A 72,089-nucleotide genomic window follows, 5' to 3' on the forward strand; every position below is an offset into this window, starting at 1 on the left:
TTTTTGGTTCTAAGGGGATGCCGTTCAGTTTGAATAAAACTATCACTCCGCTCAGCAGCCTAATAGAGTTGGGAACTACCTGGCTGAGCGGAATGCGAAAATAATTACAAACTTCTAAGAAAAACTTGTGGGGTGGAAAACGCAGTCCGGCCAGAAATTGGTCTCGGAAGAAAAGAACAGTGTCGGGCGGCGGATCGTGAGGCCGATCGGCCGGTGTGGCTAACACTATTTGGTGGTCGATCGGCAGGTCATAGGCTCGAGTGAGGCGCAAGGCGTCCTCCTCGTCGAACCGACTTTCCATGTTTGAATACCAAAGACCCGGAGCACCGCCGGTCGGCTGCGAGGTGCTAGTCATGGTCGACAGACAAGGATACGGGACCAAAAGGGAAGGTTCAAGCAAGGAATGGAGGATAACCGACTGAAGGAAATGATTAACAGAAAGAAGAAAATGTTGGGAATGAGAAGGAGGGTCTTACGAGCAAGAAAGATGATCGACGGGGGCCTGGGGGTTGCCGAAGAATTGAGGGGCGAGGTCGCTGGAGAAAAAAATGAGCAGAGGAGCACCGGAGGAAGATGAAGCAACAAGGCGGCGGAAACGGAGTCGCGGGCTTTATATCGCCGCCCGGGAGCAACCTCCATCGTCCGATCCAGGTCGTCGATAACGAGGTCATCATCCAGCCGTCCATTTCAAACGGCGGCTGTCCCATCGGAAGTGACGCCACCACCATACTCTGATAAAAGCATGATCGCCACGTGTCAGCTGGATACTGGCCGCATTTAATGAGCTCCCCTTACCGTGCGCAGTGCACGTGATGAATAGTAGGGGAGAGCATAGGACATGGAGTCCAAGAGACCACAAGGCACGGACCAGATATCGCCGAACGGGCGAGCATCATTAGACCTGGCCGAGCAGCCCAATGCAATTATCATTGTTCTGTCAGATCGGCAGTCCAGTCAGTCGGACTTCGCCTCCTTCGACTAGACTCGAGGGGAAGGCAAGTGATTCGGTGGTAAGAGCCCGGGACCCCCTAACGAGGGGTTAACGCCACGTGGAGGTCAAATGGCCAAGTAGCCCGCCGGAGAAGGGTGAGCCGACCGGACTTGGAAGAAATGGATAAGGCTGATTGGCCGACCAATGGACATTCGGTAGTAAAAGGCGCCCTGACCGGGTTGGGGTTCCGACGCTCAATGAAACAATGTCTCAGAGCCGAGAGGAAGTCACTCGCCTGGAAGTCTCCCCGGCATCTCAGCACAAGCGATAAGCGAGATATGAGGGGCGTGTCGTCCGGCCGGCGCAGGGGATGAAGGCCGTCCGGACGATGTTCTCCATCCAGCCATCCGGACGTACGTCCCGGCCGGCGGTAAAGGAGAACAGGAACATCTCCTGATAGCCGTCAAGTCACATGACTAAGCCATACTCCTAGTCTGACAACGGGGTGTCTTGTTGTCCCATCGAAGGCGCGATGGGACTGTTGCAGTATGGCGTCAGGTAAGTTTTCTGACAGGCACACACCGAGGCATGGGCTGCGGATACGCACGTGCCTCGATAGGCGTGTAGGAGCTTTTTCATCGCCCTATATAAAGAACCGTAGACTTCGCCGGAGTTACGCATTCTACAAGCTTGGGAGCTCCTTTTTCCACTACTTACCTGACTTGAGCGTCGGAGGGTCGCCGCCGGGAACCCCTTCCCGGCCCGACTTCTGTGCAGGATCGTCGGAGCTTCGGAGGCCTGTGCCATCGACTAGGAGAGCGCCACGTGCCCAGCGTCCCTTGGTTCGGCGATTTAGACATGATCACTTGTCATGTTTCTTTTGTACTCAATTCCCTCTTCTAGCGATTCCAGAAGAGGTCTTTAGTGAATTACCCATTGATAGATCCGCGGGACTTGGTCTTAGAGTAGGACTCGCCGAAGGCTTCGAACCAAGTAAATCGCTTGCGTACTTGTGTTTTGACTTTTATTTCTGTATTTTAATTCCGGTACGTACTCACTTTTCAAAACAAAAAGAGAAGTTTTAAAAAAAATAAGTGATTTACCCCCCCCCCCCTCTCTCACGTGCTCACAATCCAGCAAGTGGTATCAGAGCCAAGTTAACTTTGAATTGGTGCAACCACTGATTGAGCAAGGGGATCATTATTTTTTCAATTTTCTGATTTTTGTCACTTAATTATAACTGTAATCTCTATCTTTTTCTCACACTACTTACCCCAAGACCAAGTCTTGGTATCTATCTTAAGTTCTTCTTTCAAAAAATTAATGGCCCAAATTGAGGGATCCAACACCGTTCGCCCCCCGCTATTCAAAGGAGATGACTTCCCTTACTGGAAGAGATGAATTGAAGTATACCTGAAGATCAACTTTGATCAGTGGTTCAGCATCACCAAATGGTACAAGGTGCTAGTTGACCACAATACGAGAACTCCAATTAATCCAGAAAATTAGAATCCGGAGATGAAGAAGAAGCCCCAAATCGACTTCAAGACTCTCAACATAATTAAATACGGTCTAATGAAGGAGGAGTTGAACCGTGTTGGACCACACGAGAATGCAAAGGAGCTATAGGACAAGCTCATAGAACTACACGAAGGGACTAATGACTCAAAGGTAACTAACCTGTTTTTAAATAGGCTATTTAATATCAAAATGCAGGAAGGAGAGACTGTAAGTCAGTTGCACACAAGGATCAAGGACATCCTCAATGGTCTCCACACAATCGACCATCAGATGGAGAACCGAGATCAAATAAGGTATGCTCTAAACGCATTTTCTCAAAATGCACTATGGGCATCCATCATAGATACCTACAAACACTACAACAAAAACCCTCATAGACATCGGTTTTCCACCGGTGTCTATTACATTTTCGACCGATGTCTATGAAGGCGATGTAAAAAGTCTGCCATTTTAGACATCCGTTTAAAACCGGTGTAGTATCACTTAACGACACCGGTGTTCGAATCAGTTATTAACCGGTGTAGTATCACTTAACGACATTATTTCATCAACGGTGTAAAACCGATGTAATATTAGTTAATAACACCGATTTTGTAGCGGTGGAAAACCGATGTAATATCAGTATTTTTTAATAGTACAAATTTGATTTCCGAAACAGTAACCAAAAAAATACACAAATATTCACAAATTACACAAATATTCTTCATTCAACATTATCCATAAAATACATAAATATTCACAAATTACATAAATATTCTTCTTACAACAATATCCATAAAATACACAAACATTCTTTTTACATCAAAAGCTAATAGATATCATAATCAAGGTAGAACATTCTTTTAACAACACATCAAGGTAGAACCGCACTTCAAATGTAATCTAGCATGCATTCAGCCCACTCGAACCGCACTTCATCAATTTCAACTCTGGAATACTTGAGATTTGTAAACTGTAAAAACACATAAATAATATATTAGTAAACCAAGACTAAAAATCATAGTTGAAAAAGCAGTAAGAGCACCAGGTAACAAGATGACTAATTGGAATGCTTAAAAAGAGAAACATTCATCAATTATCTCAACCACATCATATAGTGATAGATCTATCATTCCTGAGAACTGTTTATCACTAAGAGTACATGGAAATTCAATTCATTAGTAGTCGACCCAAATGACATAACTGTTTATCACTAAGAGTACATGAAAAGTAAATAAATTCCTCAACAGTAATAAAGATGAGTAACATCAATTCATTTATATGATTTCCAATGATACAATAGCATCAAAACAAATTTTTATTTCAAGGGGAAAATAGCTAAAATGCTAACTAGTCAACATGAATTTCAACCATATATAGATGCAACCATATATATAAGTAAATAAATAAAAGAAAATAAAAAAATGCATCATATAAGAAAGTATCATGTTATTACATTGATGGATTCTCATATCATGTTAATTCCAATATATCATAGGAACATTCGTGTAAATGTCTTCTTCAGAATATATCAAACCAGCTGCACTTCATTAGTACTTAAATATTTTTTTATTTACTCAAGAATTTAGTTTACTACATCATATATCCAGTATTAAGGGAAATTAAGAGTAGAACATTTTTCTATAGAGAGAACACAACGCAGGCTCTATATGCTCCTACTGCATCTTATTCGAAATGTTAAGTTGCTCCAAGGTTCTTGTAATGCTCCAAACATGGACTCTTAGTAAACTCTTCAATCACCTGATAATTGAAAAGAATCAAACAATTTGTTACCTTCGGTTAGTGATCATGTTGATAGTTTTTCAAGTAGCACAAGTAAACAAGGCATGCTTATTTCAATGCTTGCAATAAGGATCTTCTGTGGTTCACAAGGTATCAGAAAGTTGAATTTGTAGTTACAAATGAAGTAAAAGAATCATATTCAGTTGTCAAAAGATAACTAGGTCCATGCTCTTAGAGAGAACCATACAAAACAAAATGAAAGGTTTCGAACATAAAAAAAATTTTAAAAAAATGTTAGCCATGCCAAGACTGAGATCACTCATTTATCTATCATTTCAACCTAATAAATTAGTTACTTTGGTTTTGTAAAGTCTCCCAATTGTGTAGGAACCTCAGTAGCTTTTATCCCAAGTTCAGAGAAGAAGAATATCAAAACGTTTGTTCAAGTTTGTAGACACACTAGCCTCATTAAATTTGCAAATGCAAAACACTTGTACATACAGTGAGAAAGGAACTGCAAATTCTATGGGTACATGATTAGAGTGTTAGTCCTTCATTGGCAATAATAGATAAAAGCTCATACACTGATAACCGTTAGTGTGTATTTGCAAAGAACTCACTGTAGCAGTTCGCCTCTCACTGAAGTATTTGGACTTCTGTAGTTCCTTGTAGAGTTCACCTTTAGCTGCATATTCCAGTATCAAGTAAACTCAAGTCTGTGATACAAAGGAGAATCTAGGTCAACTGAGGTGGCATAAACAAAATTCAGGTTCAATATGCCTACAATCTTTATAAGTCAAGATAGAGCCGAACCTGATCATAGAAGTAACCATAAAAGATATTTCAAATTTAATCAATAATGTAATTCTCTTACCCAGTTTAATCAATAATTTAATCAATAATGTAATTTAATCAATAATCTTTGGACCAGTATGGCTTTGGGTTTCAATTTTTACCGGTTGAACCTGACAATCTGGACAAATTTTGCAAACACGGCCATATGATCATGTACACAAATGTGGCATGGTATTGACTAATTCAGCAGTGTTTCCTAGAATAGATTAATTATGCTTGAAGCATGTCCCATTTCTAGATGAATTTATCATTCTAATACTCATCATCTAAAATAGAAGGGAAAAAAAAGGCCACATGCAGAAAGTCCACATAAGGAAAAAAAAACCTAGCTAGAAAATATTAGTACAACAGTTATAACTTTTCAATAGTTTAGAAACATTATAGACTAAACTCTATTATGTCTAATTGAAACAAGTTGATCAGGAAGGTTAAAATAAGTTAATCAGCTTTTCATATATGTTGGATTTACTATAGAAAACTTGCTGCATTATGCAGAAAAGACATTCAATTGCACTTTACAGTATCTTAAAGTTTTTCAAGAAGAACAAAATACTCTACAAAAGACTATTGTATACTTCATAAGTAACTCATATCATACACATACTAAGTGCATAATGAAAGTTGTTAAATTGTAGTTAGTCCAACAGAAATGGCTTCATAATTAGCATCAAGAAGTTCACCAAAACACAAATGATTAGGAAGACTAGAATATGAGGAATAGATTTAAATCATGAAACTTCTGACACAGAAGGTACATGCTGGTCCAAAAAAGTTGTACACAATTTAGTTGTTAAAACAAGTGAGATGAAACGTAAAGCAAAAAAATAGTTATGTGCAGAAATGCATGTAATAATAAAATCGCTGCATAATTGAACATGCCCAAGATACACAGGATGATGACTCACTAAAATGTTGATGTTGTTGCTCAAATGTTATAACACGAGGAGGAAGGAACCCAAAGCCATACATGATAAATATATAGAGCCGAACCTGATCATAGAAGTAACCCAAAGCCATACTATGCAATCTTAAACACTTAAAAGAGAAACATTTTATCACCTGTTTGAGACCAATAATGTAATTCTCTTCCATGACTTTATCCCAATCAAACCTCTCTGCCAAACCATTTAGCAAGTCTGCGATCTGCTCATAATTCATTGGGTGCAAAGTATCAACTTCAAAACCAAACTTTTCATGTTCAGTACCAATTCTGTTTCAGCAAAAAAAACATACAAGTCATCATAACAATATGACCAACGAGAGTGAAACGTCTCTTTAAACTTCAAAGATAAACAAAGAGGCATCCCTTCCATATGGAATAGAAAAATGAAACAATTCAATAAGTACAAGGAAATTAATTTTCATAAGAAACAACATCGATAAACTATTGATTCCTAGAGGCCAGCTCCATGGATCTTTTCTCAACATTGACCTCTATGCAAGGAAATGAATGGGAAAAAAAACAAGTTCATAAACAAGGAGCCTTAAATAAGGAAATAAAGCAGTTTATTCAGGGTACAATAAATGGACAAGATTAATTTGCAATATTAATACGAAGGAAAAAAATCTTCTTTGTTCCTGTACTTCACAAGGATACTAGGACAGTAACTAATACAACCAGCCAAGTGTTCCTCGACTTAGATAATTAACAGGATATGTATTTAGTTCCTACAGAATTCCATATACTAATCATTCAAAGAAAACTTTAAAAAAAACATAATAATTGGAAAGGAGAAACAAAATCACATCAATAGAGATCCTGTATAAACTTCTGTACACCAAATGCATGATCAGAGGCAATCCATATTTATCCACCAACGATCCCAGGAAGGACTAGCAGGCATAGCAGAAAAGCCAGATGAAGAGTATATACCTCCATTTCTCCTTGGGCTTACAACCCGAAGCGAGATACCTCACGAGATCGGAGTAGAAACTGACACCAAATTGACCAATCATGCTCACATCCACGCCGTCTTGGAGTGCCTCCATGAACTCCTTGGTGCTAGACCGTGCGATAGTGCCCAAATTGTTCACCAGATCTCCTTGGTGCCAGACCGTGCGATAGTGTCCGGTTTTAGTATTGTTCTTGATGAACACTTTCCATGGGCGGGTAGGGTGAGAGGAGGCCTACGTTTTCAGTCACGAAAAGGTAAGGTTTGACTTCATTGAAAGCATAAAGGCGGAGGAGACGTCGAGAGGAGATGGGTGTTCAGGTCGCTGGGACGTGGTCCGCCTCCACGACGCCGTCGCAGGCCGCCGTCTTCGCTATCGTTGTCTCCACCGTTGGGTCCGGCAAGCGGAAGGGCATCGTGGGCTGCACGTTCCTTGGGGCTGGCGAATCGGCCAGGCTACTGCGGACTCGGTCGATGGAGGTTGGGGGAGGCAGAGGAAGGCAGCCGCTTGGACATGGCTTTTTACGCCGCCGCGCCTTCGGCGCCAGGACCGAGTGCTTCCCTTCTAGCGGCGTCGATGATGGTCGGGCGAAGGAGGATAATGTGGAGGAGTTTTCTCAGAGGTTGGAGGAATCGATTCTCGAGGTTCAGCAGCAACAAGGAAATGGAGGAGACGCATCCCTATTCTCTGCTTCCTTTTGCCTCAACATGAGCTCGCCGCCATTGTTGAGCAAGCAAGAGCCTTCAACGGAGCCCCCGTGGGTGCCGGTGAGGCCGGAGCCGCCGGACTGGCCCGGCCAGATCGTGCCGGCGAGCATGGAGAAGAAGCAGGTGGTTTTGATCCTAATCGGGAGATGAAGGGGCATCGATCCAAGAAGGGGAAGAGATCCAGGAAGGGGAAGAGGGAGATGAGGCTGAGAGAGATGGTCAGGAGGTTTAGGTTTAGGCTGAGAGAAGCGGCGCGATATTGGTTTAGGTTTGGAGGAACTTTGTGAAGTGTTATAAATTTTAGCTGGTGGAAAAATTAAATTATTTTTTTTTGGTTCATTAACACCGGGTTTTAAAAACCACTGTTAAAACTAGTATCTATTAACAAAAAAAAGGCGCTCATAGACATCGGCTAAAAAACCGATGTCTATGAGCGAAAATCTGCGCTCATAGACACCGATTTTTGAAAAAACCGGTGTAAAATACTCAAAGACATCGATTTTTGCTTAAAACTGTTATTGTTCCACCAATGTCTATGAGGGTTTTTCTTATAGTGAAAATTTAGAGGAATCTATCTAAATTAAAATTAGATGAACTTTTTTGTGAACTAGAACTGCATGAATAGACTAACGTCAAACCAACCGAGAAGGGTTTTGCTCTCATTGCAGGATCATCCAAAGAAAAGTCCATAACCAAACCAGAACCAAAATATGAGTTTGACTCAGATTCAGACGATAAAGAACACCTAGTGAACCTAGTAAGAAAAATATTAACTAGAAGAAAGAAAGACTTCACCAAAAAGATCTGCAAAAGATCAAGTACACTCCCAACAACAAGGCAAATGCCACATGCTTTGGATGCAACAAGAAGGACACTACAAGCATGATTGCCCGAATCTCAAAAAGAAGAAAACTCTCAAGGCTACTTGGGATGAATCGTCCGCGAAAAAAATGAACAGTGACCAACGGAAGCACACCAACTACCTCATGCTGATGGCATATGGACCAAAATCGGAAGATAGGTTCGAACCCGAATCAAGCCATGAGTATGTACTCATTTTCAAAGGGTCTGGTGAGGTACAATCTATTTTAAGTAATTTTTTTCAAAATAACTGTATGTTTACATAGGAAATTGACTATTTTTGAAAATCAAATAAATGAACTAAGTATAGAAAGTAAAACACTTAACGAACAACTAAAATTAACCCAATAACTAAGCCGATTTAAGTTGGAATCCCAACTCAAGTTACAAAACTTGAGGAAGGCAATTCCATATTAAAAGGTGAAGTAATTGAACTAAAACAACTTCTAGAAAAATTCACAACTAGATCCAAGTACCTTGATATGATATTTGGATCATAAAGAGTTGTGTATAATAAGTCTGAACTCAGATACAAGCCTAGATGGACTAACAAAACTTTTATATCTCTAGTCACCCAAAATAAAAATCAAACCAAATCCTGTGTTCTGAAAGCGTGTCTAACCATAGAGTAGGATCAAATCAATATTATGTACCTAAAAATAAAATATACTACCTAAAACCAAATTAGTATAAACAAAATAACTCAACCTTAATCTCAAAAATTAAACCTTCAAAACTAAATTCAAACCTAAAAAATAAAAAGAATTAAAATAAATCATAAACTAAACTTAAACTAAATAATTATGAAATTAATCTAAACTCAAACTATAATCAAGTCTATTATAACTATAAAGCAAATAGACACAAACCTAAAACTTAAAACCCAAAGTTCAATATCAGGAGGAGACTCTAAATTAGATGGCACCTCTAAAATAATAATTTAGCCAGTTGGGTAATTAGGACTAGCTTAATTAGGGACAAAAGCTTAACTTAACAAATAGTGCTGGAGAAGTTTTGAATGATAATAGGTTAGGGAAGTTCTGTCTATGCATGTCTTGGAAGATATGACTTCGACTTGGTGCATTTGGTTTAGTGGAACTAACTGAAGATACTCCTTACTAATCCTAACTAGTTAGACCAAAGTTTTATACTAAGTTTAGTGGGCAGGACTATTTGAAAAATTTTAAAGGTGATGTTACTCCAATGATGTCCAAGTGACTCACCACAGCTTAGATGTTTATCCAAAGAATGCATGTTTGTTCAACCCAAAGCTAAACTTGAATCTAATATAAGTTAAATAAAATCCTAAAATTTAACTTAACTCATCTCACAAAATTATAAGATTCTCTGATTGAAAATATAGATCGGGTGAGATGAATAAGGATTAAATTAAAAGTTAAAATTTAAAACTCAAATTAAAAATTAAAATTAAAATTAAAATTAAAACTTAACTTAAAATTTAAAATTAAAATTAAAATTTAAACTTAACTCAAAAATTAAAACATGCCTTAAAAGTAAAACTAAAATTAAAACTTAACTTAAAATTAAACAAAAATTTAAACTTAAATCAAACTTCAAATCAAATTTAAAGTCAAATTTAAATTAAAATCAATTAATTTAGTCAAAGTAAATTAACATTAATAATGACTCTTACCTTTTGCAGGAAACCAAATGAATATTAGATACTGATTGTTCCAAATATATGACTGGGAATCACAACAAGATCACTCAACTAGCATACAAAAGCTTAGGAATGGTTGCCTTTGGAAACAATGACAAACTTAAGGTAATTGGGATAGGCAATATCGAACTCAAAATTGACTTTATTGTTAAAAATTTATTACTTGTTGATAATTGCAAATATAATTTACTTAGCATTAGTCATTTGTGTGATTCGAGATATAAGATTATGCTCCTATCTTCTGAATGTTTAATTAAGCACATATATAACCCTAACATAAAACTAAAAGGCTTTAGGAAGGACAACATCTATGCAATTAACTTGACTATCTCTTCACTTAAGTGTCACTTGACAAAGAAGGAAGAAACCTGGTTATAGTATAGAAGAATGTCCCACACAAACATTATAAACCTAAAAAAAAAAAATGGCTTAGTTAGAGGCTTACCAAAATTATCTAACTTAGATTCAACAATCTATAATGCTTGTCAACAAGGAAAGCAAACCAAATCTACCCACAAATCAACTAATCAAACTCAAATAAATTCAATATTAGAAGTATTGCACTTAGATCTATTTGACTCCCATGGAATCAAATCAATAAATGAGAGTCTATATTGTCCAGTAATAAATTACTCAAGGTTCACCTTGGTGAAATTCTTAAAAATAAAAGATAAAACATTTGAAGTCTTCATTAATTTTTGCAAACAAACTAAAAATGAAAAAGACCAAAAAATTAAACAAATTAGCAGTGATAACGGAGGTGAATTTGAGAATCATAATATTAATATACTTTGCATGGAAAATGGCTATCATCACAAATTTCATGCCCTAAAATACCCCAACAAAATGGAGCAGTTGAAAGGAAGAATTAATAGGACCCTACTAGAATCCTCTAGGACAATGCTAAATGATTATCAACTTCCAAAATATTTTTAGACAAAAGCTGTTAGTACAGCCTACTATGTACAAAACAGAACTACAATAAATAAAAATTATAATAAGACTTCATTTGAACTTTATTATGATAAAATACCCAATATCAAATACTTTGAAGTATTTGAATGTCCAATTTACATATTAAATATAAGAGAATAGTTAAATATTTACCTCAAAAGTAGAAAATAGAATTTTTGTAGGATACTGATTAAATAGTAGAGGTTACAGAGTATATAACAAAAATACACTAAGAATCAAAGAAACTACAAATGTAAAATGTAAAGAATCTAACCATAACTTAGAACAAACTCAGATTCAATCAATTAATTTTGTTAGAGATAGTACTAGTCAAGGGGGAGAAAGTGAAAACCTAAATCAAGAACACGAAGAAGAACATCAACCATAAGAAAATAAACAAACTAGAACCATAAGGGTTAACCCAAACCACTCACTTGAATAAATAATTGGTGACCTGGACCTAATGGTCCAAACTAGATCAGCCTTAGAAACCTAAGCCAAATAACTTTAATCTCTAATATCAAACCCAAAATAATAGAAGAATCACTAAGTGACCTAGATTAGATCTTAGCCATGCAAGAGGAACGGGCCCAATTTGAAAGAAATGAAGTGTGGGATCTAGTTCCATTACCAAAACATAAAAAATTAATAGAAATGAAATGAGTCTTTAGAAACAAACTAAATGAAAAGGGGGAAGTTATTAGGAACAAGGCCAGATTAGTAGTAAAAGGATTTAGTCAGGTTGAAGGACTTAATTATGATTAAACTTATGCCTCTATCGCCAGACTTGAATCAATTAGAATGTTGTTGAGCATGTGGCCCATAAGAGTTTCAAATTATATCAAATGAATGTAAAGTCAATCTTTCTCAATGGATTAATTAAAGAAAATGTATATGTAAGTCAATCCCCAGGGGGTGAGAACAAAACCCATGTCTTTAAATTAAAGAAAGTCCTTTATGGTCTAAAACAGGCTCCTAGAGCTTGGTATGAAAGGTTGACCACATACTTAATCTCAAAAAGCTTCAAACAAGGTCAAGTGGAACCAACCCTATTCGTTAAAACAATTAATCAAGATTTCTTTATAGCTCAAGTCTATGTAGATGATATAATATTTAGGTCAACTAATTCAAAACTCCTACAAGAATTTATAACATTGATGAAACAAGAATTTAAAATGAGTCTAGTAGGACAACTAACATTCTTCCTCGGTCTACAAATCAAACAAACAAATAAAAAAAATTATGTTTATCAATAAAAATATACACTTGAATTACTCAAGAAGTTTGGAATGGAAAACTCCAAGGAAATTAAAACTCCAATGACCACCAATGTAACACTAAACAGTGATCCAAATGGAAAACATATAGACCTTAGATATTATAGAAGTATTATAGGAAGCCTACTATATATACCTAACTATCAGTCGACTTGATATTTTATTTGTAGTTAGTATGTATGCTAGGTACCAAACATGTGTCAAGGAGTCACACTTGGCTAATGTTAAAAGAATCTTTAGATACTTAAAAGGTACGTCCAACGTAGCAATGTGATACCCTAGAACAACAAATTTTGAACTTATAGGGTTCTCTGACTCAAATTATGCCAGTCGTAAACTAGATAGAAAAATTATAAGTGGTAATTGTCAACTACTTGGGCCATCACTTATCAGTTGGTTTAGTAGAAAGCAACACTGTGTCGCTTTATCTACTATTGAGGCAGAATATATAACAATATGAGAATGTGTTGCACAACTATTATGGATGATGTACACCTTAAAAGACTTTAATCTAAACTTTAAAAATACAAAAGTATTAATTGATAATATTAGCTCAATCAACTTAACAAAAAATTCAATGCATCATTCAAGAACAAAACATATCAAAATTAAGCACTACTTTATCAGGGATCATATAACTAAAGGAGATATTGAACTCAATTACATTGAGTCCAAGTTAAACTTAGCTGATATATTTACCAAACCCCTCCCTGAAAGTGAATTTAGCAATTTACGTTGATAATTAGGAATGTGCTTCACAGACTAGGACTTGCATTAACTATGTTTTGTTTCAAATTCTAGGTTAAATATTTTTTTAAAAAAAAATATGCTTTCTAAAAATTCTTATTTTCCTAGAATTTCAAAATTTATTTTGGCCTTAGTGTAGGACAATCCCCTAGAAAGCATGATCCTATAGATCTAGGTAATGAGCATCTTATAAACACACTAGGTCTACCTTGATTTTGTATTCAAAAACTTAGAATGGCGTGAGATGTGTAGGCCTTTTGCCTAGACTTCAAATACTTATATCAGTACATCAACATAAGTCTAGATGATAAATATAACAATACATTAATCAAGTTAAGTAGTCCATTTTCAACAATTTCTTATTAGACATTAGTACTTAACTTGACTAACCAAGTGAATACTATTATCTTCTGATAGTTAGTTAGTAATTAATATTTAGATATTTAAGGATAATTTTTAGATGAATATAATTTTTAAAATATGTCAGGTTTAGGGAAAGGATATTTGAAACTACTTTCAAAATGATTTATTTCATTTCTTACTACTTTTTGAAAACTAGAAAAAGAGGATTTTGAAAGTTACTCAAATTTTTTTGAAAAATGTTTTGGCTAGATATTTCAACATTTGCTTTGAAACGTTTACTTTCAAAAGTTGCACTGACAAACAAACTCTAAAATCACTTTACTTAATCTTTGTGAAAAATATTTTATAAAATACTTTCAAAACTTTCTTTGCAAAAATTCTTGCACTTTTTCAAATATCTGTTTTAAAAAATCAAATGCAAGTGTCTTAAAAGTTGCCTCAAAATACTTTAAAAGATATTTTGAAAACACTTTGAAAAGTTTTTAAAAATTTTAGGAAACTCTTGTAAATATTATCTTTTCACTTTGAAAACACTTTAAAATGTTTTATAAAATTCTTACAACATTTTTTTTTAAAAAATGTGTTTTAAAAATTATCTTGAAAACCGGTTTCTAAACTACTTTCATAATTTAACTTTGCAAAATTCAAGTTTCAAAGTTTTGAAACCATATCAAAATTTTGAAATCTCTTTCAAAATATGTTGGAAATTTTTCTTAACCCCTCCCTATAATAAACCTGCAAGTTTGTTTATGCACACTTAGAAAAATTTCTTACTTGCTTTGCTTAGGCATTCTATTCTTTTTTTATGAATGCCAAAGGAGGAGAGTAGGGGATTAAGTTAGAAAAAGAATAATCAAGTTAGAAAAAGAATGTGAAAAAGAATAGATGATCAAGAGAAGAAACAAAGAATTATCAAGTTATTCTATGCATTATTTTTCTCTAACTACATTTTTATGCACTTGTTTTTTCTAACTTTAACCCAGGTTGTCATTGCATCAAAAAGGGAAAGATTGTTGGTGTAATTTGTACTAACGTTCTAATTTAGGTTTTGATGAATGACAAGTGAGTTAAGTTTGGTGTTTTTGTAATCTAATGCATTTACCGAGCATGCATGGATTGACAGGTCTAGGGAACCTGACACTAGGATAAAATCTAACTAGGTTTGAGGACCTAATATTTGGTGTGAAGCCTAGATAGGTCAAAGGGCCGACCTGATATTTGGCGGAAAGTCTGGCTGGGTCCGCGGGGCCTGATAGTTGGTCGAAGTTCAGTTGGGTATGCGAACCTGACAACAGGAGGAAAACCTGGTAGGTCGAGAGGCTAATTAATAAACTGCAAGTTGGAAAGTGAAGTTAAGCTACTAGAGGAGAGAGTTCCGATGAGGATGAGTCCAAGTTTAGACTTTAGGCGCTGGTCTAGTTTAGATTCATTTTGGATCCTAAATTGAGACTTTGACTAATTCCTGGTCCTGGAAGGACATGAACTAATTATTATTGCTTATTATTATTGTGCTAATTTTATTTTGCAGGTTAGATATTTTATGTTAGACTAACATATTTTGCAGGGCACAAGCAAAGTGCCTTGGGTGAACAGTACCTGAGGCGCCTTCGGGAGCTTTGAAGGCACCTTGAGTACTATTCATGGAAGGCACCTGTTATGCAACCGCAAGTGCATGGTTTCATCATCAGTAATAAAAAGATATCGATCCCACAAGGACTAGTTATAAACACAAGAGATGTCTGACGTAGAATTAGCTAAACAATCAACAAGGTAAGGAATGAACTAAGTAGCAACTAGAAATGGAACTAGGAAAGTAAATGAAGTATATGGTTTGGTGAGTGTTCTAGGAATTCGTTTCATTGTAATATTCATTGATGTAGCATGGTTCTCCAATTCATATCCTTAATTGACATACATTTGTAGGAAGTTGTCAGTTTTCTCCTACAGAAGATAATTGGCAAGGGACTTCGATCTACACCTCTAGCGATTAAATGGTCATGATCCCTATGAAGTCCGTTAGCGGGGTAGGATGTCACCAACGCCCCTCGGTCATACAACACAGAAACACAACACCATTCAATTCACATAAAAGTGCAGGAACTAAATACATTCAACTATCCCGTCTCCTTGTAGAGACTAGCTTCACCTTTCAAGGTGATCCCCTAGACGTCCATTAGCGAGGCAGCCTGTCACAAATACCCCTCTGTTATACAATCTAGGGTATCCCTCTACTGGATCCAAAAGTCTCACAAACATTCAATCAAACATGGTAATTTGATCTAAACACAAGCATCCACACAAGATCAAATAGATACAAAACACATCAACATCATCTAAATAGGAAATTAACATATCCATGAGATTCATACATCAAATCACACCACAATTACTCTCTTAATCCTAGAATAATGAATCTACTCTATAGTACAAAGATAGAGATCCGAAGATAAAGAAATTACAAACATTCCAATCCCCATCGAGAAGAGAGAATAGAAATGCTTATCTAGAGACGATGAGTGATCTTCGAAACCAATCCTTATCTTCCGGAGTCGATACAGAGGTGGAGATGGCTTAGGATCGCTGGAACAAAGATGGAGAGGATGAAGAACAACCCCAAATTGAATCTCCCCAAAAGGGAGAGCCTCCTCCTCTTGAAAGAGGAAGAAAGCCCCTTATATAGAGCAGGGCATGGACACCACATGACCCATGCCACGGCCATGTGGCTCTCACACGACCTCACAAGTCTTGCTCTTAGCCAAGGTGACACGACCATGTAGATCTACATGGTCGTGTTCTGCTACAACTCTGGATGACTTACACGGCCGTGTGGCTCACACGACCAAACCATTCTTAGCTTATGGAAACCTTGCACGGCCGTGTAGCACACATGGCCTGAGCTTGCTTTCACTCTGGAGTAATTGCACGGCCGTGTAGATCTACACAACCGTGTGCTGGAAAAACTGCTGGGATGACACAGCCGTGAGGATCCACACAACCAAGGTCATTTTCCTCCTTGCTTCTTTAGCATGGCCGTGTGCCTCACATGGCCAGTGTTGTCTTCCTTCGTTTGACAGGATTGACCACGAACATCGTTTCCTCTCCACATTCGACTCCTGTAAGTAGAAAATACACAATAGCTGATCTTCAAACAAAGAAGAGTAATTATGCTTAAAGTAAGACTAAGAGAATGAAAGTGCATAGATAAAACATGCGTAAAATATATGAATGTGCGTCAAAACATGCTAAGTAAGTGTATATAATTTACGCACATCAACACCTTTGAAGGCTCGGAAGGCACCTTCCATCGGATAAAATCAAACTTCGTCGATGATAATGGGTGACTTGTTTGGGATCAAATTTTACACATTGAAGGTGCCTTCAATACTATAGAAGGTGCCTTCCACACTCTATAAAGGAGTTGCTTGACCAAGGCTTTATCATCAACTCTTCTATAAGCTTCTACGCGTCCGTTTGAAGTTTTGACTGCTCCGATTTCCCGATGTTCCTCTTCTACGACGTTACTATGTCCGACTACTGCCAAGGAGCCATCTAACACTGAGCTTAGGCCTATCATCCTCGAAAACTGTTAGGTAATGATAATTTAAATTTTGTAATTAATTTTTGCTAAAAAGGAAAGTGTAGCATGCTGCACTTGTCTTATTTCTTTTGTACTTGATTCCCTCTTCCAGTGGTTCCAAAAGAGGTCTTTAGTGAATTACCCATTGATAGGTCCTCGGGACCTAGGTCTTAAAGTAGAAATTACCAAAGGTTCCAAACCAAGTAAACCATTTTGCGTACTTGTGTTTTGACTTTTTATTTCTTTATTTAATTCTGCTTACTCACTTTTCAAAACAAAAATAGAAGTTTTAAAAATAACACGTGATTCACCCCCTTTCTCACAGGCTCACGATCCAACAGTACTGAGTGAAACCATCCAAGTAGCCACTATTATTTAGAAGTTGTCACTCACTTTGAAAGACTTCAAAAACTACCTGAATTATAAAAGGAAGGAGATAAACATCGAATAACTCATTGTTAGACTTCGTATTGAAAAATACAACACAAGTTGAAATAAGAGATCGTTCTCTCAAGCTATTGTGAAAGTCAACGTGGTTGAGCATGGTCAAAACTCAAAATGGAAGACCCTTGGTTCATCCAACAGAGAGGCTAAAGTGAAACCCAGAGGAGGTGCCAATAAGAAGATTTCTCTAGAAATTGCTAAATTATGATCTAGTTAAATATTGATCCTTGGAATACAAGAAGCCATTGAAAAATCAAGAGGACAATCTGGTGGATAAAAACTTAAAAGAGGGACTAGAGATGGACATTTGAGCTATGGTCTCAAAGGTACACTTGATAGGTTTAAACCCAAGATGGTGGTGGAAATCTTCTAAGTAGACAATAAAAATCAGACCTACAATGAAATATGAGTTTAGAGCCTTTAATAAGCGTGGTGAAGATGATGAATGATTACATTATTTCTTATAAGATATTCCTAAATAATCAAAATCTCTTTTGATAATTTATTTATATTATGATAGTCAGTCGGGTATTGGATGGGCTTAGAGCCAAATGTATAACGGCGAGTCTAGATATATTCATTATATATATCATATCATTAGATAACTACTTTCAATTGGAGTTATCACTATTAATTGTGTAAAGTCAAAGAATAATATAATAGATCCATTAACCAAAGGGTTAAATAAAAAGTTAATTATAAGCTCATCAAAGGGAATGAAACTTAAGCCTATGGAATAAGTTGGTGCAAAGAAAACCTAACTTATAATGATAAAAAATCCCAAGAACTAAGTTCGATAAAACAACCTAAATGTACTCATTTAGAAGATTACTATGGGGGATTACCCAATGTCCATTTTGTATGATGAAACAGTAAACCCATGAGGTGTGACGGTTAATCACATGATATTTAATGATCTTATGCTTTTGAGTTTAGTGAAATGAGTTACTTTTAATGAAGAGATCTATGTGAGAAAAAAATGAAGTTATTTTGAAGAGAATTAAAAGACACAATTCTTAATACATAGATCCATTGCTTGGGATAGACCTAGCTAGTGGAGTTTCTCGAGAAGGCATGGGTTTGTAATGGTCGGTGTTGCTGAGTGGCCTGAGTGGGTGAGAATGAGTGTGATATGGAATATTAATCTATCATGGTGCTCCTGTGACAAGTTGTTGTACACCTGGGCCAATTAGCAGGTGTTGTGTTATCCAAACTAGCTCGTGGCATGGGAACACAAATCAAGGTGGTAGGTGGGTAGGCATCATTCAAAATTAGCAGATTGTAGATAGCAAGCTTTATAACTCTACCCATTACCGCAACCCGCCTAATGCTAGCAGAATGGTGAAGAATAGACTTAAACGTGCGAGGGCAGAGAAGCAGTTAGACTAGGGTCAGATTAAGGGCAAGATGCCAAAGTAAGCAAGGAGACAATGCATTGAACTGAGCCTCATTAGAGAGGGTAATTAGCGCTCCTCTGCTGATGTGAGAATGACCAGGTGTAAACAAGGATAAAGGTGAGCTAGAGGTGATGGAATGGTCTCCTGAAGTGTTGCTGACATGGGTGAAAATTGTCGGTACAATTGATCTCTTGTAAGGTTGATCAAGCTCAATTAACTAAGCTTGAGTTGACTTGAATTGAGTTTTGATATTTGATCAATATATTTGTTACCAAGAATAAGATGACAAATAGGAGAAAATGTTAGAGAGGGAGATTATCAGCTCTATCAATCTCGAGTCTAGTTGACTAAAATTAATGTGTATGTTTGACTGAAAAGTCAAGTAGGTCAATATTAATCGGATACTTAACAATATAAAAGCCCAAATGAGTCATAGTTGTTGACAAGACACTCAGTGGGTGAAGTTTAAATAAATCAAGAAGGATTGGATGTTTGACAATGACTAAGTCTTGCATGTCAAGGTTGATCGAATATTAGGCATGAAAAGTCTAAATAGGTCAAAGAAAATCATATGATTAGCAATGACAAAATCCTAACATGTCAAGATTGATCAGATATTAAGCATGAGATGAGAAGTCCTAGCAGGTCAAAGTTGATAGGATGCTAAGTGAGTACAGTCCTAGTAGGTTGAAATTAATCAAATACTAGCAAAGATGAGGCCCCAGTAAATCAAGGTTAATCACTACTAATTGTACAAGGAAGTTCTAAAGAAATAGTCCTTTGGCATAAGAGAATTTGGTGTGAATAATATTTTCAGCATGATGAATAGTGCATCAATCAACTAGTGAACAATATTAGTTAAGTGATATAATATTTCTTCTACAAAATGTTATTGCCAAGTACACAATATGTAACCTAGGGTTTTGATATATTACTAAGGTTAAAGTTAGGTTAGTTGTGATCTAGCCAGTTGTGTCAAGTTTATAGGTGCATGATGCTTGACAGGGGTTAAAGTTCTACTTGTGAACAAGACAGTACTAAGTGCTAGTGGATCTAGGCATCTAAATTCCTGATTGTGAATCAGTCATGAGCTAAGTCTTAGTTGGGACCAAGCAACAAATTCCTAGCTAGAGACAAGGTGAATCAAATCCAAGTGTATAGAATCAGTTGGAGGTTGATTGCTTGACATAAGTCGAAGTGTGTAGAATCAACTGGAGGTTGATTGCTTGGAAAAATGAATTAGATGGATCAAATCTAAGTGCGAACAACTTTACACTTTATATCATACTCATTAAGTATACCAACTGCAGGGAAACATGTTTGATGGTTCCATGTAATCGGATGGAATCCGGGGGCGATTGGCTAGTGTTTACTCTCAATGAAGGGATTTCGAAGGGTCCAGGCGACCGTACGTGGTCCAGGCAATCAGAGCGTATGGGTGACCAGAGTAGCTTCTAGGTGACCATGAGATAACATTATTAGCAATCTGAGTAAGGTAGCCAAGATGAAGTTTGACCCCTTGCCAGGCGATCGGAGAGGGTGTACGAGCAATCAAAGAGATTCGTTAACGTTATCTTACGGATAGAAGTTGCAGCTACGTCAGTACATACACAAGTGACAGGGAAGGCTCCAAGCGACTAGGGGAGTTCTAGATAAGGACTTTCAAGGAAGATCTATAAAGCATCCCATCTACAAATGATTCACTTTTGTTCTCATGCTCTGAGTGCATTTTCATATTCTATTATGTGACACGCTACGACTCACGCTTCATTTTTATTCGGTAACACCTAAAATAACATTTACATTTGTTTTAGTGTTGTCTTATTTTATTTTTTTTTGTTGTGCTTACAATTTTTAGATTATTTTTTTGTAAGGTTTCTCCATTTATGAGAAATTGAAAATAAGAATCATATTTTATGATTGTTGTGTATCTATACTTTTGGTTTGATCAATCAACTTGCATGCTTAAATTATTAGTTAAATATATTGCATGTTATTATTACCTTTGTCTAACTTGATTGAATTAGTCTATGTTTTGATTTATTTTTGTTGTGCTTACTCTGATTAATTCAATTATTTTTAATTGCTATCTTCTCATTTTTAAATTTATAACTCTATTTACCTCCCTCTAGCATCGATTTTGATCCTACATAATATAGTCGATTGATAAACAATAACAATCAACTGAAGCCATTGTAACAACTAATAAAATATTTGAAACTCGACTAATGACCATTAGTCGATTAATGAATAGTATTAATACTATTGCAATGAAAAAAAAATTTCAAAGTTGAGTTGGGAACTTGACTAATGCAGAAGCAGTTAATTGATAAACAATAATAGTTAATTGATGTCACTATTACAGCGAATAAAGGTTTCTGGGCCTGCTACGACACTCGATTATTTGAGCATCAATCAACTTATGAATAGTAATAATTGACTTTTCATGGTCAAACTAAATTTGTAAGAGCCTTTCTACAGCAGTGTAATTTAATGGAGCAATTAACTAATAGTGATAAATAATTGATTGATAGGTGAAAATTAGCCACTGCCAGAAGGTTATAAATGAAAGGTTTCCTAGGTGTTTTTAGAGCTGGTTCTTGAGGGTTTTGAATGATAGTGTTGCTGCATGTACAAACCTCAAGAGACATTCTAAAGTAATAACAAAGTGCTCAAAGTAAAGTTCCTTTCATGCAAATTGTTTCATTTACATTGTTCACAATTGTATTTGTATCTTTATTTTGTTTTTGTATTTCTTGTATAACAACAAATGTTGTAATAGGTTTTTCCACCTTCAAAAATTATTCGACAAGGAGAGAGCTAGTGAATTATCGCTAGAACAGTAGATCGTTGAGTAGGAACCAAGGGTTTGGAATCACGTAAAATCTTATGTCTCTTGTGCTTGCTTCTATTCTTGTATTTGGTTTGTGTTATTATTTATGTTGTGCACTAACCTATTGTAGACAAATACACAAGAAAGATCCACTACAACAAAAATCCTCATAGACATCGATTTTCCACCGGTGTCTATTACATTTTCGACCGATGTCTATGAAGGCGATGTAAAAGATCTGTCATTTTAGACATCAGGTTAAAACCGGTGTACTATCACTTAACAACATCGATTTTCGAATCGGTTATTAGCCGGTGTAGTATCACTTAACGACACCGTTTTATCAACGGTGTAAAACCGATGTAATATTATATGGTAATAACACTAGTTTTGGCAGCGGTATACGACCGATGTAATATTAGTTAATGACACCGGTTTTGCAGCGACGAAAAATCGATATAATATCAGTATTTTTTACCAACACAAATTTGATTTCTGAAACAGTGAAAAACCGACAATAACCAAGAAAATACACAAATATTCATAAATTACACAAATATTCTTCATTCAACAGTATCCATAAAATACATAAATATTCACAAATTACATAAATATTCTTCTTACAACAGTATTCATAAAATACACAAACATTCTTTTTACATCAAAAGCTAATAGATATCAGAATCAAGGTAGAACATTCTTTTAACAACACATCAAGGTAGAACATCGTGAGTCAAAAATCAAGCTGAGGCTACATTAAATTATGAGAATCAGAATCTGTTCAACTTGATATACTGCTTCATTCTTCTTGCGCCTTTCATTTCCCTAATCTCACCACTTTTCACCTTCAAATGCCTAGTTTTCTGAGTTAAAACATCCACTGTTGTAATCTGTCAAACAAAAGTATCATTTGGTCTACTTAACTACAGCAAAGAACAAAAACAGAAGAATAATACATGCAGTTAATAATGCATTGCTGATGTAGTTTCTGTCAATACAACTCAAGGAGAAGACTGAATTTGACTTACCAAGAAGATTCAAGATGCAACCTGTGTCAAAACTTAAGAAAAATCTGTGTCAAAATTTGAGAAAGAGAATTCCACCTTGAACAATCAAATTGAGTTGAAATCAATGTTGAGCAAGTTCACGTTAGGAGACTACCTCAAGAATACATTCAAACTTTATAAATACTAAAATTCTATAACCATCTTCCAATATTGACCCAATTACCACTTTAAATTAATTATATTAGCTAACATGCATTGTCAATTAAAATATCAAGACCGAGATTTTAGGTGGCTCTGGCTATCTGAAACAACACCCTTGAACAAGTTTAAGTAAGCATATGACTATTCCTACTGCCAGTGTGTATATATTTATGTATGAGCACTGATGAGCTTACATTGCACTAGACGTGCAATTTTGAGATACAAGATCATGCACTGTAGCCATGGATAAAGGGACTCCACTTAGCTGAGTTGTAGCTTCCACAAACATTACCACAAGCTTCTTCCATCGCATCCTTCAAGACACCCTCGTTACATATGTTTGCGAAAGCTCGCATATACTTCATGCCATATTGAGTGAGCGATCCACAATGCAACTCGAATGCTTGGACCTAAGGTTTTTTGTTAACACATGGTCATGTTTAATAAAATAGATTGTGAAGATGAATACGCTAGAGCACAATATTTACCACTGTTTTCAAGCAAACCCAATCATCAACTAGAGCCTGACCAGATGGCCTCACGGTTTTGAGGACTAAAGGTGCAACATCCGATCCAAAAATTAGATTGCCGATGAGTTCGATGCTACTGTCAAGGTGTGCTCTATGCATCATCATCTCAGTGATCTCCGAGAGAATTTCCTTCTTTTTGTTTGACCCTTCCTCTAATCTTTCATACTAAAAGCAAACACTAGGTTGTTAAGATATAAGAACAATGCAAGGGGTTAAAAAGGTGCTCCAAAACAGAATCTGCAGGGTTGAAAGATGGAAACTGCATGAAAAGATCGACAAATGGGTCTAAATCAGTTGAAAGACAATACTGATAGTTAAAACCAATTGAAACTGCCATGTTTCCTACTTACATATGAAATCCGTGTATATAGTTTTTCTCTCCACTGCTCCAAGTTCACAGGTTAAATATAACATTATCACCCACGAATTTTTATGAGTACATGAGAAATTATTTCCACTAGAACTTAGAAATAAAAAAAAAATGATATAATAATATGGTAAGAGAAGAAGGTCAAGGATTGAACCTTGAACCTCCCACAAACAATGGAGAAAGATTTATGGCATGATCACCACTAGGATAGAGAATAACATATGGATAGGAAGAGATAAAAATGTTAGTTAAAGGAGAGAAAAAGAAAATAAAGCAAGAAGCAAGAGAAAACCAAATTTGCTTACCTCTCCTTCCTCTTGGTTAAGAGAAGGAACAAGAAGAAGGAAAGTTGCCTTCCTCACTTCTCCCTCTTCTCATTCTCGTGAGAACCAAGGGAAGAGACATGGGAGAGTTAAGAAAGGGAATAAATGAAGGCATAAATTGCCCTCATGGTGAATAAATAGAAAAATGAGAAAATAAATCCCTCATTTTCTCCTTCTTCCTCCTCCTTCCTCCTTTTCTCTTCTTCACCGAGACTAAGAGGTCTTCCCTCTCCTTGATCCGAACACTAAGTCAAGTTTCTTCTCCAAGAAAACTAATTTTCGAGAAGGAATCTTCAAGTTCTAGCCCTTCCAAGCAAAGGAAACCAAAGGAGACACAAGAAGAGGAAGCTCCTTCATTTCTTAGCTCCTAGGATATTCTTCTCCTTAAGAAAAACCACAAGTGAAAGGATGTAAGTTCCCCTCACCTGTGGTACAATAGTTATATGATTGTCATGTAAATATATTGCTAGAAAAACCTATGCTTGTTTCATGAGGGTTCGGCCAAAACAAAAAAAAAAGGAAAGGTTTTAAGAACGTGAAAACCAACTAGGTATGTTCATGATGTTTCCTATGATATGTATCCGATGGTAAGGGGTTTAAACTAATATTTTCATGCTAGAATATTTGGTTAGAACATAAGTTTATGGGCTTAGACTTTCGGCCAAGAAAGAACAAAAGATCTAGAAGAACTCTAGACCTAAACCAAAGCATGCTCTCTTGTCCTTATGATATGTACCTTATGGTAGATGGTGTTGTTAATGTTTTTCCCACTTGTATGTTAATTTAAACTTGATTCCATCTTCATGAAATTTCGGCTATGATAGAGTTGAGGGACTAGAAGGGCTTTTAAACCTAAAATTTAGCATGCTATGATTTTCATAAGACAAGATATGAAGCTAATATGGCATGTCATGCTCTTAGGTTAAGTTGAACTATATTTTTTTATGCATATGATGATTCGGCCATGTTGAGACTTGAACCCTAGGAAAGTTTAAATCAAGCCTAAAATACTTAGGATCTTCTTGATGAAAAGATATGAAGTAAACTAATGTTCTTATGTTGTTTGAAACTTGAATTCTTGTTCTACAACTTTCGGCCACACTTGTTTCTTTGACCTAGGATGTTCAAATTCTAAACTAAGTGGTCCATGTTATTCTTTGAAATGAATGCTAGGAAAATTCTTATGGTCTTCATGCTATTATGCCACTAGAAACCTAATTCCCATGCTTAACAAGATTCGGCCACATTAGGTTAAAAAGCTTGAGAAGCTTGAAAATTAGACTAAAAGTACTTATGGTGCTTCTCATGATATGTATTGGGATATTGGTATGAAGTTCAACATTTTTATGTTACTTGTAACCTAGAAACATGTTGCTAGGGTTTCGGCCATGTTGGGGTTAAAGGCTTAGAGAACTTAGAACCTAAATCAAACATGCTCTAGTTGTTTCTTATGAAATATGATGTGTCAATTGTTAGGTTTTTTTTCATACTTGTATGATGTTTATAACCCAAAATAAAGGCTTAATGGGTTTCGGCCATGTTATGAAAAAGAACCTAGAAAGCTTGGAACCTATACTTAACATGCTTAAGATGTTCCTTATGTTCTAAGAAATGATAAATGTTTAGGGTTCACATGTTTTTTTGTTGCTTGATAACCCAAGCCATCTCTACATGTTTCAGCCACCCCTTGTTACTAGGGTTAGAAACTTAATTAGGTTCTCCCATGAACTTCACATGCAATGCTTTATGATATGTTAAGAGTATGACATGCTGTGATGTTGATTTATGTATGTTAGGTCCAGTTTCATGATATGCTATATACTTAAGATCATGATATGCTGTGTGCTAAATTTCATGATATGCTATGTGCTTACTTTCATGATATGCTGTGTGCTAAATTTCATGATATGCTATGTACTTACTTTCATGATATGTTGTGTGCTAAATTTCATGATATGCTATGTGCTTAACTTCATGATATGCTGTGTGCTCAAATTCATGATATACTATGTGCCTAAACTCATGATATGCTATGTGCTCAAATTCATGATATGCTGCGTACTTAAACTCATGATAGGTTGTATGCTTAATTATGCATGTGTTCATGATATGTTGTGTGCTCAAAATCATGATATGCTGTGTGCTCAAATATACATGCTTTAAGCTATGCCTAAAAGAGTTGCTTCCCTATAAGTGGGATCAAGAGCACTCTTCATGACAGGAATATGACATGAGTGATATGGACTATGTAGATATGATATGCTATTTTACTTTTAAGGCTTGTACCAAGGGTGGGCTCCATAAGCGCCCCGGGGTCGATGGACTAAGAAACGGGCCTCGTTAGGGATGGGCTCCTAAGTGCCCCTAGGTCGATGGACTAAGAAACGGGCCTAGTATATGTATGCCTTGTAGGGTTCAAGACTTGCTACCTTGGACCTACTAGGACGCGTGCAGTTATGTACGTGGTACAAGCCGGGATCCCCTCTTATGTTGAGATTATGTTTAAGTATCTATGCTATACGTTTTAAAAAGACATGATGCACATGTTTCATGATATATGTTTAAGAGTTCACCTTGCATATACCTTAGGAATATGCCATGATAATTATGATGATCATGTTTATGATATGCCATGCTACCTTGTGTTTATGCCATGATTATGCCATGATATCTATGATGATGCTTATGACATGTATGATGATCATGTATGTTATGCCATGATACCTTATGCTATGATGTATGCTTTATGATTGTCGACATGCTATACGGTTTTTGTGAGTAGGAAAGGAACTTACTGAGCCATGAGTGCTCACAGCTTACTTTCTTGTACCACAGATAAGGGCAAAGGATGGATGATATAGGAGAGCAGCAGGAGGGGCTAGCAGGATGTGTGTGGCAATGACTGGCTAAAGAAGAAAAAGACCTGTTTTATTTAATAGAAATTATGCCTAGTTTATATTACTACGTTATATCTCCATGACATTTTATCATGTTACTCTATATGTCTTGAAATAATGTTAAGTATGACATATGGACTCTATGTTTCAAAAATTTACAAGTAAGACTTCCGTTGTAATAAGTTATTAAGTTGTTAAGTATGGCAAGTAACCCCCGTCGCCTTAGCAGGAGGGGCGGGGCGTTACAGGTTCGACGATTCGGAACCGCCGGTTCGACGGTTCGGAACCGCCGGTTCGACGGTTCCAGGCAGGTCGACCCTTAACCTTAACCGCCCAAGACGGTTACGATTCACGGTTCAGAACCGCCGGTTCACGGTTCGGTTCACGGTTCGTCACGGTTCAAGATTAATATGTTAAAAAAAATTAAAAATTAAAAATTAAACATTAAACATTAAAAATTAGAAATTAAAATTTTTTGAAAATAGGGCTTGCACTTATTTAAGTTGACTACGTATCCCTTTAGGGGAATCAAAGCCCACGTAGTTCTTTTACATTTTTATCCTTTTACATTTTCATTCACTTCCATTTCCTGTTCATGTCGTATTTGTTCCTTCAGTATCAAAATCTTCAACTTCGTCATCTGAAAGTTGCATTCCTTGGATTCTTTTCTCCGCTCTGGTCCAATCGTCCAGTAATGCTTGAGCTTCCAATGAGTCGGGAGACAAAGTTGATCGTCGTTCATCTAATATGTTGCTCCACTACAACAGTTGACACTGGACAAGCTAAAATTTCTTTTGCGATCACGGAGAGGACGGAAAGCTTTGAGCCTTCATGACCACCACTTTAAGATATCGAAATTTTCGCTATCTGCTTCATTAAAATCAAAAGAAGTCGTAAAATAATTCTCAAGTTCCTGTGTGGAACTTGAGGATCCTCGTGGACGTTTTGTCCGTTCTTTTAATAAGAGTTGTGCTTTTGTAAGTTTTAAATTACTATTAGTAGTTTGTTGAATTTCAAAAATATTAATTTGTGTTCCATATTTTGCATAATATTGATTATAAATATCATATAAATAAATTCTAACATTATATATAATATTAACTGGATCAGGGGAAGAAGAATCTTTAATTGGAATTAAAGCGTCATAATATAAAGTTAACATTTCTTGTAAAACTTCTTATTTAAATCTAGGATCTAAAGCAAATGCAATTAAATAAATTTCAGGAATTAAATAAAAATATTTTTCCCATTTAGTTTTCATAGCTAAGATGCAAGGAGATAAAGATTCATTATTAATATGTTCATTTAAAACTAATACTATATTAGAAAAAATTTCTAAAACTAATTGAGCAGTGGGATAATAAACACCGGAAAGTTGTTCGGTTGCATCATTAAATACTTTTAAAATTTCACAAATACTACTACAAATATTCCATTGTTGTGAAAATAAATATATATTAGTATTAGTGTTTTGTCCAAAAAATGAACATAATAATTCTTTATATTGAAATGAATCTTGTACTAATTGGTATGTTGAATTCCAACGTGTTGGTACATCATGTGGAAATTTTTTAGGTCTCATTCCATTAATTTTACAAAACCTACCCCATTGTTTCATTATAGATGGATGAGACCATAAATAAGAAATTGCAATTCTAATTGGTTTAATATAACTTTCTAAAATTTTTAAACCATCTTGAACACATAAATTTAAAACATGGCATACACAACGAATATGAAAAAATAAACCTCCAATAATAGGTTGACAAACAAATTTTAGATCATACAAGCGATATTAGAACTAGCATTATCTAATGATATTGAAAATATTTTATGAGTTAAACCATATTCTTCTAAAATTAAACATAATAATTGTGCGATATTATGAGCATTATGTGATTCATCAAAAACTCTATAAGCTAATAATCTTTTTTGGAGGTTCCAAGAGTTATCGATCCAATGGCAAGTCACACCCATATACGAATGTGTTTGCCAATGATCACTCCAAATATCGGAACATAAAGAAACTTTATTATCTAATTTACTAAATTCATCAATTAAATTCTTTTTTCCTTGTTTTACTAATTTTTTAATTGTACGAGTAAGTGTAGTCCTAGGAACACGTTTAGCACATGGATTAAGAGATTCTTTACAAAAATCTTCAAATGTGCATTTAGATCCAAAACTAAAAGAAAGATGTTCTACAGAAACAAATTTAGCTAATGATTCTCTTAATTTATTATCCGAATATAAAAATAAACCGGAATCGGTACTACCGCTAGTTGAAGAAAATCTTGATAATTATGTTTGAGAACGGTCGATTCTATATTCCGTCGGGTGCTTCGTTTCTACATGTCGTTTCAACGACCCATAGCCGCCGCCGGCTTGGAATTTGTAGGAAGCATTGCAGTGCTTACATTTTGCACGCATTTCTCCCGACGGAAGAGTGACCTTCTCAAAATGTTTAGTAAAAATAGAAGACTTTAGAGGAGGAAGTTCCCGAACCTTAGAAGTAATTGCATCGGTACTTCCTTGTGTTTCGGGTGTCGGATTCGGAAGATGCTCGATCTCATCATCGGTGGATTGAATGTTGGGGTCCTCCTCCCTCGGATTCATTATTTGCTTTCCCTTCCGAGCTCGAGATGATGCACCTCCGCGGCCTCCTTCCATTGTAATTGAAAATTGAAAACGAAAGTGTGTAGAGATTAGAGAATACGAAAATGAGATTAAGAGTAGAGAAGATGTGTGTGAAAAATGATGAAATGAGCTCTTTATTAATAGAGTTTTGATAGTAACGGACACTAAATCATAGCCATTGATCAAAAAATGGTCAAATGATCCTAACCGTTGAAAAAAAATACCCAAAAAACCCTCCCAACGGCTACGAACCGTCGGTTAACCGGCGGTTCCAACGGCTATGAACCGCCGGTTAACCGGCGGTTCAAGCCGTTTAAAAAAAAAAATTGTTTGCGGCTGAACCGCCGGTTCAACTCGCCGGTTAACCGGCGGTTCGCCGGGTTTACAGCCCATGAACCGGGTCAACGGGCAACCGGCCCGTTGACCCGGTTACGGGCCCGGGCCGAGTCCGGGCTAGACCCGGGCTGGGTCCGGGTCCGGGCCAGACCCGGCCCGGGGTCGGGTCTACCTTAGAATGGTACCAAAGATACAATGTTCTTATTAAATCATTCAGTCTCCAAGTTAAATCATTACCACGAATGGAAATAGCATAAAAATAATAAGGGAAAACGAAGTGTTCTTCACTCACCATGTGCCATAAGAATAGGAGGTCAGCATCTCTCTGATTGATGACTCCCATCTGCTTGCTGAGGCGAAGTGCATTCTCAGTTAAATTGGCATTGGCAGGGTCAAAGCCCTAGGAAAGGTACAACTTCTCAGGTTTTACATTCTTATCACCATACTCCATCACATGAGACCCTGCATTGTATGTGTTCTGGTTTGATGTCCTCATCTTCACCTGAACACATTATCAGATAAACCCTTCGAAAAAACAAGAAGAGGACTATAATAGAGATTAACAGGAACTTACTGACTCATACTGTTTCCCAACCGTTTCCTCCTTTAGATTGTGATTCTCACTGCCATAAATATAATTAGAAGGTTAGCAATGCCATCATATTGAAAAGGCTCCTATGTTTGGAGGATTTCTACCCTTAAAACCAGGAATACCATTACAAATGTATGCGACCTAGGAATGCATTGTATTACAAGTTTTCATCTAGGGTCAGTACCATGATCTGAATAGCACATCGAAATCTGTTAAGAGGCTATTGGAAACTAAAGAAATTTTGCAGAAAGATTTTCTTCTCTAGAGAGAATTATTGATGTCAGAGGAACATGTTATATGAGCTGGGTTTTTTTTTTTTTAAAAACCAGTATTAAGAGAGGAGTCTAGGAAGTGTTGACAGCTTTTATACAAGAAGTAGGCGAAGGTTTCTCTAGGCTCTTTGCACTTTTAACGAGCTAGCATTCTGGTAAGACTTATTTTTAATCATGTTATATCGCTCATGTTCCTTTTCTTTTGTGTCCATTGGTTTTAATCACATTGTGTTCTATCCTTGGTAACATTGCCACACAAGGTATTTGATGTATTACTTATACCATAAAATACATTTTGTTGTGTGACTTCATGGTGCGGGTGATTTATGCATTAAAGGTACATCAATGTCAATTTAAGGATGACCCAAAGTGGAAGATTACAGCACCTTCCTCTGCGTAGATCCTACTTGTGGTATCTAGATAATGTTGATTCCAACCATGAGAGTTAAAATGATGATATGGAACTTAAGATCTTACAACCCAAACAGACCTAAGCAATCTAGAGTTTAAGTAGGATCTGAATTAGGCTAGAATCTTGTGAACCTGTGATTCAATCCTATATTTCCTCATGGTTGCTACATAGGATCTTAATCCCAATAGCCTTGACCAGATTGAATAACTTCGCTTTCTACTACAAGTACATAACATTCTTCAAGTCATATCATTTAAGAAAAAGTTTCAATTGTATGAGATTATTTAGCTCCAAACTAAAAGGAGACAATTTTAACTTGTTCCTTTGTCATCCATCATATATTATTCAACCATCCTAGATAAATGCAGCTAGTTACCCTCAAATTTTTTGACTAGTTCATACTCTTGCTAATATTCACACTGCAGTACAAGCTAAAATCTTTATTTTCCATTAAAAAACAAGCAAGCATAGACTTCTCACAACCATGTTTTTTAGGGAACATATGTCATTGAAAATTGTAGGAATTGCATAGCAACAAAGGATGATTAAGAAAGTAGAAGACCAAGTACCTCATGCCGAGGGAGAGCGCATCGTGGAGGCGCCAACGAACAGTAAGGAGATGATCGCTGATCTAAGTGACTCTCAATCGGTCAACCTAAGTTGACAGCAAGACCTCAAGACAATCTATCTTGTCTTTGGCGAATTAGAGATATAATTAAGCTCAAAAGCTATAGAATTAAGACAGAAAACTGAAACAGGAAGCTAGAAGCCAGACAAACAAAACATATGAAAACAAAAAAAGGCAAAGGCATGAGCTTTTAGTGGTAACCTGTAGCTTGTTATTATCCGCCCTCAGTTGCTCTAAAGTTCTCCGCCAGTTTTCCATCTCCTGCACCATTTTATATAACAAATAACCCGTGAATTTGAAGGAAGAAACAAATGATCAAAGGATCATCATAAAGATAAATTGGAAGGGATTGTTTTTTTCTTAACAAAAACAGTGAAGATCAGAGGCTTGAATATGCATATGCATCAATATCTTGAAGATGATGTGGATGGAGCTGTTCTTACTTGTATGAATATTTGGGCACTCTAGAAACAGACACAAGATGCTTCCTCTTGGTTCCTTCAGTCCATAAGGAAGGACTATCTTCTTCAAAGTCATTGTGCTTTGGTGACTCTTGATCCATGATAGAGTCTGATTGCATTGAAGAAGCATCAACTCCATTGGCACGCATGGGGACAGTTAATGCTCTCCTTGAGCTGGTGCTCCTTATCTGAGCACGCTTCTTCTGGAATTTGATACAAAGCAGAGCACCTATAGCTAGGAAGATTCCAATCAGTACTCCTGCTGTCACTTCTAAAATCAGTACCCATGATGGCACACCATTCATCTCCCCAATACACCATACCATGAAGATTAAGTAAAATAGCATCTACATTGTGTTCATCCCAACAATTTGGTGTTGATTAGATGGATCCTATCTCTCATTGAACCATGTGCAAAGCTTACCACTAGTAATATACAAATCAATTAAACAGTTTTATTATGTTACCTAGAGGTTTATATTATCTCCCTCTATTCATTGCACCATTTACTCCATAGGATCAAAAGAGTACAAAATTTGATAGTTCTTTCCTCATTAATTGGAAAAATTGAACAATTTGAGAAAGAAAAGAACATGACAATCACGAAAGAGTTGATTTCTAGATTTAGCTAGTCAACCTTTTAAGTCTCAACTCTTGCCAGCGGAGATAATGCAGACGGATACCAGTGTCCCAAATACACCCAATAGTAGAATTGTTGAGAAGTTGCGAAAAAATTGTTTTTTCTTGACCTGGAAGCTGCAGGTAAAATTTGGTAGAAATGAGGGAAGGAAATATCAGCAAAGGAAATTATCAGAATCAGTAAATTGGTACCTCTCAACTAATTTTATGCAAACAAAACATTCACAGTTTCAGTTTTATTTTTGCAGATCTGAAATGAATAACCTATTTGTTAAACATCCAATGCAATCATATGTTTTTCTTACTTGTTCTATAATTTTTGAGGGAATATTTTTTTGAGGGTATTAGAAGTATATATTTGAATAGCATAAGAGGAAAGAAGAAAAAAACCGCCTTTGGTACTTTTTTTTCTTCTTTGCTCATATCAACATTACCTTCCAGCCTCATCTACTTACTATAATAGCCAGCTATAATTTAGAAAAATACCCAGCATTGAAGATAATAGGAGGCAGCAGAAAAATGAAGAATAGCTCCTCGTCAAAGGAAAGTATCCTTGAGCTTTTCCATTTTGTAATCAACAGTGTCACCATACCGGCACACAATCCCTGAAACGAGCAAAGTAAGCTCAACAGCGCATTCAGTTCCAATAAAAATGAAAAAAATAACTGAGGTAGAGAGGAAAACCAAGAGGAGGCCACTGAAATATATAAAAGTTAAATCACAATCAGGATCATCCATAGAAAAACGTGGAACTGGACCAACAAAGAATCTTTGAATCTTCATTCAGCCTCGAGATAGAAAAATACACTGCAGCCTTACAAACGAAACCTACGATTAGAGAAGATGGCGATGTTTCAATTCATACCTAAAATTACAAAATTATGTTCTCTTTCTAGTCTCATACATGAGGACAGAACACACTTGAAAACCAAAATCTAAGAAATCATGAGAAGAAGTAGACAAAAGATCAAACAGAAAGGAACAAAGCAAGGGAGTAGAAAAGGAGCTTCATTCAGCAGGGGAGTAGGAAAGTAGTAATTTTTCCTACGAAAAACAAAATGAACCGGTAACGCCATCTTCCATAGAGGGCACGAGAATGGACCAGCCAAAAAAAATGTTTTGCCCAATAATCACAAAACCAAAGATCGAGCTTCAAGAAACCCTCGAATCCTTGCATGGATTGAGACAAAAGCAACCTCGAGACAACGGTGAAACGACTAATTCATAAAGAAGATCCACCGAAGCGAAGCGATCTAACCTGTCTGGGTGAAACGAGCACACCGCAATGACGGATCGAGCAGAGGAATCGTAGAGCTATGCCACAGATCTCATCTAAGGTTCTCTCCGCTCCCTCATTTGCTTTCCCCTTCGTCGACGCATGCGAGGTCTTCTCCAGATGGGATGATGGTGGGCACCTACCCGTCGTTCAGCCTATCCCATCAAATGAGAGGGTCAACATTGCTCCAGTGTCTTCGTGACCGGCGAAGGGGAGGTTGGTGCAACGCAGATGGCGCTGGTTCAGCTACGAGTGGGGAAAATAAAGTTATGCAGCTTCCAGGACGACGGCGGTGTGGTTGGACGAACAAGCAAGGGCTCCATGTGTTGATCCTGATCGGGAGAGGAAGGGGCGATCTAGGAAGGGGAAGAGGGAGATGAGGAGAGCAGCGGCGAGGAGGAAAGTGGTGGTGACGGCGCGATATAGGTTTAGGTTTGGAGGGAAGAGTGAATTGTTGTAAATTTTGGCTAAGTATTGGTGGAAAAATTATATTATTTTATTTTGGTTCATAGACATCGGGTTTTAAAAACCGCTGTTAAAATCGGTGTCTATTAACAAAAAAATGCGCTCATAGACATCGTCTAAAAAAACCGATGTCTATGAGCGAAAATCTGCGCTCATAAACATCGGTTTTTGGAAAAACTGGTGTAAAATACTTAGAGACATCGATTTTTGCTTAAAACCGTTGTTGTTCCACCGATGTCTATGAGGGTTTTTCTTGTAGTGATCCTATAAAGAATATCGCTAGTCACCCATGTTATCTAATCGCAAGTGCACAGTTATGTTGTCAAGTAATAAAAATATCAATTCATAGGGACTATTGATTAAACATTAGTCAAGTTTACAAAGCAAGTTATCTAGACGATCGAGGTCATGTGTGGTAATGAGAACAAGAGAGAAAGAGAGAGAGAGTTGAGAGAGCAAGAGGGAAAGGTTTGAGAGAGAGCTTAGAGCAGAGAAAGTCAGGGGAAGGTAAGCAGTCAAAGGGAGAAGTTGGATTGGGATGATTCTAGGATTTTAGCTTCACTACAATACTAGTTGATGTCCTATGTATTGTTCACCTCCTCATCTTCATGTTTACGCACTTGTAAGGATTCTAACCAAATTATTGGTATGGACCCATGAAGGTTACACCGAAATATTTATACAACTTTTAATGCTATCAAGTAAAAAGGTAACACTATAAATGTAATACTAGAAAGTCCGATTAAAGGAATACCTCTTATCACATGAGGGTCCCCAGTCATACAGTCTAAATTGCACAAATCATTTCCTAATATTAAATTGAAAAAACTCATTAAACTCTAATTAGCTAATCCTTTGTAGAGAATTGACTCCCTTTTCAATGTTATGATTCTAGAAAGTCTAGTTAAAGGGATACTCTCTTTCACTAAGGGACCCCTGGTCATATAATCTAGAGCATCTCCTTTATATGGTGACCAATCTTTCATATCCAATTGCACTTACAACACACATTCAATCAAATAAGTATAAGACATAAACATATCATAGAACAAAGAAATGACCAAATGCATAATTCACACATCAACATTACATTATAGTTACTTCCTACATCATAGAATCTGAAGATCTAACTCTATAACAATGGAAATGCAACCACAAGACAGAATATAACAATCTACAACTCAAATTGGAAAGAAAAGAGAAAGATTAGCGAGATGTTGTTGATGTCTTCAGATGGAATTCTAGCTCAGATGGCAGATGGATCATCAAAATCTACCTCAGAATGGATCTTGTGGGTTTCCTTGAAGGGAAAAGTCTTCTCTCACCTAAAAAAGGGGATCTCAATGCTCTTTTATAAGGCCATCACATAGGCTATTTGGACGCAACATGATCGTGTCTTTTTAGCATGGTCATGCCATGTGGCTTTCTATTTTGAGCCCTAAGAAGCGACACGGTTGTGCCTAGGAGGCACGACTGGACCATGTGGATTTCTATTTTGAGCCTTGGGAAGAAGCACTGTCGTGCCTGTGAGGCACGACTAGACCTTACGACTTTTTGTTTGAGACCTAGGGAAGAGGCACAATCATGCTTGAGAGGTAAGGTCATGCCTGGGAGGCACAACCTAATCGTGTGGCATTCTGGAACATCTGGGAGATACGGTCATACCTGTGAGGTATTGTTGACATTCCGCAAGTGACGGAAATATAGTAAGTAAATAAAAGATATCGTATCCACAGGAACTAGAATAACCACTAAAGATGTTTCAACACGAGTTAGCTAAGACAAAAGCAAAGTACAACTATGCAAAGTAAAACATAGAAACTAAAAAATAAGAAACAAGAATGAGGGTTATGATAAAGGTATGTTCTAGGAGTTTCAGTTTCTTTGTAAGATTATTCAATGTAAATGATCTACCAAATCTTATTCCTCAATTGTCCATCATTTGTAGGAGGTTGCTGGTTCCCTCTTACAATAGATAACCAGCCTAGGACTAAAATATATACCTAAATGTGATCAATTAGGAATGAATCTATGTTGTCCTTACACGGGCTTACCTGTCACGTGCGTCCCTCGGATAATCAACATAAGAATTCATCACTCCTCAACCGCATCAAGATACAAGATATAAACACATACAATCTATCCTACCCCCTTGAATAACCCTATTTCATCCTCAAGATCATCTCTCAAACGTCCTTACACAGGCTTGTTCCTTTCACGAACGTCCCTCGGAAAATCGAACGAGAAATAATCTCTACAAGGTATTCAAACATTCAATCAAGAATGGGCATTAGGTCCAAATCACAACATTCCATACAAGATCAAAGAGATACAAAGCAGAACAAAATCATTGAAATGAGAAATTGGCAAATCCACAAGAGTTTTACATCAAATCTTTATTACAAATACTCCCTCCATCCTAGAACAAGAGATCTAATCCATAGAATGAGGAAAGAAATCCGAAAATAAGAGGATTACAAGCATCTTGATCCCCAAATCCAAGAAAGAAAGGGAAGAAAGGCTTATCTACGATGAAGAATGGTCTTCGGATCCAATCCTTGCTCCCGGAGTCGAAACGTTGAAGATCTGCCCTCGAATAATCGAAAAATCCCTCCAAGAAGGTAGAGGAATGCCCAAATCTTGATTTCTTCCAAAGGGGAGAAGATCCCCTTTCAAATCTTGAAGAAGGCTTTATATAGAGGAGGGGTTTGGGCGCCACACGACCCCGAGACACGGTCGTGTGAAGCTCACACGACCTGTGCTACTCCCTTCTCTGCCTGTCTCACACGACCGTGTGTGAGACACAGCCATGGCCTGCTCTGCCACTGCTCCCCTTGCATGACCATGTAGATCTACACGGTCTGGGTGTTCTTGGCCTCTGGAAATGTTACACGGTCATGTATATCTACACGGCCATGCACTGCTTCAACTCTGGAGTGCTTGCAAGGTCATGTGGTGTACACGGCCTGGCTCCTGTTGGCTTCAAAACTTGGCACGACCGTGTGTGAATCACACGGCCATGACCAGTCCCCTTCCTGCTACAGCCACACGGGTGGTGATCCTCACACGGCCTGGGCAACCCCCTATGGTAGGCTCGTGTGGCACTCAAGGATGGTGCCTTCCTCCTTTGTAATTTTTGCCTCGGACATCATTTCTTCTCCAAAATCGACTCCTGTGTACAAAAAATGCACAAAAGAAGATCTTCGAAAAAAAAGAGTAAATATGCTAAAAGTAAAGCTGGAAGTACGAAAATGCATAGATAAAGCACGTGCAAAGTATGTGAATGTGCGTTAAAACATGCTAAACAAGAGTATACAATCTACGCACATCAGGTATGAACATGTGTTGGCTGAATAAGGCACAGTCGTGCCGATGAGGCATGACCTTGCTTTGTTGAATTCTCTCCAAGTTCGCTCTAATGTCCAATATGCTTCATTTTTGCTCCAAAAATATGTCTTGTCAGTCAAAATATGAAAAGATCATGTCTCCAAACTAATGGAGTAAAAGCAATAAAATCATAATGAAATAGGGTGTGATAATGTAAATCATGCTCATAAAATATAATTAAATGTATGACAAGCAATGTTTAGAAACAAGCATAATCTATGCATATCACACCCCAGACTCAAATATATACTTGTTCTCAAGCAAAAACTCACAATCTAGATTCATGTATAGAAATGGTGCATCATATTCCTTAGTGAATCAGTCTAATTCTATCATATAGTTATATTGATAAGTATGATACAAAATTGGTTGAGTATGATCTAAGTAGAAGTTCTCCATGTTTAGTGTCATGGGTGGTCTAACTTTTTCAAGTGTCATTTTCATAGCTTAGTTAAGTTGTCATCTAACAGTGTTCCTTATGCCTATGGTACAAGCACTTACCTATCACATGTATAGTTCATCCCTCTCGAAGTCTACACAAGGTCTTAAATGATTGCTCGGAATCAAGAGAAACATAACAATTATTTTCCCAATAACCTAACTCTGTCTCAAAAGAGTAACTTATTAGTTTCCACTCACAACAACTATTTTTATTATCCCTTATTTAATTTTTTTTTTATGCTTGTAAATGTAGCACTAGGACAAATATAGGGATTTTGATTTTTCTAAATGAATTAACGTGATCCAAGTTTATTTAGTAAACAAAATATAGTTGAGAGATCCCCTTAGAAGCAAAAGTAATAGTATGGTTTTATGAATCATGACTATTTTTAAAATTATCTACCACCAAAGTCAAGTATAATATGAAAAAAATTCTTAAACTAGGGCAACACTCAAGGTTTCATAGTAAAAATATTATTCACTTTATGCTATTATGGATAGAAAAAATAGAACAATAGGTATATTAACATATCAAATCACAGCATCATAAATATCTAGAATAAGTGTGCTAGCATTTTTACAATAAGGATAAACCATCAATGATATGATAACTGAAGCAACTAAAAATGCCACAAATGAAACATAACCAAATCAAAACAAATTGACAACTGAAATAGAACTAAATCATACCAAACAAAAGCAAACCAAGCTGAAACAAGCATATGTACATATGTTCAAAACCCCCTAAACTTAGACACTTCTTTGTCCCAATGAAAAAGAATCACTAAGATGGAGGAGGACAAGGAGGAAATCTAAGAATGCGGGGCAAGTTGCCAAGATGCTCGTAGTACTGATAAAGAGTAGTGACCTGTTGCCTCATCAAATCCATAAAACGTCTAAATTCCTCCTCGTTCTCCCACTCCCAATGTTGATGACCAAAGAAATCAAAAACATAGTCTCAGAACTGGTATGTCCTTCTAAAATGATCTCACACCTCCTAAAGTTGTTCTTCAGTCATAGCAAAATACCCCTCTAACAAGTGTCGATGGGTAGCATGCTCCTCATGAAGGGTATTCAATGAGGCATGGAAGTCAGAAAAGTAAAATCCAGAATGACCCATATCGCCATAAGCAAAAGAGTGTCTAGTTGGCTCGGGTCTATAGGAGGAGGGTTCCAGTCGATCAGTGGGAGAGGGGGTATATTCAAGTGCACTATCCTTAATGACCCAATTGAGGAGATTTTGAATTGTAGTATAGTCGGGGTTATATAGCAGAAAAGGGAATCCATTCTTCCTAAGAAAACCAAATTAATTCCTCTCCCGACAAATCATCTTCATCGTCAAGCAAGTGTCAAGATCAATCTTAGAATTACCATGTATAATTTCCATACCAAATAACTCATAACCCAAGTTTACAACTATGTGTGTAACAAACCTGCCAAATACAATAGTGCCCAAAGATACCTTATCAGATCTCGCTAGGTTATGAACAAAATGGAACCCCGAATCATAATTGACCTTATTCAACATGGTCCAAAAGAAATAAAGTATATTTTCTGCACAACATGTTTACTATCACCATGATAAAAAATAGCCTTGCTTATAACACGGTGGAGGTAACAGAAAACTAGGTTTTGAAGGGATGAGGCCTTGGAAAGAGAAGAGGCATAGGATTCCTCCACATCTGCAATTTTAGTCCAAAAATCATTATTATTAAAAGAACTATGAAACCTACGAAACTCCTCAATGGGCAAACCAAAATAAGTATTAAAGTCGTAAAGAGACCACTCATAATCATGATTCAATAAATGAAAACTAATCTTCCCCTCATCATCACAATCAGAGGTGATATTGGTCTCAATTGAGCTTAAGAATTCTAGGGTGACTCTAGGGTAGGTTGGATAGCGGAGACTCATTAAAACATTTCAAGTTATGTTGTTTATCATCTAATCCATATCATCCCTAATTGCTAAGATATCCATAGTATAATTATTAAGATAACATATACATACAATTTTTTAAGTAATAAGAGAATCAAAATAGGACTGGTCTTTATCATTGAGAAAGATAATTCCATAAAATATTTCACTACGTTCATCGTGTGCCTAGCACTTTCCTTTGTCGGTGACTTTTCCTTTGCCGTTGTCATCTCCTCCACTAAATCCACTTCTCACAAGTCAAAAGGGGTAATCGATTGGTAGAAGAGGAGAGAATCAAGAAAAGAAAATTGAGTTATGGAGAGGTGTTGGTTGCTTGAGATGGGAGAGAAAGCAAGGGAAAAGAGTATCCTTGCTTGAGATCTTGTATCCAATTTAGACTAAGATTAAGAGAGATTTTGAGGGAAATCTTAAAGAGGGGAGTTGGGAGATGGAGAAGAGACTTTCTTAGAGAGCTTTTGAGAAGAAGTGAAGAGGAAGGAAGCTGATATCTTACTTTGGAATAGAGAGATCTAAGGTAAGGAGGAGAAAGTGGAAGAAGAGAGAAGAAAAGGGCATACGACTATGTGGATGTAAGACACTATTGGTACCCCGTGGTAATTTTGATGTGATCAACCAAGTTAGGTTAGGTCCTGTTGGTATTTAACCTTTATGTCTAAGTGTCCAGGAGCTTAAGAGCACAGGAAGTCGAGCGAGAGATGCAACTAGTGAGAAGGACGTCACGGGAGAGAGCCGACAGGCTCGATGCATCCCAGAGACAAGATGCTGCGGAAGAGTACACGGGCAGACGAGAATGACGCGCGCTGAGGTCCGAGGGACAAGAAGCCGAGAGAAAGACTAGTCGAGGAGAAGGTCAGAAAATGAGTTCGGGTGAGCCCTATGTCGGTTGGCCAAAATCACCCAAGCGATTGGAGCACCCTCAATGGAGTTAAAGGCACCTCCGCGCCTTTCAGTAGGAAGGTGCCTTCAATAGGATTGAAGGTGCTTCAACCCGCCATGGAAGGTGCCTTCAACCCTGTTGAAAGCGCCTTAGAATGGGAAAAAGTGAATGTTGGCAAGGATAAAACTTTATCCCCGCTTGCCTCGCTGGATGCGCCTTCCACCTTGTTGGAAGCACCTTCCAGCCTTGGATAAGGTTTACTGGGGGCTATAAAAAGACTCCTGAACCTAGGAAATAGATCAACAACTCCTGTATTAATTTCCTAGCCACTTTCTAAGCTTCCAAACCTACCTGGTCCAACAAGTGGTATCAGATCCCAACAGCTTCAGGACGATTAACTGTCGAACGAAACACACGAGATGGCCTGATTGAGCATCTACCCACCAAAATTTGAGAGGGAATTCATGAGATGGAAAAAAGAATGGAGATATTTTTTTAAGACAGATTTTGATTTACTTTTAATAATGGAATTTAGTTTTATAGCATTCGAGGGCAAAGAAAAATATCAATGGATGAAGAAGGAGCAAGCCAACTTTGTGGCAAACTGCAAAGCAGAGTTTCATCTGCTGAGCATATTACCGCCACAAGAAGTCAACCGGATAAGAACCTATGAGTCTGCCAAGGAGCTCTGGGAGAGATTTTTGGAACTACATGATGTACGTAGATTATATACACTTTTATGCATGTTTTGACACACATCTACTTATATATCATAAGCATAATCTATGTTTATTGTACCCTATTTTATTATAATATCATATTTCTACTCCTTTTATTCGGAGATATACTCTTTACTTGTTTTGATTGATATAATGTGATTTGGAGCAAAAACAGAGCTTAAATGGAGTCTAGAGCTTTCAAAATGTCTGGACTGTGTAGAACTCACACGAGCATGCGAAAATCAAGTTTTTCCCATGTTCTGGTTTTATGGAATTCACACGGCTATGTGGAGGCCAAAAGGAGGTCGTGTGGAGGTCGTGTGCAATCCACACGGCGGTGTGAAGGTCGTGTGAAATTTTCAACAATGCAGACCAAAACTAAAATAGTCATAACTTTGTGCTCGGTTGGAATTATGGGTTGTTCTTTATATCAAAATGTAGATAACTTCAAGATCTACAACTTTTATGAAGACTTCCACTAAAGAAAACCCCAATCTTGATGGTCTAAAAGACGTTGCAATGAGATATAGTCATGCCAAGGGCCATGCAAGGGGTGTGTGAAATCCATACGGTCGTGTCAATCCACATGGGTAGTGTGGAAGTTCTAAAGAAGAAGAAGACTTTGGCTGTGTGAACCATACGCCCGTGTCACATTTCCAGAGAAGAAGAAGACTTTGGCCATGTGGACCACACAGAAGTGCCACCGGACCATAGCCAAGACAGCACATGGCCGTGTGGATTCATACGGCCATGTCACGGCCAGTGCAAGGGTTGTGCCTGTTGGGTTTTTCGGGCCGCGAAAACCGCATTTTCGCGTCGCGGAAACCCCGAATCACCCATGCCACTGGATCTCGTGCGAAGGATAGATTTCAACAGATTTAAATACGAGTACGAGTTTACTAAAACTTAGATCTACTCCTAGATCTACATGGAAGAGATCTATACCTTGAAGCGTGCCCTCGCAAATCCCGCTCGTCCAACGGTACACCGGATCTCGAAGTTGTCAACGTAGACAACTCTCTAGTGATATCCACATGAACAAGAAGTGTTCTCTAACACTCAAGAATGGAGAAGAGAGCACCACAAGTGTGCTAGCACTTCTTGGGCTCTCGGGTAGGATTTGAAAGGAAGAAAAGAAGAGGATGCAAAAAGAATCTCATACACTCAAGAAGTAGTATCCTCCTTTGTGACCTTCACTCTTCCTTATTCTCTTGGAACTCACTCAACCACCTTCTCTTTCCATGAAAACTCTCGACAACAGCAAGCAAAGAGGAGGAAGAAGCTAGGAAGAAGGAGAAGCAATTACCATTCATCAATTACCACCAAATGAAAACCCCTTCCACCCTTTAGTGTGGTCGGCCACACACATAACTCCCTCATTTAATGTGGCCGGCCACATTAAATGGAATGGGAGGTGTAACCTCCATGAGGTGGCATACCTCATGAGGTGGAGATGATGTGGCAAGGTTAGTCATGCCATGTAGGATGAGTCAACCTTCATGATGTGGCAATGCATCAAGTCAAACTTGATGTTTCAACTTCCATTTGGTCAAGTCAAAATTGACCAATTCTCTTCCTTGTTGAGTTAAATCCAACCTTTGATTCAAGTCAATTTTAATTTAATGAATCTCAATTCATTAATATAAATTGACTCAATGAATCAAATTTAAATTAGACTCATTCAACAATTGAATCTAATTGAGTCTAACTCAATAAGTCTAATTTGAATCCAATCTTTGGTGCATCATATGAACATAATCCAATTGGTTCATCATATGAACCTAATCTCCATCCACTTGCTCTTTGTGTGTGACCCAATAGGTTCTTGTAACATTGGCAATGTTTCTAAACTCCTTTAGAAACATAAGCAATGAGCGGCATCTAGCAATACACCATTGCTACCCAAGTTACAAGAATGTTGAGATCCAACATCACCTTGTGACTACTAATTGTGACTCCTCACAATATGTGACATTGTCCTTCTATCCTAGACATCTAGATTGATCAATGTGAGGCATAGACCGTGTCATCCTCTAATCAATCTAAATCTTGAACTCCAAATAGACTCACTCGATCAAATGAGCTCAACATCTCATGTTGACTCATTTGGGCATGGTCATGCACTTCGTGGTCTAACTATATCAAGAATACCGATGTCGCTCCCGTCATATGGGAGGGATAGATCCCATCTACATCACTCACATCCCTCTACATAATTCGTTATATACCCAGTAATCGCCTTTGTAGTCCACCCAGTTACGGGTGACGTTTGACGAAACCAAAGTACATAACTCCTTATGTAGAGAACCATGGTGACTTCAGGTCTAAGGACCAATAGTCATACTAATAGTCACATGAGAAAGTATATGATACTCATATAACGATCCATGATACTTTCTCATGGCGGGTCATTCAGTATACATTCTCCAATGCATACCCATTTGTCAACTTGATATCTCCATATCCATGACTTGTGAGATCAAGTCATCGAGTTGACATACATGCTAGTCTTATTGCATTAACATTGTCCCTGAATGTTAATACTCTACTAGGAAGGATTTAGAGTAGTGTTCCCTATATCATCTCACTATCGATTCAACCAATCGATTGATATAGGTAAGAACCTTCTACTCAAGGACGTTATTATACTTAGTTTATTTGGCACCAATACAAGTAAGTATAATAACCAAACAAATGCCTTTATTAATATAAGAATATGATACAATAAGTCTATAATACAATCATCAAATGATTGGCTCTAGGGCTCTAGCTAACAGTGCCAAGTGCTATAAAAGGGGGTTTCTCTCCTTTTTCAATCATCTTGGATCTTGGGGAAGGGTTCTCCCCCTTAGGGGAGCCCTAAGCTTCATCCTCGTCAATCTCCATCAATCCGTCCTCTTCCAGAGCAAGGGAACATATTCAAGAATGTTACGCTTCAAGGATAAGCTTTCTACTCTCTTTATCTCCATATTTTGAGATGTAGTTTGCTTCTTTTCTTGTCTTTGGTTGTAAATTCCCTTGCAATGGAGTAAATCTCTAGATCTAGGATGTAGAAAGTACTTGTGATGTGATGTGGTGTATGAACTATGTATTTGGATATTTTCTTATGCAATGAAGTGTTTATTATCATGTTCTATGTGTCTAGTGCCTTGTATGCGTTTGATGAAATGTGTGTGAGGGCAATTCATGTGGATGTAGGGTTTTGACCCCCATGTAGAAGAAGAGTCTTGGATTGTAAGACCAAGGGACCTTGTGACAGAAGGTATCCCTTACTTTTTATGGTGTTTCCTTGAAACGGAGATCGATTCCCTACAAGGGAAACTAATTAGAGTTTAGAGGGTTCTCCAAAATTAATATTAAAAAGTGACTTGTGTAATCTAGGAATGTATGACTGGGGGGCCCTGTGACAGAGGGTAACCCTTTAACCGAATTTTCTAGGTTGTCTCTTCTACTTAATTGCATTAATCTACCGTTAGGAAGTAAATCGGATAACTTTAGGAACGTATAACTTGGGGGCCCTGTGATAGAGGGTAACCCTTTAACTGAACTTTCTAGAGTTGCTTCTTTACTTAATCACGTTAGGACTTGGGTAGACTCTTCGGTGCGATCTATGCGAGGTTGTGCCGAACTCTAGTTAGAAGCCTACACGAGTATAAGCATGGAGTTAGATAGATGAATAATGCATAGGGACATTAACTAACATCATAACGAAATCGAAATCCTAGCATATATCCATCCCCAAATCCAACTTCACTCTCTTATTTCTTCTCTCTCCTTCTCCTTAACCTTTCTCATACTTACTCTCTTTCTCAACCAACCCTTCATTAGTCTAGATAATTCACTGTGTGAAGTTAACTAGTGTTTAATCAACAGTCTCTGTGGGTTTGATATCTTTATATTACTGACGATGAAACTGTGCACTTGTAGTATCGTAATAAAGTTTTTGACGCCGTTGCTGGGGACGATTTTTGATTAACATTAATTGATTAGTATATGAGTTATTTTAGACATTTTTCTTTTTCTTTTTCTTTTTACATTTTCTTTCTAGTTTTTATTATGCATTTTCTTTCTAATCTTTAATTCAGCATTTTTAGTTTTTCTTATAATTTTTTTAGATACTTGAGCACTAACATGTCAAGCAGGCCCTTAAGAGAATTTTTCATACCCATGAATGCAAGAGCAATATCTCCCATTGATAAAAATCATGACTCAGAAGATGATCAATTTGAATTCTTTTGTGGAGTGTGTGGAAGCACGTCTCATCCAACTGCTATTTGCCACTTTTTCCAAAAAATTGCAATTACTCCAGAACTTTAGTATTTGATTCAACCTCAACATCAAGATACATATGAGCAAGTTCTTGATACTTATGACTATGATTGGGGAGATTATCAAATTCAAAACCTTCAACCCCAGATAATTCCAGAGCGGAGTCAGTAGTCACTATCTCAGAGTAGATCTTTGATCCGCCTCAATATTACAATCAATTTTGGATGGATCATCAAAATTTAGACTACAACTACATACAAAATGTTGAGCATACTTCCCAAGTAAATTAGAGTTCATCAGAGTTTCAGGATGATTCATCATTAGATAGACCACATCATTCACAATTAGATGAGCTAGCTATTTGGGAGGACTCCCAAAATCCAAATACTCCTACTCCTAGTCAAATGAAGACCACAACACAAGATTCTGAAGAGATAATGGTGCAACGAGGGATCCTAGCTCTGCGGTTATTGAAACAAATTTCTAATAATGTTGTTCCTTTTGTTGATAATTTTAATGTTAGTAGACTCTTCACTACCTATGATAATGATGGGATGGATAAAAGTGTAGGGACATATATTATGGAGGAAATGTCCTAAGGATCACCTCCTTTGGTTGCACAACCAATTGATACAATAGAATTTGTAAGAATGGAATTGGTTGATGATAAATGTGTATGGACTTGTGCAATAGAAGCAAAACCCAAGAATCACCACTTTTAGAGACACTTCCACCTAAGCCAGAGCCAGTACTTTATTCTGAAGAAGTCACATCCACAAATTTAGAACTTTCAGATGTATCTCAACAATGTAAGGTTAGTATTTCTAGTAATCTTTTAGAAAATTTCATAGAGGTACCTATGATTGATTTTGTTGGTTGTGATTCCATTTCTGATAACTGCCTAACTAAACTTGATATGGTTCTAGTTCTTACTTATATAACATGCTTGTGGGAGATTTGTTTTTTTTTTTTGAGTGTATAGGTTTTCAAGAGGCCAATAATTGGAAGCTCACTTTGAATCATCTTCGACCACCTGAAAGAAATTCCAAGAAGATGAATATATTGGTCTTATAACATCAACTCTCTTCATAACAAATTGGGTAATTGGAAGAAAAGTTTGGAAGTATTCTACTCCGACCATAGCTTGATTTCGATGAGCCAAATAAGGGGTCGAGCTTATGACCTTAAACAAGCACTTCTTGGGAGGCAACCCAAGTTCAATCTTATTTTTATTCATGTTTTGAGTTCCTTTCTAGTTTCATTTCTTTCCTCATAATAAGATCATATCCTCTACTTAATTTTTCTTGTCTATCTTCTTTTTATAGGATTCAATGTTATGGAAGAGTGCAGAATTTTTCTTGTCTATCTTCTTTTTATAGGATTCAATGTTGTGGAAGAGTGTAACTCATAGATAGAGAAGTATCTTCAGAACATGAATGCCTCAACCATTTTGAGTTTATCACTTGGTAACTTCTATAACTTCAAAAATCTCCTCCGTATTTCATTTCTAGTTTTCATTAGGACAATGAAAAGTTTAAGTCTAGGAGGATATTTAGGTTTAGTGTAGTGTTTGTCATATTCCTTAGTTTTTGCACATTTCTTGTTGCATAATAAAAATTTTTCTAGTTGCATCATTCATCACATCATGATTGCTTGTTTCTTAATGCAAAATATTAGCACGTTTATTCTAGATTTTATGTGGTTTATGGATTACTTATAGTGCTAGTATGTTTAGTAATCTATCTTTTTTATTTATGATAGCATGAAGTGAATAATGTTTTTACTATAAGAGTTTAAGTATTGGCCTTGTTTTAGGATCTCCTACACCTTACTTAGTTTTGATGGTAGATAACTCTAAAAATAGTCATGATTCATAGAACTTGATTAGTACTAGTGTTTTTATGGTGACTTCTTAAACTGTATTTTGGTTACTGGATAAGGCTCGAATCATGTCAACTCATTTGGAAAAATCAAAATATCCCAATATTTGCATTTATTTACATTTGTGTTCAAGTATTGCATCTTGTAATCGCTTGGAAAAAAAATGATGATGAAAAAAATGAATGAATAAGGAATATAAAAAATAGTTGTTGTGAGTTGAAACTAGCAAGTTTCCCCCTTTAAGACTGAGTTAGGTTACTAGGGAAATAACTGCTATGTTTCTCTTGATATCGAGCACACCTTTGAGACTATGGGTAGATTGAGGAGGATGAACCAAGCGTGTGGTAGGTAAGTGTCTATCGCAAGAAGCATAAGGAACACAGTTTTATGACGACTTGACTAGGCTTAGGGATTGATACTTGACAAATTTAGGTCACTATTGCACTGAGCATGGAGAACTACTACTTAGGTTGTACTCAAACAACTTTTGTATCTTGCTCACCAATAAAATTATTTGATAGGATTAGATTGACTTACTAGAGATTATATGCACTATTTAACCACATGAGTTTAGATGCAATTTTTGCTTGAGGATAAGCAAATGTTTAAGTCTCGGGGTTGATGTGCATAGATTATATACACTTTTATGCATGTTTTGACACACATCTACTTGTATTTCATGAGCATAATCTATATTTATTGCACTCTATTTTATTATAATATCATATTTCTACTCCTTTTGTTCAGAGATCTACTCTTTGCTTATTTTGATTGATAGGACGCGATTTAGAGCAAAAACGGAGCTTAAATGGAGTCTAGAGCTTCCAAAGTGTCTGGACCATGTAGAACTCACACGGGCATGTGAAAATTAAGTTTTTCCCATGTTCTGGAGGTGTGGAGGTCGTGTAGAGGCCGTGTGCAATCCACACGACCGTGTGAATTTTTTTGCACTGCATATCAAAACTAAAATGGTCATAATTTTGTGCTCGATTGGAGTTATGGGTTATTCTTTATATAAAAAAATGTAGATAACTTCAAGATCTACAACTTTGCTGAAGACTTCAACTAAAGAAAACTCCATCTTGATGATCTAAAAGATGTTGTAATGAGACATAACCATGCAGAGTCATGCTAAGGGTCATGCAAGGGGTGTGTGAAATCCACATGGTCGTGTCAATCCACATGGGCAATGTGGAAGTTCCAGAGAAGAAGAAGACTTTGGCCGTGTGGACCACACAGCAGTGCCACAGGACCAGAGCCAAGACAGCACATGGCCGTGTGGATTCACACGGCCATGTCACGGCCAGTGCAAGGGTTGTGCCAAGTGCTATAAAAGGGGGTTTCTCCCCTTTTTCAATCATCTTAGATCTTGGGGAAGGGCTATGCTTCATCCTTGTCGATCTCCACCGATCTGTCCTCCTCCGGAGCAAGGGAACATATTCAAGAATGCTACGCTTCAAGGATAAGCTTTCTACTCTCTTTATCTCCATGTTTTGAGATGTAGTTTGCTTCTTTTTTCATCTTTGGTTGTAGATTCCCTTGTAATGGAGTAGATCTCTAGATCTAGGATGTAGAAAGTACTTGTGATGTGATGTGGTGTATGAACTATGTATTTGGATATTTTTCTATGCAATGAAGTGTTTATTATCATATTTTGTGTATTGTGCCTTATATGTGTTTGACAAAATGTGTATGAGGGCAATTCATGTAGATGTAGGGTTTTGATCCCCATGTAGAAGAAGAGCCTTGGATTGTAAGACCATGGGACCTTGTGACAAAAAGTATCCCTTACTTTCTATGGCATTTCCTTGAAATGGAGATCGATTCCCTACAAGGGAAACTAATTAGAGTTTAGAAGGTTCTCCCAAATTAATATTAGAAAGTGACTTGTGTAATCTAGGAACGTATGACTAGGGGGGCCTATGACAGAGGGTAACCCTTTAACCGAACTTCCTAGGTTGCCTCTTCTACTTAATTACATTAATCTACCATTAGAAAGTAAATCGGATAACTCTAGGAACATATGACCAGGGGCCCTGTGGCAGAGGGTAACCCTTTAACCAGACTTTCTAGAGTTGCTTCTTTACTTAATGGTGTTAGGGCTTGGGTAGACTCTTTGGTGTGATCTGTACGAGGTTGTGCCGAACTCTAGTTAGAAGTCCTACACGAGTATAAGCATGGAGTTAGGTAGATGAACAATGCATAGGGACATTAACTAGCATCATAACGAAACTGAAATCCTAGCATATATCCATCCCCAAATCCAACTTCACTCTCTTATTTCTTCTCTCTCCTTCTCCTTAACCTTTCTCATACTTACTCTCTTTCTCAACCAACCCTTCATTTGTCTAGATAATTCACCGTGCAAACTTAACTAGTGTTTAATCAACAGTCCCTATGGGTTTGATATCTTTTTATTATTGACGATGAAACCATGCACTTGCGGTATCATAACACTACACGAAGGAACCTCGAAGGCAAAACTCGCGAGACGGGATCTACTTCGCAACCAAATCAACAATCTTTGATTAGAGGAAGATGAAATTGTTGCACACCTTCACTCAAGGATCAAGGAGCTCATCACTAAACTCACGAATCTTAGAGAAAAGGTAAGCAACTGAGATTCGCTAAGGTACGTATTTAATGCATTCCCTAAAAATACTGAATGAATATCATTAGTAGATGCCTATTATATATCTAAGAATCTAGAATCTAGTACTTTAGAAGAATTATTTTCAAATTTTGAAGTTCATGAAACAAGATGTGTAGATCTGAAGAAAGAGTCAAAACAAAACATTGCCCTAAAGGCAAAGATGGATAAACAAGATTCAAAATCTTCTCTTGATGATAATGAAACTACACTGATGGTACGTAAATTTAAAAAGTTATTTAAAACTAAAAGATTTAATCAAGTGCAAGGTAAAAGAAGAAGGAGCATAAGATGTTACCACTGTGATGAAGAAGGGAACATGAAAGATAACTGCCCTAAATTGAAAGACAAGGACAAGAGCAAGAACAAGAAGCCGACCCAAACAACCAAGTACAAGAATCTAAAGGTGGCATGGGATAAACCGTTGTCCAAATCGGAAATTGAAATCATCACCGAACTTGCTTTAGTGGCAAGTCATCAAGAAGTCGAAGACGAAGCAAGCTCATTCAAAATGAGCATTGAGAGCATCGATGAAGGGGGAGCGACATCAGAAGAAAGCATTACTTCAGGGGGAGCTTCAAATTACAAGATCAACAAGGTAAGTTAGGTACGGTATCTTCCTCCTCATAAATTATTTTAGTTTGTTAAATTATTAACAAAGCATTGTTGTATGTTAGAAAAAGAAAATAAAGAATTAAAATAATTCTTAGCTACTACTTGTTGATTAGAGGACTTCGATAAAATTAAAATTGAGAATGAAAAATTACAAGAAAAATAGAAATTTTGAAAAATTGTGCATGCTCAAATATTCAACATATTAGAAAATACAATAGATTAAATTGGTACCTAAAATACCATAAGGGATAAATTAGGAAAATCTCACAGAAATACATTCCTAAAAAAATTTTAATTAACCTAGTAGGAAGGAACCTATATTGGGTTCCAAAATCATATTTGGATTGATTTTTTTTAATTAGGACTTTTAAAGAGAAAATTAAATGTTTAATTTCTTTAAGAGATTTTGTCTAGAAAGTGGTTGTTGCTCCAATAACCAAGAAGACCTAGTATCTCACCACAGTCTGGAAGTCAATTATTGAAATGAATGTTTAATTGACAAACTGATAAGTATGTAATAATAATTAAATAATGCTTTTAATATTTGTCAAAAACATTATTAGAAATCACTTAGAAATTATTTATCTCATAAAATTTAAAATTTTAAAAAGAGTTAGAAAATTTTTTAAAGTAATTTCTTAAGCAAATTTTTTTGATTTAACTTGTTTTCAATTTTTTCTCTTAACTCAAAATTTTTTTCAGGCTTAAGCTTTAAAATTTTTTTTACAATCTTCCTTAGACTTTTTAACTTTGCTAATTTTTTAAAGTTCCTTATTTAATGTGATCAAATGGGGAGAAGGGAAGATTAAGTCTAGGGGGAAGGTAGTAATTTAATTTTTGTATATTTTTTAGATACTTCCTTATGTTTATTTACACTAACATAACTTGGGTTTCATCACATCAAAAAGGGGGAGATTGTTGGTACCCCGTGGTAGTTTTGATGTGATCAATCAAGTCAGGTTAAGTCCTATTGATATTTAACCTTTGTGTCTAAGTGTGCAGGAGTTTAGGAGCACAGGAAGTTGAGCGAGAGACGCAACTAGCGAGAAGGACAGCACGGGAGAGAGACTGAAGGATCCAAAAAGTGCAATAGAGGGGAGGGGGTGAATATCGTGCATTTAAAAATTCTTTTCTTTTTCAACTTTAAATCAAAGTAGTGCAGCGGAAAGTAAAGAACCATTTCGGTTACTTGGTTTGGAGCTTACGTCGACTCCTACTCCAAGGTTCGCGATCCTTGACTACACCGTTGGGTAATCCACTAAACTCTTCTTTCCAAAACCTCTGGAAAGAAGAAATTCGTACAATGAAATGATTAAGATAGTAACAGCCTCCTATCTTACTTGAAATTAAGTATAATGTAAGCAATATAAAATTATACCGACAGTAGATGAAAGCTGAAGCTCAGTCGGCACTTGATTGAAGTAGTAGCTTGCTTGAAGACGAAGCGCAAAGTAGTAGTACGAGCAGCTTTGCACAGAGATGAAGTGGTGAATGGATTCATTACTGAGCCTCGAGTTCTTTTTATAAGAATGGTCAACATTTGGTCGACCGATCCTTGGGTTCGATCGACCAAACCCGCTCCCTTCCTTCTTCACTGAGACTCGCTGAGATATGATCTTCGAGTATTAACTAATCTTTAATAGTTCGGTCGCTGAGACTCCCTTCCTTTCAGGAACATGACCTCACTATCGCTCCTCCAGTTGCATACCTCAACTTACCTGTCAAACATTGGTCCGCTAGAACTGTTTAGACTTTGCCTGTTCAATGTCTGATCGCCTGATCCACTAAGACTTTTCCTACAATACTACATTAGCCAATAGCAATAATAGCAATACAAAATACTATGGTAAACATAAACTTATATTTATCGAGATCAGCTGGTTCGGTCGACCGCGTGCGGTCGATCAGAAACCATTTGATCAACCTTGCTTGAAGTTCACTCCTCCAAGACTTCTTGTTACCTAAGGTTATCTCCCCCTAGAATTTTCTCCATCTGGTTTCACTCACCAGAACCTAAGATTACCACCCCTAGGGGTTTCTCCACCTAGCTTCACTCACCAAGACTCAGTATTCGGCTATCCAGGGATCAGGTCCTCCAGACCTATCGAATCCACTTGACTTCTATAATCTACTGAGATTTCCCTTGTTTAGCCTGCAACTATGACTTCCCTTGCCTAACCGCAATTAGGACTAGTCACTCGGTTGACTTCTCACCTTTACCTAGCCATGACTAGGACTTCTCATGATCAAGCTCCATTAAACATATTTGTTGGACATTAAAACCTTGGAAGTCGATTGCACCAACAGAGCCGACAACTCGGTACGTCTGAGGGATGAGGTGTTGTGGAAGAGTATATCGGAGGATGAGAAGGACGCGTGCAGTGATCTAAGGGACAAGAAGTTGGGAGGAAGACTGCTTGAGGAGAAGGCTAGAGAATGGGCTCGGGTGAGCCCTATATTGGTTGGACAAAATCACTCAAGCGATCAGAGCAGCAAGAGAGCTGAAAGGGAGCTACAGAGCTACTAGAGGTGCCCTCAATGGAGTTAAAGGCACCTCCGCTCCTTTCAGTGGGAAGGCGCCTTCAACAGGGTTGAAGGTGATTCAACTCACCATGGAAGGCGCCTTCAACCCTGTTGAAAGCACCTTAGATTGGGCAAAAGTGAACATTGGTGAGGATAAAACTTTATCCTCGCTTGCCTCGTTGGAGGCGCCTTCTAGCCCTGGATAAGGTTTACCAATGGCTATAAAAAGACCTCTGGACCTAGGAAATAGATCAACAACTCCTGTATTCATTTCCTAACTACTTTTTGAGCTTCTAACGAGTGTAAGAGGCTTATCTGCCTTCAAAGAAGGAGACTTTTAGTGCTTTACTTGCCTTGGATTAACAACCATTAGGTTGTAACCAAGTAACTCTTTTGGTCTCTTCTTTTTAAGTTGTTCATTTATTCTATTTTAATTACATTACTAATCTGAGTTAAAAGATCAGGAAAGGTTTTGTTTTATTTCTTAACAGGTAATTCACCCCCTCTTACCGACCTACCTGGGCCATCAGACACGACCCATGCTATAGGGTTTTAACCCCCTAGATTCATGTCACACTATCGTGTCAAAAGACACGATCACTTCGTGAGAGCCTCTAGATATATATTGTTTAAATGTCTTTTGACACGTGATCTTGTCCAGGCGCTGAGTTGACAGACGCTGGGGACGTGGCGCTCTTGTTGACTGCGTGTGAACCTTCGACTGGTGTGGGCCTTCGGTGAGAACCTGCAAACACAAAACCAAGCCGGGAAGAGGTTCCCGGCGACGGCCCTCCGACGCTCAAGTCAGCTCCAGCGAGAAGAGATCGAGGCAAAATAACGAGCGTGAAGACTAGCTACGGTAGATGAGAATGCATACCTCCGTCGAAGCCTGGGGTCTTTATATAAGACCCCTGGGAGGCGCGTGCACGCTTCTCGAGGCGTGTGCACTTCCCAAGACATACCTCAAAATGGATGTGTCAGAAAAGTACGTCTAGCGCCATACCGCAACTGTCTGAGCATATCTCCACCGTACGATTCTCTGTCCGGTCCCGCCGCCGACCATGCTGTTCGTCGGTGGCACACATCTCGAGAAGGATATCACCAGTTGTTCCCTTCGTCCTCTTCTGCGCCTTTTGTTTGTTACTAGTCTGAATGGGAGAGATGCTTGGACTCACTGCCGTCCGGGAAGGGACATGTACTGGACCGAGCGTGGAAGAGACGCTCGGCCCGTCGGTCACCCGATAGTTTGGTGAACATCATGGCTGAGCCGAGCGGGTCATCCGTTCGGATGAGAGCGATTGGCGCAGTCTTCTGAACAAAAGGAGTTCTGCTTGGCTTGTGAGTGTCGGAAACTCGGCATAACGGCCGAGCTGTCAAAGCGCCAGCTCGGGCGCTACTCGCGTCGATCGCTCAGATAGGTTAACTTTGACTACGGCCGCCACAGGGCCGTTGACCATCATCCGGGCGGGCCCCCTTCCTTACCACCGGATCACGTGCCTCCCCCTTAAGTCTAGTGGAAGGAGGCTGTAGGTCCGACTGACTGGACTAGTATGTCAACACAGGGTCGACCAGTCAGAGATGCCGAGCGGCCATAACATTACCTCATACCGCCAAACGGAAGCGTGTCCGCTATCACTTGGCAGAATTTTTACTGATTGGTATGCCTATCTGAAGATGGTTAGCGATGACCTGCCTCAGTTCTCCTCGGAATGCTCACAAATCCCGTTCATCATGGCAGAGCATGTGATCACGCCTTCATAATGGCGTTCATTAAATGCCCTCCTATGATTGACAGTCACGTGGCACCGTCGCTGTCATCGCACGCACGAGGCGACAAGCTCGATGTGACCTTTGGCGGTTTGAATTCAACGGTGTGATTTGCGCCTTGGGGCCTGCGACCTAGATCGAACGGCTCCGCTCGGCCGAACCTCTCTTTTATAAAGTCGAAGCGTTGTTCCTGTTTCATTTCGCAGTCTTCGCATTTTGGTGCTCCAGCTACTCGGTGCTCATCACTCCGTTGACGATTTGCGATTAGGGCTCCGTTAATTCACGCTTTCCTTCCCTCCTCCGAGTAAGGCCATTGTTCCTTCTTGTCTTTGCCTTTGTTTCTCTCGCCTTTTTGAGCTTTTGGTGTTTCCCTGTCATCTTTTTCGTTGACCTCCCTATATTCTTGCTTTCTCCACTGTTCCGGCGATGGCGAGTTCGTCACAACCGTCTGACCCTACTCCCGACCTCTGGTATACTACCATGGAGAGCCGGTTTGATGCAGGTGACGCGGTGAGCCTCGTCCGCACCTTCGAACTTCCCCCTGACCATAAATTAGTATTAGCTACTTCGTCCGACCGGCCTCATGATCCGCCGACCGACACTACTTGTTTCTTCAGAGACCAGTTCGTGGTTGGTCTGCGCTTTCCCATACATTCGTTCATCATTGAAGTATGCAATTATTTTCGCCTCCCGCTCGGCCAACTCATTCCAAACTCGTTTAGGTTGTTGTGCGGCGTGGTTGTCTTATTTAGGCTGCACGGCATCCCTTTAGTTCCCAAGGTTTTCCATTACTTCTACTATCCCAAACAATCCGAGTGGGGTACTTTCCTTTTCCAGTCTCGGATCGGCCTTGTCTTCTTCGACAAAATGTCCACCTCTCATAAACACTGCAAAGAATACTTTTTCTTTCTGCGTTTGCCCGAATCGCCGCCTTTCCGAACCAAATGGCAGACTGTCGTACCCACTCCACCAGAGCTCGGTAAATACAAGAGCCAGCCGACCTACCTTCACGCAGCCAACCTGCTGGTCGGCCAAAAGTTCAACATCCACAAACTGCTATGTGAGGGTGTGTTATACATATTCGGGCTAAGCCCGATCCGCTCAAAACTTCCGAGCAGCATGGGTAAGAGCTTTCTCGATCCTCTTTTCCTTTTAATCTAACTGATTTGTTTTTCCTTTTTGCAGCTGACATCATGATGTGCGCTCGCGCTACCGAGCGGATGAGGTTGAGGGCCGTCGAGATTGAAGCGGCGGCTGCTAAGGAGATGGCCGACCTTAGCATCGCGCCGGTCGGCTCACACGAATGTGAGAGCGGCGAGGCATCTGCTATTATCGGTGGATCAGCCGCTCGGGTCTCTGCCACAGAAGCGGTGGGTGATGCTACTTCGTCCGCTAGACACCCCTCTACTCCAGACGAGGACGTGGAGCACTCGACCGAGGATGTTCCTTTGATGATCCGCAAACGCCGTCGGACGGAGATACCTGCCCGTTCGGCAACACCTGAGGAGCAGATGTCTGAGTAGGTTGGTGCTCCTTCCGCAGGGGTTGACTTGGCTTCGGCTTCTATTGAAGCAATTTCCTCATATCGAACTCTCTCACAGCTTGATCTGCCGATGGATCCAATTGAAGCGCCACCAGTCAGTTCTCTGCCACCGGCTCGTCGCCGTATACGGCGCTCTAGCATCACTTCCGCTCCGACCGGCCAGTCCTCCGGTCCTTCAGGTTCAGCTCAGTCTGCGCCAAGCGACCGCTGAGTAGTTAAGGTCATCCTGCACCTACCAACAGAAGAGCTCCTTCTAGCGGCTGACCGGGCGACAATTCCAGAGCACCAGATCAGCATTCGTGGGTCGCTCGCCAGAATATGGGAGGATGCAAGGGCCCGTGTTGCCCTGATGACCCCCGATCAGCTCGGCGATAGCCATCTGCAGCAAGCCACCGGTGTATGCCTCCCCCACCTCCCTTCACATTATTATTTTTGCTTGGCTTTTAACATTATTTTATCTCAGTGCAGAGTTGGGTGGAGAACATCACAGTCAACCACCGCTTGGCGCTGCTGGAGGAAGAGTTGAAGAAACTTAAGATTTTCGCGGGAGGCTCGGTCCAGGGGCCTTCACCAACTGAGCTGAAGGTCGAGTTGGTCGATACAAAGAAGCTCCTGGAAGATGAGTGGTATAAATCCTCCGGACTGGAAACCACGGTGGCTCGGCTCGAAGCCCAGGTCAAGGCACATGACCAGGAGATCAAGCTGGCGACTGTAGGGAAGAACAAGGCCATTACTGATCTGGACGCAAAAAATGTTGAGGCCCGGGCGTTGGAGCAACGTGTCCAGGAATTAGCCGACATGCTGTCCGCCGAACGGAAAAGTCGATCTGTGGAAAAGACTAAATTCCATGGAGAACTGAAGAATCTCCTAGACGCCCTCGAAGCTTCTAGAGCTGCCCTCAAGGAGTACCAAGACGGCGAATCAGGCCGCTTTGCCGTGATGAGGCAAGCTTATGTCCGCTCTGATGATTTTGCCCAGAAGGTCTGTGACCGGCTCGTTGTCGCCTTTGAGGAGGCCATTAATTTTGCTACTGCTTATCTGAAGGGTAAGGGTCACCTTTCTGAAGCGACGACTATCCCGCCTAAGGACCTGGCCGGGCTGCTCGATGCCATTCCTGAGCCAATCTTTGATTATCTAGAGTGAGGAGGGTTAATCCTTTTGTAAGCCGTGGATGTATGTTGGCCGCCCGGCGGGAACTTTTTTAATGAAATTAGTTTTTCCATGTTTACTCCTGTCATTGGTTGATTGCTTAGGTCCGAGTGGAATACTTGACCTTAACTTTTGATAAGTCCCAGGATAGCGACTCCTGGATATGAGACCGTCGTTCGAACACTAACCGGTGATTTAGAGATTCTCCCGATCGGATATTCATGCATGTAGAACCGACCCTTAGGTTGTCATTCAACCCTAGAGTTTTATCGCTGCTCGACGGTCTTCCGAGCGGGATATTTATGGTCGCTGCTTCGACCCTAGAGTTTAACGTTGTCGCTCGACGATCTTCCGAGCGAATATTTATGCCGCTCGATGGTCTTCCGAGCGGGATATTTATGGTCGCCACTTCGACCCTAGAGTTTAACATTGTCGCTCTACGATATTCAGGCCGGAGGGGGTTTATAGTCGCCGATTCGACTCTAGAGTTTAACGTCGCCGCTCGACGGTCTTCCGAGCGGGATATTTATGGTCGCCACTTCGACCCTAGTGTTTAACGTCGCCGCTCGACGGTCTTCCGAGCGGGATATTTATGGTCGCCGCTTTGACCCTAGAGTTTAACGTCGTCGCTCGACGGTCTTCAGGCCGGGGGGTTTAAAGTCGTCGGTTCGACTCTAGAGTTTAAGGTCGTCGCTCGATGGTCTTCCGGCCGGGGAGTTTATAGTTGCTGGTTTGACTCTAGAGTTTAACGTCGCTGCTCGATGGTCTTCCGGCCGGGGGGTTTATAGTCGCCGGTTCGACTCTAGAGTTTAACATCACCGCTCGACGGTCTTCACGTGGCCTAGCCGATCGACGTATTCTTTGCTTTTTGATATCATTCCTGCATTCAACAGGAGACGAGGAACAGAAAGTACATATAACGAATTACATGGGCACACCTTTCATCCAACTCGATACGGCTGGAGATGTTTAACGCTCCATGGTCGTTCTTGATGTCGTCCATCTTCATCCTCGAGGTAATAGGCACCCGATCGGAGCTTCTCGATGACCTTGAAGGGCCCATCCCAAGGTGCCTCCATCACTGTCGTACATCGGACCTTGAAGGGCCCATCCCAAGGTGCCTCCAAGGAGCTTCTCGATCGGTTCGGCTTCCACCCATTTTGAGAAATAGTCTACCGCTACTAGTTAAAACTTCTATTGTCCGGTCGCCATTGGAAATGATCCTACAATGTTCATGCCCCATTGATCGAAAGCGCAGGACACTGTGGATGTCTTTAACTCCTCCGCGGGGCAATGTGAGAACTTATGGTATTTCTGGCAAGATAAGCACGTGGCGACTGTCTGAGCGGCGTCCTCCTGTAAAGTTGGTCAAAAGTAGCCAGCCAAAAGAATCTTTCTCGCTAACGAGCGACCGCCCGGATGCCCGCCACAAGAGCCTTGGTGTACCTCTTGCAGAATATAGTCCACATCCTTCGGACGAACACATTTGAGCAGAGGACTGGAGAACATTTTTTTGTAGAGCTGGTCGCCAATGAGGACGAATCGACCAGCTCTCTTCCTTAGCAGATGCGCTTCCTCCCGATCGGAAGGTGTTGCCCTTGACTTCAGAAATTCTGCTATAGCCGTCCGCCAGTCATTTGGGAATGTGAGCCACGCCATCTGGTCGATGTGGGCGACCAGAGATACCTGCTCGGTTGACTGTTGGATGACAATTGGTGATATCGAGCTGGCTAGCTTAACCAGCTCATCTGCAGCCTGATTCTCCGCTCGAGGAATCTTCTGCATGAGCACCTCTCGAAAATTGGCCTTCAGTTTCTCGAAGGCTTCCACATAAAGCTTGAGCCTGACGTTACTTATCTCGAACGCTCTCGAGAGTTGCTGAGCAGCCAACTGTGAATCTGAATGAATCAAGACCTTGTTGGCTCCCACATGTCGAGCGGCCTGCAGGCCTGCTATCAACGCCGCATACTCTGCTTCATTATTGGTCGCTCAATAATCCAGCCATACGGACAAATGCATCCGTTCCCCGTGGGGGGAGATTAACAGCATACCGATCCCACTTCCTTGTCGAGTGGACGATCCGTCCACGTACACCCTCCAAGTGGCTTCGGGCTCGGGATTTGGTACCTCAGTGACAAAATCTGCCTACGACTACGCCTTGATGGTCGTCCAGGGATGATACCGTATGTCGAATTCGCTAAGTTCTGTGGTCCATTTGATTAGCCGACCGGACGCCTCTGAATTGAGAAGGACCCTTCCAAGGGGGATATTCGTCATCACAACGATCGTGTGTGCTAGAAAATAAGGGCAGAGCCTTCGAGCGACGAGTACCAACGCAAAGGCTAACTTCTCGAGACCAGTGTAGCGGGACTCAGCACCCTTTAGTATGTGGCTCAAGAAGTACATAGGCTGTTCTTCACCGTCCGGCCTCACAAGAGCCAACTCGACGACATATTCAGTCGAGGACAAGTAAACTCTAAGGGCTTCCCCGGCGACTGGCTTGGCTAACACAGGTAAGGAATTGAGGTATACTTTGAGCTCTTCGAAGGCTTTGTCGCACTCTGCGTCCCATTGGAACTTAGCGGCTCAGTGCAGAATCTTAAAAAAGGGCAAGCTCCGGTCGGCGGTTTTCGAGATGAATCTGGATAGCGCAGTTATTCGCCCCGTAAGGCGTTGAGTTTCCTTCAGATTTCTGGGAGGTGGCATGTCTTACAGCGCTTTCACTTTACTGGGATTTGCCTCTATGCCCCGCTCGGTCACGATGTACCCCAGGAAGCACCCACTTTTTGCTCCGAACAGACACTTTTAGGGATTTAGCTTGACCCCGTATGTCCTCAGTGTCCCGAAGGTTTCCTCTATATCTGCACAAAGGTTGACCGCTCGGATTGATTTAATAAGTATGTCATCAACGTATACCTCCAGGTTTCGCCCGATCTACTTCCGGAACACTTTGTTCATGAGCCACTAGTATGTAGCACCTGCGTTCTTCAATCCGAACGGCATCACATTGTAGCAGTAAGTGTCGTCCGCAGTTATGAAGCTTACTTTCTCCTGATCGTCATGGGCGAGCGGCACTTGATGGTACCCCTGATATGCATCCAGCATGCATATCAGCTCGCACCTAGCCGTTGAATCCACCATTTGATCAATCCGGGGCAAAGGGTAAAAATCCTTCGGGCATGCCTTGTTCAGATCCCGGAAGTCGATGCAGACTCTCCACTTGTTACCCGGCTTGGAGACCAGCACCACATTCGCGAGCCAGCTCAGAAATTGCACTTCCCGTATATGGCTGGCTTCCAGAAGCTTCTCAACTTCCGCTCGGATGATGACATTCTGCTCCGCGCTGAAGTCCCTCTTCCTCTACTTTACGGGTCGAGCGTCCGGTCGGACATGAAGCTCGTGTTGTGCGACGCTCGACGAGATGCCTGGTAGCTCATGTGTTGACCACGCGAAGATGTCATTGTTGCGCTGTAGGCATCTGATCAGCTCCTCCTTCGGGTCGGCTTCCAGGTCGGATGCAACGAAGGTGGTGGCCTCCGGTCGGCCATCCCGGATCTGCACTTCTTCTTTTTTCCTCATAAACTAAGGTGGGAGGCCTTTCAATTATAGCATCTACCTCGATCTGGGGGGCCTTCCAAGCGGATCTCGACTCGGCTCGGACCATTTCCACATAGCAGCACCGCGCTGTCAACTGATCGCCTCTGACTTCTCCCACTTGGTCCTCGACAGGGAACTTGATCTTCTGATAGAATGTTGAGACGACAGCCCGGAATTCATTGAGGGCTGGTCGGCCCAAAATGGCGTTGTACGCCGAGGGCGCATCCACTACAATGAAGTTAGTAGTTCGCGTCCTTCTGAGCGGCTCTTCACCGAGCGAAATGACCAATTTCATCTGGCCGACTGGCTGAACCTCGTTACCAGTGAATCCGAACAGGGGCGTTGTCATAGGCAGCAGCTCAGCCCTGTTGATCTAAAGCTGGTCAAACATCCTCTTGAAGATGATGTTGACCGAGCTCCCTATGTCAATAAAGATGCGATGAATAGTATAGTTTATTACCGCTCGGATAATGAGGGCGTCGTCGTGAGGTATTTCAACTCCCTCGAGGTCGCCAGAGGCCGAAGCTGATCTCAGACATGTTCGCCTTCTCTAGGTTGTATCCTACCGCATGGATCTCCAACCGTCGGGCGTACGACTTGCGGGCTCAGTTGGAGTCTCCGCTGGTTGGCCCTCCAGCGATGATGTTGATTTCCCCCCGAGCGGTGTTGCTTCGATTTTCTTCCTCCCGAGTAGACGGTCTAGCTCACTCCTGGGAGGCTCGGGGGTTGCTTCTTGGTTGGTGTAGATGTCGCTGCTCGGGTGACTGTCTGGCTATTCGCCGTCCGACGTTTTGATGATTATGATGTCGGTCAGGCGAAGGCGATCGACGGCGATAGTTCCTTGGCGTAGTGATCGAGGTGAGACTTCGACAGTCACGGGTGTTATGGGTTGCCGACTAATGAAGTGAACAAAACATTAGAGTCCATACCTTTCCTCTCGGCTTAGGTCGTTCGGCCTCCACGTGTTGGATAGCGTGTGGTCTTGATTCCTGATGTGGCCTCATCCCCTCGACCCAGGGTCCTCTGGGTGGTTGATGAATGGCTTGAGGCCTCCGCTCAGCCGGTGCTGCTAACTCTGTCGGTGTTTCCTTTTTACGGGTCGCTTGCGCCTCCTCCACATTGATGTATTCGCTCGCCTTTTTCAACATATGGACATAATCATGTGGCGGCTTCCTGATGAGCGAGCGGAAGAAGTCGCCATCCATCAGCCCTGGGTGAAGGCGTGCATCATGGTCTCGGATGAGATTACAGGAATGTCCAGAGCGGCCTGGTTGAATCGCTGGATGTAAGCTCAGAGAGTCTCTCCGACCCCCTGCTTCATGGAGAACATACTGACGCTGGTCTTTTGGTAGCGCCTGTTGCTCGCAAAGTGGTGGAGGAAAACCGTTCGAAAATCCTTAAAACTCCGAATCGATCCGTCCGGTAGCCTCCGGAACCAACGTTGTGCGGAGCCGGACAGGGTGATGAGGAAGACCCTACATTTTACTCTGTCGCTGTATTGATGAAGAGTAGCGGGGTTGTTGAACTTATCGAGGTGGTCGTCCGGGTCGGTTGTACCATTGTACTCTCCAATCGCTAGCGGAGCGTAATGCTTCGAGAGCGGGTCTTGTAGAATCACCTCAGAGAACTGGCGATTGATCCGCTCGGGGGATGACTCGATTCGAGGCACTTTTCCTTTCCTAGCCTCCCGCACGGGCGCTTCATCGGATGATCCCTGGTTGGCTTGGGCCAACTCGGACGGAGTCTGGAACAGGGCCCGATGGAAGGAAATAGGGGCAGTTGGTGCCTCTCCTGGCGTGCTAGTCTGTCCTCTATTCTGCGCCCACATAGAAAATTGCCCCAGCCGATCTTCTAGTGTCGCTCAGCCCCCTAATGCTGAGGTGGCCTGCTGTGCCAACCGCTCGGCGTGAGACTTTTGTTGCTGCTCCACTATCTTCGCTGCTCGCGCCTGAATGAGCGTGTCGAGCTCTTCTTGGGAGAGCGTCATGGTATGTTGATGTCCAGCTTCTTCCATCGCCTTGGCTCCGAATTTAGGTGTGTTCCCATAGATGGCGCCAACACGGTTGTGTCGTGACTTCTTCTGTGAACTCCTCAAAAATTAGCATGGTCATGTCAAAAAGACATGATCACGTCGTGTTACATGTTAGTGCATAGAGCATCATAATCGAACCTATGTTTTAATGTTGTCAAAGGTTCAAGTTAAATCTTGTTGTTATCTAATGAATTAATCTAGTATACAGGATGCTTAACTTAAAAAGTCCTAGTAGGACAGCTGTACCTGATACTAGGTAAGGAAAATCTAAGCAGATTATGAAAATTAGACAGAAAGTCTAAATGGATCAAGTGGACCTGACATATGGTAGTGGATTCGATAGGTCTAGAGGACCTGATATCGAATCAAGTGGAAGTCCTGACAGGTTGATCTGATACTAAGCGGTTAAAGTCTAAATAGGTTTGAGGACTTGATATTTGGCAGATAAGTTGAGGTAAGCTTCTAGAGAAGGTGTAGAGAGGTTGTGTCCTAGTTGGGACCAAATCCTAGGCACTGATCTAACTGAAGAAACCAACAGAGATTTCTAAGTTGAGATTAAGACAGTTCTTACTATCTTAATCATGCATACTATATATTTGTATTAATATTATCTTGCAGGTTTATTATTATTGCATGTGCTAACTCTATGTTGCAAATAAGCAAAAATTACGTTAACCATGGGTTTGATAGACTGATAAACGAGATTGGTTAACTGATCTAGCCAATGTTGCATGGTACCAATCAGAGTTCTGCAAAAGTTAGAAACACAAGTGTTATCTATCGATTGATACATTTTATTAGTCCACTAATCCATACTTGGTAACTGCAGAAGACAAGAAAGGAAATCAGGTTTGGTCAACTGATTAGCAGGATCAGTCGATCGATAAAAATAAGGGAAAACAGGCAGACCGATTCAGATCACAACAAATAAGGAAATTAGCAGAGTTTGGTCGACAAATAGAGACTTTGATTGACTGAATGGATCAGTCGACTAAACGGTTTTTCAATCGACCAAACCATGTCTATAAAAGAAGGCCTCGAGCTCTAAGCCAACAACAACTTTTCACTATGCTTCATTCTGTTCCTGTTGCTATTACGTGTGCAAGCTCCAACTACTTTGATGCTCTGACAGCCAATGCTTCATTGCATTCATTTATTATTGGTATATTCATTGTACTTGCATATTATTGTAACTGCATCTTTTACTTGTACAATTTAATCATTTAGTGGATGCCAACAAAAGTGATCAAGTATCGTGAGGCTTGGAGTAGCAGTCAGCTGGGCTACAAATCAATTAAAATCGAACGTGTCTCTTGTATTTACTTTATTCTGCTGCTTATCTCTATTTGGTTTTACTAATATGAACAAAAAATATTTTAATCGAGCAAGATTCATCCCCCCTCTCTTGACTCTTATGATCCAACATTACATTCTATAGCCTACTCTAAAATTGGCAAGGTCGTGTCAAGAAGACACGGCCACACCATGGCTTCTATGATTCCTTCAAAAGAGGCACGGTTGTGCTTGTCAGACACAACACTACGGTGACAACTTCTAGACTTTGCTGCTTATGAGGCATGGTCATGCCTTTTGGGCAAGACCTGCCTTCAAATATTCTTCAAATGCCTTCCATGCTCATGGTAAGCACCATGGGCAGCTTGTGTAGGTTTGTAGCCCTGAAATAAGGAAAAGTAAAGTCAAATGAGAATCAAAAAGAAGAAATTGAAAATAGAAAGCAAAACTCTCGGGTTGCCTCCAAAAAATATTCGTTTAAGGTCACAAGATCGACCGTTATTTTGGCTCAATCTGGAGGACAAGGCTCGGAAAAATATTGTTCTTCTTCTTCTTCAACATGTATCCTAAGAAGTATCTTTTGAATCTATGCCCATTCACTTTATAAGATCTTGATTCTTTGCTCCGGATGTCAACTGTTCCATATGAATATACCTTTTAAACTTTGAAAGGTCTTTACCATCATGATTTTAACTTTCTAGGAAACATTCTTAGGCTTGAATTGAATAGCAACACGACATCTCCTTCATGAAATTCCCTTCACACGATGTGTCTATCATGCTATTTTTTTGTTCTTTCCTTGTAAGACTTTGCATGCTCATAATCACCCATCCTTAGTTCATCTAATTCATTAAGTTGAAGTTTTCTCTTTTCTCCAGCTAATTTCAAATCAAAGTTGAGTCATTGAATTTCCCAATAGGTCTTATGTTCCAATTCTACCAAAATATGGCAAGGATTTCCATAAATCAAACAAAATAGTGTCATTCCAATTGGAGTTTTGTAAGTAGTACAGTAAACTTATAGAACATCATCTAATTGCAGAGACTAATCCATTCTGGATATGGATACCGTCTTTTCCAATATACCTTTGATCTCTCTATTTGAAATCTCTACTAGCCATTTGTCTGCAAATGATATGGCATTACAATTTCATGACTTGCCTCGTATTTCTTAACTAAGTTCTCAAATTATTTTTCAATAAAGTGAGATCCTCCATCACTGATAACTGCTCTGGGAACTCCAAAGCTAGGAAAGATTAACATCTTAATGACAATTTTAGTGTCACAAGTAGGAGAGGTTATAGCCTCTACCCATTTAAAAACATGATCTACATCAACTAGGATATAATTATTGTCACATGATGAAGGAAATGATCCATAAAATCAACTCTCCAAATATTGAAGATATCAACTTCAAGGATAAAGTTCAAACACATCTCATGCCACTTAGAAATATTGCCTATTTTCTAATATCGATTACAAGATAGCATGTATTCCTGTGTATCTTTGAACAAATGGAGCCAAAAGAACTCAGCTTGTAGAATTTTAGTTGCTATATTTACAAATCTAGGGTGTCCCCTATAAAGTGATGAGTGACAATAATGCAAGATTTGCTTAATTTCATCCTCAGGTACATATCTTCGGTAGATTATATCACAACACTTTTTGTAAAGTAGGAGTTCATCTCATACATAATACTTAACATTTGTGAAGAATTTCTTTTTCTACTAAGAGGTGAGATTTGGTGGAAGAACTCCACAAGCAAGATCATTCACAAAATCTGCATGTCATGGAATATTCAAGCTAGTGATGAATAAAAGATGTTCATCTGGAAAAGAGACATCAATGGGAAAATGGTCATCCACGTTTCCTTGTATATCTTGACATATTCTGGATAAATGGTCTACCATAACATTTTCTGCCCATTTCTTATCTCTGATTTCTAAATTGAATTTCTGAAGTAGTAATATCCATATGATAAGTCATGGTTTAACATCTTTCTTGTTAAGTAAATATTGAATGACTACATGATCTGTATAAACTATCACTTTTGATCTCGCCAAAATACGATCTAAGCTTATCAAATGCAAAGACAACTTCTAATAATTCTTTTTTTATACTAGCATAGTTGATCTCGACGTCATCTAGAGTTTTGCTAGCATAATGAATGACATACAATTTCTTTTCCTTTCTTTGCCCCAACACTGCCCATACGACATAGTCACTAACATCACACATGATTTCAAATGAAAGCTTCGAATCCGGTGCTTGCATTATAGGGGCAATTACCAAAGATTTTTTATCCTACCAAAAGCAACTAGACAATTTTGATTAAAATAGATTAGTATTCATTATCAGTAAATTGGCTAAAGGTTTGAAAATCTTTGACAAATCTTTTAGGAAGCGTCGATAGAATCATGCATGTCCTAAGAAACTCCTTTCTCCCTTCACATTTATTGGTGGATGAAGTTTCTCAATTACTTCAACTTTTACTTTATCAATTTCAATTCCCTATTCAGAAATCTTATGACTAAGAACAATTCCTTCTTTAACCAAGAAATGTCATTTCTTTCAATTTAGGACTAAATTTACCTTCTCACATCTCCATAAAATTATAGATAAATTAGATAAACATGTATCAAAGTTAGTTCCATACACAGAAAAATCATCCATAAAAACTTCCATTATATCTTCAATCAAATCTGAAAAGATAGCCATCATAAAACATTAGAAAGTAGTGAGAGTATTACAAAGACGAAAAGACATTCTTCTGTAAGCAAAGGTTTTGTATGGGCATGTAAAGGTGGTCTTCTTTTGATCATCAAGATGTTTAAGAATTTGGTAAAATCCAAAATATCCATCTAGATAACAAAAATATATGTGCTTAGTAAGCCTCCCAAGCATTTGGTCAATGAAGGAAAGAGGGAAATGATCTTAATCTCTTTGTTCAACTTCCTATAGTGAATGCACATACATCATCTAGTAACTGTTCGAGTTGGAATCAATTCATCGCTCTTATTTTTAACCACTGTTATCCCTCCTTTTTTGAAACCATATGCACTGAGTTTACCCATTCACTATTAGAGAAGGGGTAAATAATTCTTGCATCTAATAGCTTCAACACTTCTTTTATATTAGGATTTAGCCTTCTCTAATGTTCAGCTGAGCATTTATGATCATTTTTCAAAAGGATTCTATGCATGCACACAGAAGGGCTGATTTCTTTAATGTCATCGATGGTATATCTAATTACCTTCCTATGCAAGCTTAGCTCTCGAGTAACTTTTTAATCTCAATTTCATTCGAATTTACGTTGACCATCACTGGAAATGTAGATTTTGGTCTAATAAATTCATATATGAGATTAGAAGAAAGAGGTTTAAGTTCTACCTAAGGTGACATAATTTCATGTATAAGTGGATCTTATTCAAGTGTCTTAATTTGCTCGTACTCTTTTGATTGGCAAAGAGCATCTTCTATATTTTGCTCATGTTCTGTAAACTCTCTAAACTCATCATTTTGAGTTTCTGACTTTCCATAAATCAGGCTTGCCTTCTAGGGATCTTCTAATGTTTGAAGAAGTACTTCTTCCATATCACTGCAACTTCTCCATACATCTTCATCACAACACTTATCAAGATTTATTTTCGTTGAAACAGTCAATTTGTCTAATACCCATGTTAGGGATTCATTGCACTATAAGGCCAATTTCTCCATCTTGTCATCTAATTGCTTGAATATTTCATGCTAAGATTGGATGACCCTTTCTCTAAGGTTTTCAACATTACTGTTCATCGGATATAGCTCCTCTTTGATGTTTAAATTTGCTTCTAAGCTTTGAACTTTAGGAATCTTTAGTGAGAGAGTCATTAAATTTTCTATTGACCATTCATGAATGGTTTATCATTGCCTAGTCAATCAAATGATATGCTTCACTCAAACTCTTATTCATTAGAGAGCCCCCTACAGCTAAATCCAATTGAGTCATGTTGGAAAAATATATCACAATATAAAATATATGAATAATCAACTACTTTTCTAGACTATGGTGTGAACATTGCTGTAACAAGTTTAGGAATCTATCCCATGCTTCATAATGACTCTCTATCTTTTTTCTCAAAGCTCGTGATTTGATTCCTCAGGTAGGTTATTTTTCTTAATAGAAAATACTTGTTTAAAAATCGTTATTCTAATTTATCCCATGTCTTGATACTTCTAAGCGGTAGAGTGTTTAACCAAGTTATGGTTGAATCTCTAAGGCTAAAAGAAAATGATAGTAGCCAAATGGTGTCTGCCGGACCCCCTTTATATTTCAATGTATTACAATATTTATAAAATTCCACAAGATGTGGATATAGATTTTCATAATATGACCCTCCAAATTGATCTTCTTGAATCTTAGAAATAAATGCAAGATCAAGTATGAAATTATGAGCATCAATCTATGAAGGTACAATAAGATCCAGTATTCTTCTAGATAGGGAAGCAATAAAATCTTTCAGAAGTTTGATTACCATAATGGAATGTGCTTCATATTCTGTTAGACTCAGGATTGACAGGTAAAAGATTTCCTATAATATTATACATTCACATGCAAGAGAATAAAGTCAAATCTCCTTTAAAGTCGAATTCTAAAATAAAATTATTTGCAAACAAGAAAATTCAGAATTTATGGAAAGAAAACTGAATTGCAAAACTATTAACAAGAGAATAAATGCAGAGTTTATTAACAAAAGGAAAAGAGTCTATAATAACTAAATTACAAATCAACTAATGTCAATCGAAAATAGTCTCTGGCAACAACATCAAAAACTTTTTGTCTAACCATAATTGCATGGTTATGTCATCAAGTAATAAAAATATCAATCCACACGGACGATTGATTAAACACTAACTAAGTTTGCAAAGTAAGTTATCTAGACGATCGAGATTGTGTATAGTAATGACAACGAGAGATAAATAGAGAGAGTTGACAGAGCAAGAGATAAAAGTTTGAGAGAGGACCTAAAGTAGAGAAGGTCACGGGAAGGCAAGCAGTCAAAGGGAGAAGTTGGATGGGGGATGATTTTAGGATTTCAATTTCACTATAATGCTAGTTGATGTCCTATCTATTGTTCATCTCCTTACCTCCATGTTTACACACTTGTAGGGATTCTAACTAAATTATCAGTATGGACCTATGAAGATTACACCGGAGTATTTACACCACTTTTAATGCTATTAAGTAAAGAGGTAATACTAAAAAGTTTAATTAAAGGGATACCCTTGTAACATGAGGGCCCCAGTTCATACAGTCTAGATTACACAAGTCACTTACTAATATTAATTGAGAAAAAAAAAACTCATTAAACATTAATTAGCTAATCTCTTCCAGAGAATTGACCTCCTCTTCAAGGTGATGACTCTAGAAAATCTGATTAAAAGGATATCCTCTGTCACTAAGGGCTCCTGTCATACAATTAGAGCATCTTCTCTATATGGTGACCAATCCTTCACATCTAATTGCACATACAACACACACATTCAATCAAACAAGAATAAGGTATAAACATATCATAGAACAAGAAAATGACCAAATATATAGTTCACACATTAACATTACATCATATTTCCATCCTACATCCTAGAATCCAGAGAATCTTCCATAGAAAATGAAATACAACCATAAGACATAGAATATAGCAATCAACAACTTAAATCGGAAAGAGAAGAGAAGAGAAAGCTTAGTCACACGCGCACACACACACACACACACAAAAAGGGGGGATCTCAATGCCCTTTTATAAGGCCATCACACGGACTGTTTTGAAGCGACATGACTGTGTCTTTTTGGCATGGTTGTGTCGTGTGGTTTTCTATTTTGAGCCATGGGAAAAGGCATGATCGTATCTGGGAGGCACGGTTGGATTGTGTGACTTTCTGTTTTGAGCCCTGGAAAGAGGCATCATCATGCCTGTGAGACACTACCAGACCGTGTAACTTTCTATTTTAAGCACTAGGAAGAGGCACAGTCGTGCTTGGGAGGCACGGTCGAACTGTGTGGCATTTTGGAACATCTGGTTGACACGACCATGTCTAGCTGAATAAGGCACAACCTTGCTTTGCTGAATTCTCTCCATGATCGCTCAAATGTGCAATATGCTCCATTTGTACTCCAAAAATGTATCATATTAGTTAATATACAAAAAATACCATATCTTCCAACTAAAGAAGTAAAAAAACAATAATCATAATGAAATAAAGTGTGATAATATAAATCATGCTCATGAAATGCAAGTAAATGTATGACAAGTAATGCATAAACATATGTATAATCTACGTACATCAACCCCCCCTCTAGCAATTTCATCTATCTCAACATAGATAAACTAAGTATTGAGTCAACCGCTTCTCCTTCAATAAGCAACTTTTAGAGGGCATTGCACTGAAATTTATCCAACCTATGGTTGACTACCCTCATAAGGGAAGATATAAAGACTGTGGAGAATGTTTTAGAACACTACCTTGTTGGGATATCCCTCAGGTGCTTCTCTAGTTAGTTGGGGGTGAAGGCAATGGCAAACCGATGGAAAATACTATACAAGATATAGGTGCATTGTA

General features: G+C 38.9%; 1 pseudogene; it reads right to left on the reverse strand.

The window, feature by feature from the left end:
- Nucleotides 1–23,198: 23,198 nt before the first annotated feature.
- On the reverse strand, nucleotides 23,199–32,734 carry LOC122026656 (annotated as a pseudogene).
- Between the last annotated feature and the right edge of the window lie 39,355 nt (nucleotides 32,735–72,089).

The sequence above is a fragment of the Zingiber officinale genome, chromosome 10A (assembly GCF_018446385.1).
Source record: "Zingiber officinale cultivar Zhangliang chromosome 10A, Zo_v1.1, whole genome shotgun sequence".
Classification (NCBI taxonomy): Eukaryota; Viridiplantae; Streptophyta; class Magnoliopsida; order Zingiberales; family Zingiberaceae; genus Zingiber; species Zingiber officinale.